The sequence below is a fragment of the Plecotus auritus genome, assembly GCF_963455305.1.
Source record: "Plecotus auritus genome assembly, chromosome: 4".
Lineage (NCBI taxonomy): Eukaryota > Metazoa > Chordata > Mammalia > Chiroptera > Vespertilionidae > Plecotus > Plecotus auritus.
Window position 1 is genome coordinate 137,989,425 of NC_137775.1, and position 62,231 is coordinate 138,051,655.

At 46.6% G+C, this 62,231-nt stretch overlaps 2 protein-coding genes across 7 annotated transcripts; one reads left to right on the forward strand and one right to left on the reverse strand.

The window, feature by feature from the left end:
* Positions 1 to 23,405: 23,405 nt before the first annotated feature.
* EPHB6 (EPH receptor B6) lies at positions 23,406 to 39,371 on the forward strand. 6 transcript variants are annotated; one of them, XM_080667124.1, is made up of 18 exons: positions 23,406 to 23,758; positions 27,647 to 27,732; positions 31,503 to 31,701; positions 31,993 to 32,057; positions 32,314 to 33,067; positions 33,769 to 33,924; positions 34,243 to 34,593; positions 34,683 to 34,807; positions 35,022 to 35,184; positions 35,833 to 35,947; positions 36,165 to 36,217; positions 36,405 to 36,524; positions 36,626 to 36,873; positions 37,110 to 37,283; positions 37,775 to 37,924; positions 38,487 to 38,680; positions 38,804 to 38,959; positions 39,065 to 39,371. In XM_080667124.1, the coding sequence occupies exons 3-18, from the start codon at positions 31,602 to 31,604 to the stop codon at positions 39,171 to 39,173; spliced, it is 3,033 nt and encodes a 1,010-aa protein (XP_080523250.1). In that variant the 5' UTR covers positions 23,406 to 23,758; positions 27,647 to 27,732; positions 31,503 to 31,601; the 3' UTR covers positions 39,174 to 39,371. The 6 variants fall into 6 exon arrangements, with proteins under 6 accessions (XP_080523250.1, XP_080523248.1, XP_080523246.1 ...); XM_080667122.1 differs by lacking the exon at positions 27,647 to 27,732 and adding an exon at positions 24,067 to 24,245 and having other exon boundaries at positions 23,632 to 23,758; XM_080667123.1 differs by lacking the exon at positions 27,647 to 27,732 and adding an exon at positions 28,032 to 28,111 and having other exon boundaries at positions 23,659 to 23,758.
* An 86-nt stretch (positions 39,372 to 39,457) lies between these two features.
* On the reverse strand, positions 39,458 to 53,868 carry TRPV6 (transient receptor potential cation channel subfamily V member 6; the record flags this gene model as incomplete). Its single annotated transcript, XM_080667126.1, has 15 exons — positions 39,458 to 40,173; positions 40,388 to 40,494; positions 41,511 to 41,779; positions 42,150 to 42,216; positions 42,570 to 42,735; positions 42,979 to 43,055; positions 43,144 to 43,230; positions 43,696 to 43,908; positions 43,990 to 44,136; positions 44,869 to 45,044; positions 45,194 to 45,292; positions 45,562 to 45,699; positions 46,143 to 46,265; positions 46,426 to 46,523; positions 53,621 to 53,868. 15 exons carry the CDS (start codon positions 53,866 to 53,868, stop codon positions 39,897 to 39,899), a joined length of 2,292 nt encoding a protein of 763 aa, XP_080523252.1. The 3' UTR covers positions 39,458 to 39,896.
* Positions 53,869 to 62,231: the final 8,363 nt, after the last annotated feature.

Genomic DNA, 62,231 nt, shown 5'->3' on the forward strand with positions numbered 1-62,231 from the left:
CACAAATAGTATAATGTATACTGAGTACCATTGACTGAGCCTCAGTCTCACCTCCCTTCACTTATTTGAGATGGTAAGTACAGTCATTAGGCTCAAACTCCATCTTCCTTCCTCCCAGTCATAGTAAATATCTATTCAGAACAGCATCAAAGAAAGTTGCAGAGTAGTACAGACTGACAAAAATCAGAATGTCCAGTGAAAGATGAATAAGTGAGATAAACAGAAGAAATGATCCAAGAGAGGAAGAGAGAATATGTGAATTGGAAATGATGACAGAAAAGATGTTGAGAAAGAACTGTCTTGTAAGATAAAGGCATTCAGTGCTTGGCCCAAGTGGTGTAAGATCTGGACTCTTGAGAGCTCCTCAACAGATAGCCTGAGCTCATAAATAAATGCCAGGAGGGGGACTAGAGAAAAGAACATGAATTGGTTATTGAATCATCTTAGGATGTGAAAATGGGTCAGCAGAGGATGTTAAGCTATAGATTTCAAGAGGGCTGTGGACATAAAAGGCAAAGACTTCAAATAATGAAGAGCAGAGGAAGGGTGGCAGAAATGGCCCAAAGTACAGTTGGTCCTACCACCACCCACCACGGCCCCCCCTCTGGTGTTAGTTTTGGAGAAATCTCAGATGAATCCAAGAGCAGGAGGAGGAATTTCTAAAGAGGAGGACTGGATAGGGCAAGGATGTGAAGCTAAAAATAAAAGTCATGAAAACAGTATGTACACTAACTGCATAATAGCAACAATTGTGGGGATGAGACTAGATGCTGCCAACAGGGTGCCTAGGGTGAAAGAGTGGTGCTCTGGGCTCTGGGTGTGGTTAATTGGGAACATTTGGGCAAATGGCAAAAAGGAGAGCCATTGAGGGAAAAGTCAGAATGAGAACCGGGGTGTCGGGTTGCTGTCACTCCCAGATCAAGGGGTTTCAAAGTGGGAAAATCAAGTTGAAGAGGGTAGAGGCCAACGAACCTGCACACTCATACTCTCACACACTTTCCTGTGCACACCCGGAGATTCCAAATGGGAGGCTGGTAATGAGTCATATCAATAGCAACAATTATTTGACAGGTCAGGTCAGGTATGTTTATTCTTGACTATGTTACTAAGAGCAGTGAGGATGTGAGAAAGCATCATTTACATCTTTGTTTAAAATCTTGCTGTGCTCTGTTAAAAGCTGTCTGCTAGACTATAACTGAGTTCTCTTTCACTAAAGGAAGTTGAGACAGAAGCAGTTTGGAAGGTTTCCTAAAAGTAAACAGTTGCTAAAGAAAGTGTCTCATGAATAAACTTCCTATGAAAATTTAAGAAATTCTCATAATAAGCTTAAAAATTAATGGAATAGGCCCTGCACACTGGAAGGTCAAGGGTTCGAGCCGTAGTCAAGGGCATGTACCTGGGTTACAGGTCCGATCCCAACCCCAGGTTGGGGTACGTGTGGGAGGCAACCCATCGATATGTCTCTGAAACATTGATATTTCTCTTTCTTTCTCCCAAACTCTCTCCTCTTCCCCCTTCACTTTCAATCTCTCTAAAACAATGGAAAAAAATACCCTCACTCCTTAGGTGAAGATTAAAAAATAAAATAAAATAAATAATAATAATGGACTAAAGAGATGCAGGGAATGGGCAATTTCTTTTTCCTAAGAGATAATATATTATGAATACTTGAGTCCAGGTGCAATTTAGTTGTTTTCATATATTATCACCCTTAAAGTAAAGCTGAGAGGTAGTTGGTATTTGTCCCATTTAACAAATGAAGGCATTGAGGCTTGGAGCAGCTAAATCACTTGCCCAAGGTCACACAACACAGGCAACATCTGGGCTTCATGTCATGTGGATTGACTACAAAGCTCATGAGTTTAATGTACTCCACTCCATTACTTCTTGTCCTAGAGGGAGAACAGCCAGGATCTGCATGGCTGCTGTGCAGACCCTGGCATTTCCCCCTAATGTCTATCAATGTAATCCTTTCTCAAACACTGTGCTTGGTGTTGAAATGTTAACAGCTTTATCCTGACAAAGACCTCATATGCTTTCATTATTACCTCTATTCCACAGATAAGAAAGCACAGATGGGTTAGACAATTTTGCCCAGGGTCACAAGATTAGTAAGTAGTTAGTTGAGCCAAGACGCCAACCCAGGCAGTCTGGCTCCAAAACTCTTAATGATGATGTTGTGTCCTATCAGGAAAAATGGTTGGTTTTACTTCCCCCATGGATAGAGAAACAATAGAAAGCTGGGCTCAGAGGAAAGAGATGAAATTTAAAAAAAAAAAAAATTTCCTCTTCACAAGACTGTTGAGTAGACAAAAGAACAACCTGAGGTTTCTGTTAGTATGTACATTTGCAGTCTCAAGAATTTCAAATATTTGAAAGACAATGAGGATTTCACAGAAACTGAGAATTTTAGGACTCCTAAGTGACTTTCAAAACAAAGGGTCTGGAAGCAAGGCCAACTGTGGTCAAAGGAAAAGTTGTGAAGGAATCAGGAAAAAAAAGAAGGGAAAAAAATCAAGTAAGTTGACTCAAAGTACAAAAATAGTATTAATAATAATCAACTTTTATTGAGTGTTTATCATTACCAGACATTGTTGTAGACAACATGTTCCCCTGATCCAGAATGATTAGCAATGTGATCAGAATATCCCCCAGAACATGTTAGAAGACCTCTTTAAATGGCATTCATTTTTAAAGCCTAATTAAGTAAATAAAGGCTTATTCTTTGTATGATTCTAGGAATAAAACAAGATTCCAAGAACATAGCCAGAGAAACAAATGGCTTGGAGAACTGTTATAGCAAAACAAGACAAGCAAATACACAACACACACACACACACACACACACACACACACACACACACACACACAGGAGTTGGCTCCTGCATGTTTCATAAAAGCCTAAGATGTGGCCACTACCTTTAGGCTTAATGAAGATATAATTATGAAAAAAATAAGAAGAAGCCCCTATTATGGTATTTTCACTAATAGCAGTGGCTTGTCCATGTCAGGTGAACTTCTTAACAATGTCCCAAGTCTGAGGAAAGTAGAAAATAAGAAGATAGAAGCTTAAAGAAAGAAGCTGGTAAAGAACAACTGGTCTACACTTACAAAATTTCAATATCATGAAAAACCAAGAGAGAATGAATTCAAAGATATTGTCACTTGTACATGCCATATCATTTATATATGTCATATATTTGACATTTATGTATGTTACATATCTAACATTATGAAAAAATTAAAATCTGTTATAGAGACAAGAAAGCAAATAAAGAGGGTAAGAAACTAAGTGTAGAGGCAAATGGCTTGTGAGACAGGCAGCATTCATAAGGTGTGCTAAATTCAGATAAGTTAGTAATCTCTGAGACACATACAACTAGATAAAACCCAGCCTGAATGTGCCAAACATAGATAGAGATGAATTGGGGGTGGGGAGGGGAGAAGGTAAGGGAAAGAAGAGAGGGAGGGAATGAAGAAAGGAAGAAGGAAGGAAGGAAGGAAGGAAGGAAGGAAGGAAGGGAGGGAGGGAGGGAGGGAGGGAGGGAGGGAGGGAGGGAGGGAGGGAGGGAGGGAAGTTGTTTTGATTGCTGGTCATGATGCAGATTCTGCAACTGCCCTGAACTGCTTACATTCAGGCTTTTATGTGAAAGAGAAATAAACTTCTATCTCATCAAAAACCACCCTGCAGTCTTTTTACCAGCTCTAGATTGCTTCACTCAGGGCTTCTTTTATGTAAATGGAAAAATAAAACACACACACTCTTTTTGTTTGTTTGTTTTAAGCCATCTCTTACCAGCAGAAGAATGCATAACCTAACTGATATAAGCTCAAAAGGGACATCCTTGTTTTGGATACTTTGGTCATTGGCTTCCTAAGGCAGCACATGGAAGATGCCCAGAGTTTATTTCAGGGCATAGATGAATGAAACAAAGCAGGACACAGGATGCAGGACTGCGTAAGTGGATCTGGTGACACTTATTCCTAATCAAACGTATTTTAGACCGGAATGTGATGTAAAACAATGGCTTCATTTCCCTGACTAGGGTGTTCTCCAGGACAGGAAAAGCAGAGGGAAAGGGAAAAAATAGGAAAAAGAAAATAAGACTCTTAATGTAAAATGCTTCATGTAGCCAACATGTTATCCAAATGATCCTATATTTACAGAAAAAGTCAAGGCAGAGGCACATCCCGACACCTATTCCTCCTGTTCAACCCAAGTTCTCTTTTTTTAAAAATATTTTTTATTGATTTTTTACAGAGAGGAAGGGAGAGGGACAGAGAGTTAGAAACATCGATGAGAGAGAAACATTGATCAGCTGCCTCCTCTACACCTCCTACTGGGGATGTGCCCGCAACCAAGGTACATGCCCTTAACTGGAATCGAACCTGGGACCCTTCAGTCTGCAGGCTGATGCTCTAACCACTGAGCAAAACCAGTTAGGGCCCAAGTTCTCTTTATCTTATCATTTCTGGACCTAATTTTCCAAGCCTATATAAAAAAGGCTAATATTCAAATTGACCAAATGGCAGAAAAACCAGTCACTATGATGCACACTGACCACCAGGGGGCAGACACTCAATGCAGGAGCTGCCCCCTGGGGGTCCGTGCGCTCCCACAGGGGGAGCGCCACTCAGCCAGGAGTTGGGCTCATGGCTGGTGAGCACAGCAGGAGTGGCAGGAGCCTCTGCCACCTCTGTGGCAATGCTAAGCCATCAGTCGGACATCCCCCGAGCACTCCCAGCCTGCAAGAGGGTGCAGGCCTGGCTAAGGGATCCCCCTGGAGTGCACAAATTTTGTGCACCAGGCCTCTAGTACTTTTATATTCACCTTTCTGCATCCAAGATCATTCCTTTAAATATTCACAATGTATATTATGCTAGTTCTTTTCTCTTTACTCTTTTCAAAATTCTGTTTCTTCCTTTCTGCCAACTTGTTATCAAAATCCCAGAGTTCCTAAGTGAACCAGATATGTGTCCTCTCTGTACCTGGGTCATATTCATGTAAACACTTGTTGGGAGTGGGGATGAGCAGAAAATCACTTAACCACAGGCATAGTGTACAGGGAGGGGATGACAGCAGTCTTGAAAAGAAATTGCTCACACAGAGATGCTCAGATAAATCTGTAATCAAAAGAAAATCTGAATGCTTGGCCAAGGAGAAGTAAATTCCCTGAGGCCAATCCTTTGTTGGTTTCTTTGAACTTCTTTAGTAATTGGTCATTCCTATCACCTGCCCCAAAGCTCAGATGCTATCCACATGATTACTTGCTTTCCCTGTGTCCTAGCTGGGGCCTTGGATTTGGAAGTACACTTGCATTCAAAAGACCTGGATTAGAAAGAGAAAGAACAATAATACTTAACACTTTTATATTATATATACCACTTCTGTGTTATATTATGTGTGTGCATATATATATATATACACACACACACACACACACACACACACACACATATATATATATATATATATATATATATGAAAGTAAAGAGATGAAAAAATATATTTCATGAAAATGGAATTGGAAAAAGAAAAGCTGAGGTAGCAATACATATACCATGCAAAATAGACTTTAAAACAAAGGCTATAACAACAGACAATGAAGAATGCAGCAATTTCATTTCTGGGTATTTATCTGAAGAAACCCAAAACCCTAATGTGAAAAGAAATATGCATCCATATGTTTGTTGCAGCATTATTTACAATAGCCAAGATATAGAAGCAACCTATGTGTCCATTAATAGATGAATAGATAAAGAAGTGATGCACATATACAAAAGAATGTGAAACAGCCATTAAAAAAATAAAAAAGAAAGAAATCTGCTACAATATGGATGGACCTAGAGGGTATTCTGCTGAGTGAAATGAGTCAGACAGAGAAAGACAAATACCATATGATTTCACTTATATGTGGAATCTAAAAAACCAAAATAAATGAACAAACAAAACAGAAACAAACTCAAATATAGAGAGCGTTTTGATGGTTGTCAGAAGGGAATGGAGTTGGGGGGATGGGAGAAAAAGGCAAAGGGATTAGGAAGTACAAATTGGTAGTCACAAAATAGTCATGGGGATATAAAATATAGCATAGGGAATATAGTCAATAATATTGTAATAACTATGTATGGTGTTGGATGGGTACTGGATTTATCGGGGTGATCACTTTGTAAGTTATATGAATGTTTAATCACTATGTTGTACATCTGAAAGTAATATACTGTATGTCACCTGTAATTAAAAAAAAATTTATTTAAAAAAGAACAGTACCAAAACAAGCTACATGTTCAACCTGTGGAAGTTTATTGGTAAATTTAGGTATACTACAAAATGGAATGTTTTGCATATTTCAAAACTGGTTTTACTAGTATATTATTTAACTAGAGGCCCAATGCATGAAGGTTTGTGCAAGAATGGGCCTTCCTTCCCCTGGCTGCTGGCACTGCCTTCGCTCCGGCCGGGAGCAGCCTTTCTGTCTTCCCATGCTGTTCAGAGGCCTGGAGCTGCTAGGGCAGTGCGGAACACCTGCGTTGTCGCCATGGCGTTGACACGAGGGTCCCGCCCTGCCCCCAACCGCTCGGCGCCTCTGTATGCAAATTAACCCACCATCTTTGTTGGGTTAATTTGCATACTCACTCCTGATTGGCTGGTGGGCATTGTGAAGGTACAGTCAATTTGCATCTTTCTCTTTTATTAGTGTAGATAATACAGAAAATAGCTCTATTGACGTGGAAAATCATTTAGTACTAAGTAAAAAGTGTATCACTTTTAGTTCAAGATAATGGATTGAAGAAAATAATTTACCTCCCCTCACTCAAAAAAGAAGCAACTATTGGGCTATAAATATTGGCAAAGAAGCATAAAAGAGAAGGAATTAATATGGTTGCTGATTACTGGAAGGAACATATTAGCAACACAAGGTTTTATGCATTATTGAAACATCAAAGATGGCTATGGCCCAAATGAAATATAAATCAGAGTGGAGAGAGACACAGCTCAGTACAGGTAGGGGATAACAGTAGGTGAGGCTGCTCCATTTTGCAGAGTAACTCAGGTCCAAAGGAATATGGTCAGATTATGAGAAAGAACTTAACACAAGACAGTTGGTTGAAGAACTGTAATGACTGCTGAGTCAGAGCCTCCTTTCTAATCTCCACATGTATAAATGATACCATTGTAATTAGCTAGTTATTAATAATAAAGGAGAATCAAAGGGAGAAGCAAGACATTATAGGAATATCATTAGGGTAGCTTCATCAGGAAGTTGCAATTTTGCACACCCCATGGAACCACTGGCCTATTCCCTGCAAAACACTGGGGGAAAAGATTCAACAAAGGCAAGATAGACACATGCCCAGTAAAGTTGAGGTGACATAGGGAAGGTACTTGCCTGTCAATCAAACCTGGGGACAGAGATGGTTGGTCAGAATGGGCATGGCCACTGAAGCATGAGAAAAATTGGGAATACATAATTCTCTAAACAAAGGAGTTCACTCTTTCTTGTTGCTCTTGTTGTGCTTGACTCTTGCACTCTTGGCTTCCTTGTATTTGCCTGTGTTTCCTCCATAGCCATGTTGACCTGCGGACCCCACATGCAATAATGGACTAATGGACTGCAGAGGGAAACACAGGTAAGCTAGCCTGATGCTGGATTGGACTTGGCCCTACCATGGAAAGGAAACTCTGGACACTGACTCTGACTTTAGCTCTACTAAAGCCCCAGCTACACTTCTTCTATGGCATGACAAAAGGAAATGAGACTTTGGAAACTCAGGGATGTAATTCCATGCCAATAAAAATCACTCATTCTCCCATGTGAGTCTTAGAAAATTCTTTTTCTCAGGATATTGCAAGAAATCCACCCCCACTAGCAACTAGGAGATACAAGGACCTCTCCCCTCTGGTAATAGAGAAAGTCTATAACATGGAGCTGGAAAAACACCTTTCAAAGAAATGAAACAACCTAAGAGGGGGAATGGCTTTCAGAGAAGAGGTTCCCAGCCTGCTTATCTTAGAGTGAAGCCTGACAGTCCACACACCACACCCACAAACAGAGAGCCTGAGTCAGTCTTCTCATACAGTAAAGAGGCCACTTCTATCGGAGGAAATGTTAGTCAGTTACAGGTAATAATCAACATTGTTTATTCATAAATATTGGACAACCAAGTTATCAGCAGACATTTTTTTAAGAAAACAGCCATGGCAAAGACAAAGCTATAGATCTATCAAACCATTTTATTATCCTCTTGAGAGTATAAGAAAATGACATTTCCCAGCTCCTTGCACCTAGATGGGGCCAGAGGACTATTAGTTCTGAAGAGTGGAATGTGAGCAGCAACATGGTCCACTTCCAGACTTGACCAAAAACACCAAATCTTCCACACATGTTTCTCTTGTTTTCCACCTTTTGTGACAACCTTGGGGAAACCTTGGGTAGTGGTATCCCAGATCTCCAAGTCATCTCTCATAGGAGAGAGTTGCCCAGGTGAGCTTCCTGACTACAAAGATATGTATTGGCCTTTATGCAAAGATCAAAAACAAAATAAAGCACCAAATCAGGTTAAGCCACTAAGAATTGGGGGCTTGTTTGTTATAATAGGTATCATTAATTATTCTTACTTATGTAGTAACATGAACAGAAGAGATCAAAGTCATAAAATAGAATATTGACTCCAGAGGAAACATGTAATTCAGTGAAAAGTTAAGGATCTTAATTGAATTCTAAATCTCCTTTTTTGTCCTTTTCAGGAAAGTTTGAGGACATATTGTTTTCATTGATTAAGAGAAGGATAAAGTAAAGACAAATTTATAAAACAAATAATAATAGAAAGTTCATGGAAGTTAAAAATGATTACTTAAATGAAAATTCCAGGAGAAGAGCCTAAATATAGATTCCAAACACACACACACACACACACACACACACACACACACACACACACACTCACATGCACAAAGATGGCAAACATGAGAGGAAAAGTTAAGCACTAATGGGTAGGTATTTTTGACTTTTTTTTTTTATAAAGTGGTCACTATTCCAGCTTGAGTGAATGATCCTCATTACCAAAGGGAAATTTGGTGGCTGTTGCACAGTGGTGACAAGCAGGCTTCTGCCTGGAACCCAGAGCATTCTCTGGGGTGCCTCTGAGTGTTCCTCTGTCCAGTATTCCTACATAATGAAAACAACAGCAACCCAGGGAAGCTGGGACCCCACAGATGCAGAAGCTCTGGGAATGAAGGTGCCATTCATCAGATCACAAAATAACTCCATTCTGCTAAGGTGCTGGTAGAGGGCAGAGGGAAAGTGGAATGAGAAGAGGAAGAAATGTGACTGCAGGACCAGCTCAAAATGGTCCTGTTTAAAGAGATACTCAGTTGCTTTTCGAAGACAAAAACTGCAAGTCATCCAGCCAAAGCATGTACAGGGGAGAGAACTTTGACCTCCAGCTGTACCCAGAACCAAAGTCTACCCCCTCCCAAGGAACCAAAGGATCAAGACACAACCGGGACTAATGCTGGGTGCTGGGACCACAGAAGCCAAGGTCTATTGTCCAGAAAGATGCAGTGTTGATGCCCCTTTACCATAAGTAGTCAAGTTCCAAGGTCCTCCAATTAAAATTCACTCCATCAGCACTTCCACATACCTGCTCTCCTAACCCCTTAAAAAAATCTTAAACTAGTCCAGAGAGCAAGATGGAGCTGAGGCACCATTAAGTCTCCCATCTCCTCAATTGGCACCTTCTTGACCAATAAACCTTTCCTTATTCCAAATTTTGGCCTTTCGAAGAGTCAGGCACATGAACTTAGGTTTCAGTAATAGATGGTCACAATGACTATTAATTTAGACCTCATGACCAGCTACAGAAGTGAGGACTGAGGCAACCATGTTTTGTGCTATTTATATTTAGTGCTTTGCTTTCCTCCCTCCCTTGCAACATACTCATAATGGGAGGAGCCCTGGAATAGTAGCTCGAGTTTTAGGTTTCAGGTGGGTCCTACTCAAACCACTGTTCAGTAACCACCTTTTCTGATCCTTGGACTCCCATATCCAGCTGAACAATCTCTGTGGTCTCCACACACCAGCAGTGCATATTAGTAACATTGGCAGCTATAACAAGCAAACTTTAAACTTCATAATGGCACGACTGACCAGGGTAGAAGTTTACTTCCTGCTTGTATAAAGTCCTAAATGGGTGTTCCTGGTTGACGGGAATCACCTCTTCAGGGAATAATTTAGAGACCAAGGAGTTATTGTTGTTTTTCTCATCTTCTCTCTTCAAAATGTAACCTCCAAGATCTACTGTTCTGTATCAAGTCAGCAAAGAGAAAAGAGAACAAAGATAAAGCTTACCTGTCTATTAAATTTCTTGACTGGGAGATCATATAGTTATTTCTAATTGCAAACCCTGAAAGAAAGTAGTCACAGGACACTCTCTGGATTCTCTCCCTCCAGTTTTACTGTGTCTTTTCTGTTTCCTCAGTCTCCCCCTCCGCTGTCTCAGATTCCACACGAAATCCTCCAGATGGGCCTCCAAGCAACTCAGTCTTTTTCATCCTTCCTTTAAATATACATGTCTGTCAGTACTGAGGCCATATCTACGAATACATTATTTAGGATTCTTTTTAGGTTACACTCTTGTTTTATTAGTAGACTAGAAAGAAAGTGATCCATTAATATCTCAAATAAAACAAAAATAATTGTTACTGGATTTTACCAGAAGACTCCTGGGAAGCAAGCAGAAGGGTCCTGCCCCCAGGGAAAGTAACATTTATGACCATAATGGACTCTCTCTTTTCTGTCAAAATAGAAGTCTGGAAGATCCTGCCCTGAGGCCATCACCAATGGGTCTGATGTCATTACCCACCATGCTCCCACCAGAGTCACTGATGATGATGAGGCAGGAGACCTGAAGAAGTATAGCTGCCAGCCGACCCTCCTTTGATCAACATAATTTATTGGGAAGAAAGAGTGATCCCCTGGCTTGAGATGGGCGGTCAACATGACAACACACTAACTATCTGAACCAGGAAGTTCATGACCAACAGACTAACTCAGTGGAAACAAATGGACATTGACGTCCTTCACCCTGGAAAGACGTTTGCTGGGAAGGAATTTGAAAGGAGCTATATTATGGTACTTAAGACAGAAATTCAGGAAAAATTGGCCAAAATGTATAAGACTGCACTAGACGTCATCTTTGTGTTTAGATTCAGAACCTATTTTGGTGGTGGCAATACAACTGGCTTCGACAAGATTTATGATTCCTTGGATTACATACACAAAAATAAGTAAATGAACCAAAATATGGATTTTTAGGACATGGCCTGTATGAGAAGAAGACCTCAAGAACACAGAGAAAGGAACACAGGAACAGGACGAAGAAAGCCAGGTGGACTGCAAAGGCCAACGTTGGTGCTGCAAAAAGTGAGTTGAAAATGGGACAACAGAAGGAGTCAAGATTCTTCAGTGACTTTATCTGTGGTGACTATGGATTTTGCTTGAGAGGATTAATAAACTAAGAACTTTAAAAAACAAACAAAAAAAGAAATTGTGATCCCTTTGACTACTTTCTTTTTCCTTTGGTATCCTGAAATTTCCATCTACTTGCTATTCTAAAAGTAAACACAAACCCCTGACACTCAGTCCTTTATTATGTAAAGCAATTCAACCCTGCTCTAGCCCCCATACCCAAATAACAAATGCACGCAATACTCAGAAAAAAAGGGGGGGCATGGGAGGAGCATTTTTCTGTACCTGAGCATTCACAATGCAATCACCCTCACTCCAAATATCTTACCGACACATTTCCTCCAAACACAGCAAAAGTTCCCCAAGGAGAATTTTCAAACTGATGCCAAGAGGAAAAAAACCCAAAAACATTCTCTATCATATTATACTATTTCTACTGCTTGAATGTTGTCTCTCTGCCAACCAGAGTCTTAGCAGCCTTTTTTTTTTTTTCTTTTAAATTATTCAGCGGTATTTAGCAGATGGAAAAACTCTGGATCAGAGAAAGGCACACATCATAATTATACACAAACTCACCAGAGGCCCAACAAAAAGTCTTAAAGGCCTTAATTATTTATTTACAAAGACAAAATTGTTTCCATTTGGAAAAAAGGACTAAGTAACAAAACTGGTGAATATACTTCTTACTAACAAAGCAGATTAAGTAGGAATAGACACCTAGCAAAATAACTTCAATATAATCAATGTAACTATAGAAATTCCCTATTTTAAATAGTATTAAATCTACCAGCCTCACCACTACCATCATTACTGTTAAAACAAACAAACATACAAACAAACAAAAAACGGTGGGGGGAGTGTTTGGAAGATGCTTTATAAAAATGCTTACAGAATGAAATTTTGTTAGTATTCTTCTGGGTTGAATACTGAATGAATCAAAAGCATTCATCAAAAAATTGTTTTAGCTTTTCTAGTCCTTTGCCTTTTCATTTAAATTTTAGAGTGATCTTGTCTCTATTGGCAAAATCATGTTTGCTGGGAAGGAATTTGATAGGAGCTATATTATGGTTTGATATTATCATTACTATGTTGAGTCTTTCAATCCATGAACACAATATGTCTGCTACTTGTTTTTATAAATAAAATATGATTGGAATACAGCCCAATAAATTGATATCATTTACCATGAAAAAAAAGTTCACCAAAGAAGCTATCCTGAAATATTAAACTTTCTAGTCAAACAAGGAAACAAAAATAAAAATGGAATTAAATCTAACTCTTTTTTTATTCACCCTTTGAACTATTAGCAATTGCATGAAAAGTTATTGCAAATTATTAGATAGAAAAGTCCATAATGCTAACCCACTCTGCTAATTTATTTGAAGCCCCTTGCAAAATAGGTAGATTCTCATAGGCAACTTTGTTTACTCACCATGATTATCAATCTTCAGAGTAAAATGCCTGAAATGAAAATATGTTGCTGTGCCCCTTCCTAATTCCTACCAGAGTCAAATGAAGGAAAATGATGGTTCTTAGAGACCACTGGAAATGATCATTCCTTCTGCAATCTATAATTTGATCATGGATAATTATGTGATGTAACAATAGAATAATTAGACATGTTTCTCTATCTGTGTTTATGTGTGGCCTAGTCATGCCACATTTGCTAAATTATACTAGTATATATTTTTAATTTATCTTTATTGTTGAAAGTATTTCAGATGTCCCCCCTTTCCCCCATTAACCCCTTCTAGCCCACCCCCACCCCCCACCCCAGGCCTTCACCACCCTATTGTCTGAGTCCATGGGTTGTGCATACATGCATATAAGTTCTTTGATTAATCTCTTTTCACCCACTCACCTACCCTTGCTTTCCCTCTGAGATTCAACAGTCTTTTTCATGCTTCTGTGTCTCTGGATCTATTTTGTTCATCAGCTTATTTTGTTCTTTAGATTCCACATATGAGTGAGATTATGTGATACTTGTCTTTCCCCGATCCTTATTTTGCTTAGCATAATACTCTCCAGGTCCCTCTATGCTGTCTCAAAGGGTAAGAGATCATTCTTTTTTTACTGCTGCATCGTATTCATGGTGTAGATGTACCACAGCTTTTTTATCCACTGATCTACTGATGGGCACTTGGGCTGTTTCCAGATCTTAGCTATTTTAAATTGCTCTGCTGTGCACAGAGGGGTGCATATATTCTTTGTGATTGGTGTTTCAGGTCTCTTAGAATATGTTTCTAGAAGTGGGATCATTGAGTCAAATGGCAGTTCCATTTTTAATTTTTTGAGGAAACTCCATACTGTTTTCCATAGTGACTGCACTAGTCTGCATTCCCACCAGCAGTGTATTAGGGTTCCCTTTTCTCCGCATCCTCACCAGCACTTGTCATTTGTTGATTTGTTGATGGTAGCTGTTCTGACAGGTGTGAGGTAATACCTCAATGTTTTAATTTGCATCTCTGATGATTAGTGACTTTGAGCATTTTTCATATGTCTCTTGGCCACCGGTATATCCCCTTTGGAGAAGTGTCTATTTAGGTCCTTTGTCCATTTTTTAATTGGATTGTTTGCCTTCCTTTTGTTAAGTTTTATGAGTTCCTTATTTATTTTGGATACTAACCCCTAAATTATATTTTAAATGACCTATTAAAATTAGGCAACTCTGTAAATGTCATGGCTAGGGATGATTTAGATAATTGCAAAGGAACTCAAGATGATACTTTAGTTTCCTTCCTAATACTGAAAAAGTAATTCAATAACAACTTTTATACTCAATTATTTCAATAGACCCTGTTGGAAAATGTGTAAGTGAACTTGATTTGGAAAGCATTATGGAGCATATAATCCTGGGGAAGAGAAAGACATTTCCCCAAAATGACAAAAGTAAATACATATTTATAAACTAAGATGAATATAATGAAAGAAAAAGCACAATGAGTGAGTATAATATGATTTCAGAAGGTTTTCCTGAAACAGCAATCTGTAAGCTGAGATTTTGTTTTACATTTTGGTGCACCATACATAACATAATATTTATAATTTTAACCACGATTTAATGGTATTAAGTATGTTCTGAAAGCTGTGAACCATGACCTTTACCCAAAACATTTTCATCTTCCCCAACAAAAACTCTGTTTCCATTAAACAATAATTATCCATCTCTTTCAGCCCCTGATAGCCTCTATTCTATTTTCTATCACTATTAATTTGCTTATTCTAAGTACCTCATAAAACCAAACTTATACATTATTTGTCCTACATCTGGCTTATTTCACTAAGCAATAATAGTTTTCAAGGCCCAGCCATGTTGTAGCATATATCAAAATGTTATTCCCCTTTCTGGTTGAATAATATTCCATTATATGTATATATCACATTCTGTTTATCCAGTCATCTGTTGATGGACATTTGGGTTGTTACCACCCTTTGGCTATTGTGAATAATGCTGCTGTGAACGTAGAAGTACAAATATCTGCTCTAGACCATGCTTTCAATTCTTTTGGAATCACACCTAAGAGTGAGAGTGCTGGGTCATGTGGTAATTCTATGTTTAACTTTTTAGAAAATGATTAAACTGTTTTCCACAGCTGCTGCACCATGTTACATTCCCACCAACAATACATGAGAGTTCTAATTTCTCTACATCTGCAGCGAAACGTGTTATTTTCCATTTTTAAATCATAGCCATCCTAGTAAGTGTGAAGTGGCATCTCATTGTGGTTTGGATTTACATGAGCATATTTGGTCATTTATGTATCTTCATTGGAGAACTGTCTAGTCAAGTCTTTTGCCCATTTTTGAATTGGGCTTTTAATTTTCATTTTTTATTTTTAGGAGGTTTTTTAAAAATATATTCTGGATATTAATCACTTATCAGATATATAATAGGCAAATAATTTCTCCCATTTTGTGAGTTGGCTTTTTGATTTCTTGATAATACCCTTTAATGCACAAAAGTTCTTAATTTTTATTAAGTCATATTTTTTGCTTTTGGTGCTGGTGCTTTTGGTGGTATATCTGTGAAATCATTGCCAAACTCAATGCCATGAAGATTTTCCCCAATGTTTTTTTTCCAGGAGTTTTATAATTTTACTCATAAGGTTAGGTCTTTGACCCATTTTGAGTTAAGTTTTGTTTATAGTGTTAGGTCAGGATTCAACCTCCAGTTTTTCCAGGAGTACCATCTATTCAAGTCTGTCCTTTCCTCATTCAATGGTCTTGGAACACTAGCCAAAAAATCAAATGACCATATATTTCAGGGTTTATTTCTGGGCTATGAGCTGAGATTTAAAGAATAAACAGGAGTTAAATAGATGACAAAAGAGAGAAAAGTCCCTCTAAGTAGAATGATGAGTTTGAGCCACAAAAGTAAGTAGTAACTTTCTTCTCCAGGAATGTAGCATGAATATCTCATTCTCCTATTTCTCTTACACATGATGCATTAAATTAATCTCTCATTATAAATCTCTTTTCGGGCGAGGGGGAGATTCTGAGTTATGTTCTCAGAATAACACAGGGTGGCACTAAATCCAATCTCCTTATTATCTTGTAACCAGTGTTAGTCATAAGTATGCCACTTTTTTTTTCTAGTATCCAACAGGTAGCAGTGATTCATGAAAGCACAATTTACAAGGTCAAACATTAATTCCCATAGGTAGTCCAGAACAAAATTACAAGGAGGAAGAACCTAATTATCTATTAACTAGTGAAGCCCACCTTGTCCATAATACAATTAGTAATTACACTATTATAAAGAGTAGCTTTAGAAAAACTCCTTCTAGGCAATTAAAAGGTTTGTGGGCAGGAAGAAAGGGAAAGTTGGTGATGTCTGAAGTGATTTCATGAGAGTAAACATGGGAAATTTCTGTAATTTATATTAGTTTTATTTAACATCTTACATTATCTGTCAAATGTTTCTGCTTTATTAATCTACTTTGAAGGAAAAGAATGAATGTGACCCCAGTAAGAAATGTACTCTATCTTGCAATATGAAAATAAATAATTTCATGTTTTCATTTAGAGTGATTAATGTTTTTAAGCCTATATTTTTGTTGAACTTGAATGTGATGACACCATGATTTGTTTAAATCATCTCCCACTTTCGCACCACATTCCTTTGGGTTTATAATAAATAAAAAGTGAGCTCATTTTTTAGTTTTCTCTTTTCATGATTGCTGCTTTAGCTATACAAAGACTCAGGTGAAGCATTGAAATTATTGCTTGTAAGATCCTAGTCAATTTTATAGACATGTCAACATTGTCTTCCCATTTCTCCTTACATTGTGGAGAGGTAAGGAAAGAGAGATAGAAGAGGAGAGATCAGAAACGGGGGGGGGGGGGGGGGAGATGGTAATGTCCTTCTTCCAATTATACGTGCGTGTGTTTGTGTGCGTGTGTTTAAACTCCATGTTTAAATATTTCAAAATTATATATTTAATTTTAACAGTATTATTTAGTACTGTCATTAATAGTCCCATTTTTATTTAAGAAATGAAAGGGTCTAATGTACCCCCCACCAATACTGTCTCATTGATATAAGCATTTCTAGAAATGCAAAAGTGAGCCTTTTGGTTGCTTGCTACATGAAGACATTTCACAACATACTTATTCCATTGACTTACCATAGAAGTTATTCTAGAATATTATGCCCATTAGGACATTGTACTGTACTTGGTTTGAAATCTGTCACTTTAATTATGCTTTCCATATTTTAATGCTTTCTTGTTGTCTTTTATTATTTTGCCTTCGGATGAATGAACTATATCCATTTGCTTTTATCTTTTATCTGTGATTTGTAAGGTTAACACCCAATTTTAAAGATAATCTTACATGATTATCTTAAAACATTAAAATTCTTTTTACTCAATTATTCCAACAATAACCATTGACTTCCTTTGATGGAAGTCAAAGAAGCTAACATTGCTGACCTCCCCATCTTTGCTATTTCCCTTTGTACTATGCTAATCTGAAGTTAAAATATCCTTTTAAAAAACTTTTTTTAGTGTTTACATTAAGCATTTTACCTTTACTCCCACAATTACCCTCAATTACTTAATTTTCCTCTTTTTATTGCTTAGTAATTTGCAGGTTTGCATTTTTTTATTTTATTTATCCTATAATTTTAGATCGTTTTTGGTGATTATAACCACTTTTCCTCAATCACAATTTCCCTAATGAAGAATACAATTGCTTATTCATCTCTTAATTGCTCAGAGTACATTTGCAAGTCTTACTGGAAAACAGACTTGAGTGGTAAATGTTCTAAGAATTTGCAGATCTGAGAATGACTTTATCTTACTTTTGAAAAGAATAAGCACTTGGCTGGGGATATAATATTTGAGTCTATACCCAATAGGGAAGTATGAAGCTACAGGTAATAACAACAACAACAAATCACAATTACAAGCGTTTATTTTTCTTGTGTAACAAGAAGTGTATGTGGTTGCTGGTTTGGGCTCAGCTGCCAATATGGCCATCACGTCTATGGTAGGCAGAATAATGGTTCCCCAAAATATCCACATTCTAATTCTTAGAATCTGTTGTGTTAGTTGACATGATAAAGGGGAATTAAGATTGCAGAAGAATTGAGGTTGCTAAGGAACTGACCTTGAGAGGTCAAGATCATCCTGGATTATCTAGATGGGCCCAATATAATCACAAGGGTCCTTATATGTGGAGAGGGAGGCTGACTTCTTTACCTAACATTTGAAGACAGAGAAAGTTGAGTTAATTAAGGAAAGCAGTGACCTCTAGAGGTCACACTAGAAAAGAAAGTCGAACATTCTCCTAGAAGCCCCCAGAAGGAAAACAGTCCTGCCTACACCTTCATTTTTTTGAGCCCAGTTATATGCATTTCACACTTCCGACCTCCAGACCTGTAAGATAATACATTTGTGTTGTTTTCAGCCACTATATTTTTTTGTGGCATTGAAGAAACCAGTTCAATATCTCAGGGATGACTACAAAGCAAGACAAAGAAGAGAGGACCACATCAGCCAAATCAGAGTGTTGTTTTTTTTATCAGAAATCAAGTCCCCCCAACAGAATTCTCTTTTCTTCTGGTGAAACAGAATTAGGTCCAGTATCCACTTCTAGCTGAAAGAAAGACTAGGAGGGCAATTATTTAGCATCTCAGCCTCAATATTCTGGGTAGCCAAGGACAAGAGTTGAGAATGGCTTTTCAGAAGCTGATCAATAATGTTTTATCCTTTTCTCCTGAAATCCTAAATTATTAATTAATCAGTGCCCTAGAGAAGAAATATGAATGCATTTTGATTTTTAACTCCTGAGTGGATGTGTAAATTTATAAGGTATTGACTGAAAAACTTTTTCCAAAATATATCTTGGCATTGATTTTTACATATCAGTTTTGCTTAGAAGATGGCAAAGCCTCTACATTTTCAGTTTCATGACTTTTTGAGTGAGTTTAACTATTTAATAAATATTTATTAAATACTTAATATGTACCAGATGCTAAAATAATTTTTTTATTTTTTATTTTTCTTTTTTTTCCTTTTGTGTATTTGCTCTTTCTTATTCTGAAAGTATTTTCATTTTAAGGTTAAAATTCCCTATTTTAATTTCAGGCCTTTTACCTTTTCTGTTATTTAAAAATTAATCTATTCATGTCTCACATCTTGTATGTCTTCCCAGGCTCATGTTATATTTCACTAGTTTATTATATTTCACTGTTTTATTTTTTCCCAGAGTTTTGTCATTTTTTTCTTTCTACATGACTGATGTTTTATTATGGCTATTGTACTTTCTTTTCTTTTTTTCATTGCCTTTTATTCCAACCTTTAAAAATAGTTTTCATATCTGCTTTTACTAGTAACTCTCTAAGAATTTAAGTGGAACTTTTTCTTAAAACTTTTACATCTTGACTCCATTTCCACGTGGCCTCATATTTTTAAAACATCCCAAGTTTTATTGCTGTTGTTGCTAACTCATGCTTGATGTTGACTTGTTCCCTTTCATATTGGTGCTTAAAAGTCTTATGGGGTAGATTCTAGAATCTCGTAAGAATGGAGAGAGAGAAGGGAACGTCCGGCAGTTGAAGAACAAGGAAATGGTACAGCCACATCCAGAGCAAGAGGCAGATCTTGGAGCAAGGCAAGTCACCCTCCTCTTTGGAGGGATGTGAATGTTTTCAAAGAACACTATCTGGGACCAGAGCTGGAGAACATAATAGCATTTGACAGAAGAACAGCTCATGGGACCACTTGCTCTATGTGGTACATCATTGTATCTCCTGTCTGGATCTGAAGGGAGCTGACACAGCACAGAGAAGAGAAACAGCAGAGTGGAGTGGAGCACTTATCAACCCTGTCCTGCCAAACTCTTATTAAGATCAAGGATGTTTTCAACTCTTATTGTTTATATGAGTAACTGCACAAGGTTTGTTATTTTTCTTTTGAGTTGGTGTCATAGTTATTTTAGTGAGAGAAGGCTTCTGTCATTTCCATTCATTCTACTAACCTCCTGGGAATCATCTTTGAAGATTAAAAAAAAAGAAAAAAGTATTAAAGATGATGGTCCCAAAGGGGGAGGGGTGGGAATACCAGCAAGGAATCCTATGAAAAGCCTTCATCTTTGTAGATTGCAGGAAAAGATATAGATAAGTGTGATCAACCAGAGGCTGCTGGTTACCTGTCTAATATTCTTTCTCTCCTCTTACTAACCAAAGTTTAATTTTATTTGGTGCAACATGCAATTTTCAGTCCCTTTCAGATAGGGGTCACCATATGACACAGTCTTGGCCAATAATATATAAGGATATGTCACAGGGTGGAGCTTCCAGAAAGGTTCTTTAAATGGTGCCAACTCAGCTGAAGCTATGCCCTGTATTCTGTGCCTATCTCCTTTTTCTTGAGTGAAACTAATAGACATTATAGCTGGAACTCTGGCTGACAAGCTGAAAACCAGGGAACAAGGCCTCACCCTAAAGAGGGAGAGCAGAAACCCCAGTCTCAGACCTGGGCTTCCATAGCAGTCCTAAGTTACTCAATTTGTTAAAACCACTGTTATACAACTTTTGTTACATGCAGCTGACTGTCAATATCTAACTGATAAAACATTCTGTTATGAGAGAAGAGCTTTCCTCTGTCTCTCTGTGCACTAACACTTCCGGATGTCTTTTCCTTATTGCTTGGTTAAAGTCATGTCAAAATGTAGCCTCTCCTGGGTCAATTCAAAGGTCGCTCATGTTCATCAAGCATCCAGGATTTCAATCGCTATTGGTCTACAAATCAGTGGCAAACTAAGTTTGTCCTCAAAACAAACCAGTACTATAGGAGAAGACTAGAATACGCTCTAGAAGTTTCAAAACAGAAAAAAAAAAAAGGTTCAGTTGTATAAATGAGCATCTGACACTTTTATTGGACAAAATGCTTGGAGATCAGACACCAGCTTTAGGGAAGTCAGGCCTGGCCTAAAAGCCCTAGAACTTTCAGCCAGTTCAGGTAAAGGCCTGGACCCCTGCGAGGTTGTACAGTTGGTGATATAATTAATGTTATGGAATGAGATATTTGGGGGCTTAGCAAATTTCTTTATTGCTTTTTACTAGAATTCTTATCACTGAAGTTACTTATAAAGTTCCATGTTTATAATAACATCAGCTTACATTAGCCATTCTAAAGGGAAATAAGGAAGAAGGCAATTGCACACCCTTGGGGAGGGATAGATGCTGAAGAGAGAAAAGCCCAAGGAGGCAAAAAACAGAAAAAAAAAAAAAAGCAGAACCAATCAGAGACATCCCAAACCACCTGGAGTTTTTCTGCACAGGAGCTTCTTTATGGCTCCAAATTTACATTATAGGTGGTTGCATCCCAAGACAATGAATTCTATGAGCCACAAACTTTGTCCTGCCTTTCAATATTGTTATATTTTATTTACTTATTCTCTAACACTTCTAAGTACGTAATAGGTGCCAGTTACTGAACAAATTGTAGCAAAAATTTATGTTCAACTTGAACAAGGAATTCATTACTTGGCTTTTTAATAGCTGCAGAGAGCAGCATAACTTAGTAATGCATTCTGTGCTATCCACCTACCTTTCAAATCCACTTTGATAACACATAGGAAATTATGATACAGGGCCAATTATAATTGCAAATGTAAACCTCTTTGCCTCCAGAGTACAATGGAGCTTTCTTTGAAAACTGAATGCCTCTCAAATTTTATCAACCAAAGAAAAATAACTAATTACATAAGCCTTGGACAACAAAAACTTAATTTCATATTATAGGCACCTAATGGGCAGTATAAACAATAAGGCATGTCAGACAATATAAAGGAATACAGGCATTTTTACTATAATGTCAGTACATGATGTGTTGCAAATTACTACTGGAATGTCTGGGTTTTATAAAGTAATGTCTATGTTTTGGTTTGGTCAATACTTTTATTTTTAAACATAACTTAATTACATGCTTTAAAACAATGTTTACAATATACCCATAGCTTCCTGGCAATCAGTCATATTGTTAATACATCAAGGATCATGAGTTGTATAATACCACATATAATGTAAATTCACATTTCACAAAATTCTGTCAAAGCCTTGGAGATAACATTCAGAAATGAAGTCAATTCTCCACCAATGAGTCTCAGAACAAAGGGAAGAAGCAGGAGTGCAAGAGGCGCCAGTGCAAGTGGACAAGTGCAGAGTCATCCCACATCGTTAGGTTTATTAATTAACTCCAGATATTGGGAGTGAACAACCGCCTTGCCAAGCGGGGACTTGTTCAGCCGCCTTTATCTTTCCTTCTATCACTCATTCAGTCAATTCATTAAATCCTGTTTGTTTCTCCCAGGTGCCTCCTAATGAGTTTCATTGTTTTGTTTATTGGGCTTGTTGGCTCACAGATCCCTTTCACAATTTTCCTCGGTTTCTGATGGCTCCTTAAGTACCAGTTTGGACCAGCCCATTTGCGACTAGTGCTTTAATAAACGTAAAAGTATCTTGACTAAGAAGGACTTTGGAGAATATGATGGGACAGAATGACAAGGGGAGGGGGAAGAAAAGGCCAGAGCGAATTCCACCAGGTGCCTGTGTTCCTTGAAGAAACCAGCAGGTGGTAGCAACACCTCACTGGAGGTCCCAGTTTAGCGCTGTGGAACCCAAACAATAGACCCCCATTGCTGCCCAGGGTTTGAGTAGAGGCGAGGGGGTGGACAGAAACACCTTTCCTGGCGGCGCCCCTTCCATCCAAGAACTCGCTGAATCCCTTCCATCGCTTCTCATCCTCGTGGGGGAGGTTCTCTCTGGGGAGCGGAAAGGGAGGCGGCACCCAGAGGTGCAGCGACTTGCCCGGCCATGCAAAGCCAGGCACCGACATCAGGACTTCCCGTAAGACCCAGGCTTCCCTGCCCTTTGGGGAGGGTAGAGTTTGAAGCCCTAACCATGACAAAGATCCAGGGTCACAAGCAGGGAGAAGAGTTTAAAGGCTGGATCAGAGACACATTCATGCCCACGCGCCCCCTCCCTAGCTGCTTAGGCACTCCACAACCCTGTACCCTTTGAGATTTCTGTTTGTCTTTCCCTCCACCCCCGGCTTTTCCCTTTTTTTTTTTTTCCTCAGCTCACGCCCACCTGAGTTCAAACCTGAGTAGGAACTAAGACAGTGGGTTTAGTTCCTAGAGTTGAAATAGAGAAGCAGGGAAGGGGAGAGGGCGCGGCGGACTGGCCAGGTTGCCTCCCTGCCCGCCCCGACCCCCTGCCCCTCTCTCTCTCGGGGCCCGGGCCCCATCGGTCCCAGGGGTTTTAACGCATCTTCCAGGTGCTCGGATCCCCGCCTCCGCCAGGCCCCTCACGCGTGCCGCCCTCCAAGCCCACGTCCCTCCGCCCCGCGCTCCCCGCGCGCTCGCTGCCTGGGCCGGGAGGGCGGGCTCGGCTCCCTGGAAGAGGGGAGAGCGAGGGCGGCCGCAGGGGCCGGAGAGGGGCGGGCCGGGCTGGGAGAGACGCAGAGGGGCGGGCTGGGCTGCGCTTGCTCCAGCCGCCTCTTGGGAGCAGAGCTGCGGGCGGCGGGACCCGCGACCCAGCTGGGCTACAGTGAGCGCGACTGGGGCCCCCGCACGAACCCCGGTGCCCCCATCCTCAGAGCAGCAGCCCCGCCGCCAGCCTCCGCCTCCCGGCTGCCCCGAGCCCCAGAGACGCGCCGCGAGGGCGCACCCGGGCAGTGGAGAGCGGGGTCCCCGCACCCGAGCGGAGGCGCGGGCGGCGCCGGGCGAACGCCGGGCCTTGAGGGGCGCAGACCTGCGGAGCCTGCGGCCTGCGAAAGGTAAGCCCCAGGGTCGTCGGCGGTTGTGGAGGGTGGGAGTCGTGCCTGGGAACAGAGGAATTAAGGTTTGCAAAATAGAGGGTCCCTCCAGCCAGGGCCTCTGCAGATGCTCGGAAGGCCTTCTGGGGGGTGCCGAGTACCCCTCCCTAGGCGAGAGCCGAGTTCGCGAGGGGGTGCGGAACTAGCCCACCTGGCTCCCTTGCCCTCTTAAGTAGCCTCATTGACACCCCCATTACCCTAGTTGCTACTGCCATCCCCACTGTGTTTGCAGACACTCCTCCGGCTCTGACATGGGGGTCCTGCTTTAGGGGTCCTCGCAGAGCCGGGGCTCCCAGCCTTCTGCAGACGTTTGCCCACCCCTCCAGTGGCATCTCTCCAATCCCAGTGGAGCTGGGAGGAGCAAGGAGGTTAATCCCACACCTGCCCCCAGCTCCCCACAGCTCTCCAGCTCCCCACAGCTCTCCAGCTCCCCACCGCATCACCACAGGTAAGTAAGCCTTGTGGTGGCAAAGGCTTGGTTCCTGCTCCCCAGCCCAGACCCCAAGTTGCACCAAAGTCTACTGTTTCCTGCTGCCCCAGCCCCGCCCCCCCTCTTTCTGTCTGGGAGCTTGGCCTGGCTGGCCACCACCCACCAATCTTGGCTGTCTGGTACCCTCTCTCCTCCCATCCCTGGGGGAGCTGGCATGGGCCCAGCATAGCCTAGATGTTGTAATGTCCCTGGCAGTGCCCGTGGAGAAAAGCTGCTGGGCCTGTTCCCAATCAGTTAACCTGGGCCAGGCCCTCCACTGCCAGGGGAACTTGACTCAGGCTCTGGAAGGGGAGATGCTGGTTCGGTGGGAAAGGGGCTGTGGGACTGTGGGAACTGCTGGGAAACTGTCCAAGTAATGGGACACTGGGGGATTGAGCCATACTGAGAGCTGTTCAGAGGGGCCACTTGGCTCCTTCAGGGCAACGGACCTTTTTTGTCACAAGAAGATTAGTGTGGGGGTTCCTCTGTACCCATCTAGTGGCCTAGGCGGGGAGGACTCCTTTGGGGTCTTTTGGTTCATTTAGGGTGCAAGAAGATGGCTGGCAATGACAGCTGTGTCACTAGGATGCTGGGGAGCAACAGGCAGCCATGGCTGAGCATGGGAAGGGCAGGACCATGCCTACTTTGGGCCAGCTGTTCTCTCTCCCAGCTCATCACCATGTCCTGAGCTGGGCCCCGTGTTCACAGTGCACTCCTTACTAGGTGGAAGGAAGGAGGAGCAGAGTTGGGAGGAAGGGGGTTGGCCACCTCTGTTTTCCTTTCTCTATTTCACTGCTTACTTCCCTCTCCCGGCCCAGGTGTTTATACAGAAGCAACTCCTGGGGCAGAGCGCAGTTCACAGGCAGACTAGGGGTGGAGTAGGGCTCATGGGCATCTGAAGGCCCGATCTGCACTGATGGGCATGTACACACACACAAACTCACGCACACCTCCCAGCACCTACCATCCACACCCATCTCACATCATACACACTCCCTTACACTCTTACACTTCTTACAGGCACTGGTCCTGGCACTCATGTGCTTTCTGCCACAATTTCCACTTACTCATCCCTGTGCACACATACCATTGCCCCAACACCCTCCCTTATGCTCTTTTCCAGAGTCATGCATGTCCCCAGTCAGTGCACAGCCAGAGAGGCTCATTCTAAGTGGCCATCTGGCTAAACCCAGACACTGCCTGCATCTTAAGAGCCTCCCCCAGCTCCATAGTGGGAGGCACATTCATCTGCATCTTCATGCTCTAGGGGACATTCTCAGGGCTGGAGGCCTCAAGGGACATAAGACTGTCCTCTGCTAGGTAATCCACAAATTGGATTCTCCAGCCAGGATAGAGAGGCTGGAGCCCTGGAGGACAGCCACCTTCTCACTGTCTGCTCTGGATGCTGCCTTAAAGGCCAATGGGATCTCTTACAAGGCAGGAGGCCAGAGCTCGAAGAGAGGGTGACTGAGACCAGGTCCAAGGTGGAGATTAAAGGGGAGAGGCTGCAGCATTAAGCTGAGCAAGGATTATACTGGAATTTCCTGGGCATTTAAACAGCTGCTGAAGAGGACAGAGGGCAGGGCCTGTGTGCTGACCCCTCCCACGCTGACCCTGTGGCTAACAGGTGTGAGGACCAGCTCTGCAACCACACCAGACATGAAACCATTGGTCCCTTTGCCCTTGGGATCACCATTCACCCCGCAGGCCCCTGCAGCCTGTTTTGCTTCATGTTTCTGTCTGAGCTCAGTATACAGCAATGCCCCCTGAGTGTGTCCCAAGTGTCCAGTCCCCTCTGGTTCCTTCTTTCCCTTTGAAGTCACAGTTCTGACATCCTGTAAGAGAAGTGTGATGTTATCAGTGAAACAATGTGAACTTATTGGGAGAGAAGCTTAAAGAAACTCCAGGGAGTTTGCTTTTCTTGTTGACATTTCTTTGCTCATTCATTCCCAGCTCCTCCTGCCTCTCTATTTCTGCTTTCTTCTTGTAGTTGAAAATTTCTAGGTATTTTGAAACCTAGAGGGTAAAAAGGAGGGAGGATAAAATCTACACTAATAAAAGAGAAAGACGCAAATTGACCGTACCTTCGTGACGCCCACCAGCCAATCAGGAGTGAGTATGCAAATTAACCCAACAAAAAATGGTGGGTTAATTTGCATATGCAGATGCCAATGGCCGGGGCTGGGGCGGGATGCTTGTGTCGTCACCGTAGCGATGACGCAGGTGTTCCCCACTGCCCCAGCAACTCCGGGCCTCTGGGCAGTGTGGGAAGGCAGAAAGGCAGCTCCAGCCTGAGCTAAGGTGGTGCCAGCAGCCGGGGAAAGAAGGCCCATTCTTGCATGAATCTTCGTGCATCAGGCCTCTAGTATAAGTATAAGCTACAATAGTCTAGGTTTTATGACTACTTCCCCTTTTTGTTTAGATTTTAATTATGAGATTCTTGCTTTAATTATAAAAATAAGATATGCTCACTATAATAAGAAAAGTAATTCAAATATATGTAAGACAAAGTTAATGCCTTCCCCTCAATTCCTATCCTACAGTAACCAATTTTAATGGCCCAATATATCTTCTGCCATACCTTCTTCCAAGCTTATTTGACTTATTTAATTTTTTTAAAATCTGCTTTGTGGATTGAGTTATGTAAACTATATTAAGTCAGCTTGGTTTGTGCATAATATTATCACATTTAGCATACTTTTAAAATTCTTACAGACTTACTCCTGTTTAAACCTTGCAGTTTTATAGATAACTGAAATCATAGGCTCTGATTTATAAGCTAAGATTCTACACATCTTTAATCTTTGCCAGCTTCTGAAACAAAATACAATCCTGATGCCTAAGAAACTGTCATATTTTTGTAAACCAAAGACATGCAGTGGGCTTGTGGATGTAGAGTCTGTACTATATGAAAAAGGCACGAAGTGATATAGCCATTAAAGGAGCTGAGAGGAAAAAACAATAAATGGGAAGTTACAGAAGGCACTTTCTGTCACAGGAAACTGTCTAATCCAGCCGTGGCAAACTACGGCCCGCGGGCCGGATCCGGCTGTTCCATCCAGTTCTCTTGCTCTCCTCTCCACTCCTTTACTTTGAATTTATATTAGTTCACACAAACACTCCATCCATGCTTTTGTTCTGGCCCTCCGGTCCAGTTTAAGAACCCATTGTGGCCCTCGAGTCAAAAAGTTTGCCCACCCCTGGAATCCATCTCTTTTTCTGAGCTATCATTTGACAGCTACATTTCTGCTGCTTCTAGTGTTTGATATTTTTAAAAGCATGTACACATCTGAAATTTGAAAGTTTTCCTGATTGGGATAAGTTTTTTGCTCTCTCATGGGTTAGAGGATTTCTAAACACTGGCCAATTCCTTTCACTAGTTGGAGAGGATAGAGGAGTCTCCAGCAGGCCACAAGGAAGAGAACCAGAAAGCTGTCCTAGTCCTCAGCCATTTGAAAACCAAGTTGTAAGTCCTGCTTGTTTAGTATTCCAGGCATGTGCATGGAGCTGCCATGTTCTTGTCACTTAAATTTCTGAGTTTGGAACTTGTCTCAAAAGAATCTACAGTGGTAGGAATTCACTGACAGCAATTGCTTTCATATCTTAATAAAGTTTCTTCTTTCTTCTATCTACTTTAGCCATAGAGATGTGCTCCAATTCTTTTCGGCTATTAAAAACAAAAAGACTTGAACTTATCTGGTTCCTTTGGTAAGCAAGAACTGACCTAACAGCCTAATCTCAGATGCACTTTTTTTTTTTTTCTAGAAAGACCTGTTTATAATCTTCAATTTTCTGGATCCTAATCTAAAAGATGTCCTCATCAAATAGCCAAACTACACTTCTGGGTACTTTATTATCTTCAATCATTTATTTTTAATGAATATTTTTGTTCTTAGTAAAATTTTTAAAAATTACTGAAGTAACAATCCATTTTATTCTTTCCCTTCTGATTCCTCTTGAGGACAAAAGCTGAGTGGCTTTAGCATGTCTCATAATTGCTTTTGCTCTTTTCTGGAATTTCTGGAGAGAGGCCAGCTTCATGTTGTCATTACGATGCCTGCTAAAGCGATGCATGCACGCCCCACAACAACCACAGCCACTGTGTTATTTGTATTGTGTGTCATCACAGCAAATGCTTTGCCATTCCCCATCTTCCAGAATGTTCCATATTGTACCCCTGGTATTATTTGCATTGCATCTTTTCTTTCTTTTCTGCCCTTCCAAAAAAAAAAAAAAGGATTGCGATGTATCTAAAGTGTTTTTTATCCCTTCTCCATGATTATTTATCTAGTTTATCAGTTGGGGAAGACCCAGTGCTTCTAGTTTCTTCTTTATACAGATTCCAGAATCCATCCATGCTCTGACTGAAAGAGGCTATTTTAAAGAATAACTGCTGGGCAAATGGCATAATGCCTTCATTGTTTAAAGATGTTCTGCAGGAATTTTCAGTTTTGGATAAGAGTGTTCCTAAAGACTATCTAACTCTGGACAGATTCTGGTTGGTTTTGATGAGTCAGGCATGTCTCCAAGTTAAGCCATTGAGAGTTTAAGGGTGCATCTTCCCTGTGAATTAGTTCAGGATAGTTATTAAACAGCCCGTGGTGATGGGGCCATGCTTTTCACTTCATGACCTCCCTGTTTTCCTTGGAAGCATGCATTTAGTCTGTGCATGATTCTAGTAGCATTTACGACAGTATTGGCAAAGAACCTTGGTTTCCCCCCAACTTTACTGAAATACAGTTGACATATACCAGTAACATTGTGTAAGTTTAAGCTGTGCAATGTGATGATTTGAAAATACTTCTTTATTGCCTCCATATGCACTATGTTGAACTCTCTAGGTAAATGTCAATGCTGGTTGGCAGGTACCCACAACACATCAGCTCATACAGATGTAAAAACAGTGTCTTTTCATGGTAACCACGTGGAGATAACACTGAAGATTTCATCTTACTGTATAGCCAGCATTATCAGAAAAAAAAGTAGATTTGTAGAAATCAAATCATATTTATCAAAGTTGAATATAGTTTTATTTTGCATCATTGTGAAATGTGTTGTTTTCAACAGCACTGTGGATCCCAGGGCCACAGGTATCCAGGAGGTCACATGTTCCAACTTTCAATTGGCTTTCATTCTTCGTTCTTTCTTTCTTTCTTCCTTTCTTTCTCAGTCCTGTGCCTTTTGAGCAACATGCCTGTTTTCTTCTCAGCAGAAATAAATGGGAACTGCTGCTCATGTCCATGCCACTCATGGACTTTTGAGACTGAGCCATGAGGACAGAGATAGGTCACCACTAATCTCTAGACCAAGAAGCAGGAAATTCTGAGCCTGTTTGTTGTCACTGTGACCCTAGAAGCAGTCATGCCCCCGGGTCCTGGGCTTGTGGGCTGCAGTGCAAGCTTCTGAGGGCTCAAGGGCGTTTTATATGAAAGGGTCGCTTATTACATAGTCATTCATTTTGAGGGCATGCACACTTTTTTGATTCATTTTACTAAACAGCCTAAAGAAATTGATTTTTAATAAATGATTTATTGAAAAGATAGCATATATACACGATGTTTTAAACACAAAAATTAAAGGGAATACAGTGGGTATGAGTCTCCCTCGCACCAGCTTCCATTCTGTCCCTCCAGCTTTCTCCCTACATTTTGTCTCTTCATCATAAAGGAGCACCCATGGGTATGGGCATCCTTAAATTCCCAATCAGGAGCATGCTTTATACTGTTCCTCACTGGACTTTCACTTTGAAATTATTTTCATATCAGTACATAAACAGTAGCTCTTATTCCTTTTGAAGGTTGTGCCATAAATTTTTAAAAATTTTTCAATTACATTTGACATACAATATCATATTAGTTCCAGGTGTACAACATAGTAATTAGACATTTATATACCTTATGAAGTGATCTCTTGATTAGTCTAGTACAGTGGTCGGCAAACTCATTAGTCAACAGAGCCAAATATCAACAGTACAACGATTGAAATTCCTTTTGAGAGCCAAATTTTTTAAACTTAAACTTCTTCTAATGCCACTTCTTCAAAATAGACTCTCCCAGGCCGTGGTATTTTGTGGAAGAGGCACACTCAAGGGCCAAAGAGCCGCATGTGGCTCGCGAGCCACGGTTTGCCGACCACGGGTCTAGTACCCATCTGACACCATACATAGTTATTACAATATTATTGACTACATTCCCTATGCTGTACTTTACATTCCCATAAACCATCTTTCTAATGATGTATAGTAACTTTATAGACTTTTCCTTTACAAACAGTTCTGCAATAAATATCCTTGTTTGAACATCTGTGCAAACAGATCCAAGTATATGGTTCCTGGAGGACAAATTCATAGAAGTGAAGCTGCTAGGCAGACATCACCAATTGTCCTCCCAAGAGACGGTTCCAAAATTCCTGAACCCCTATGTGCAGGAATTTTCACAGAGCCCATTTTCCATGCCTTCTCCAACTCACTGCTTTATTAATCTCATAGGACAGAACGGCATGCCCCTGTTATTTCAACATGCCTTCCTTTCATTGTGAGCAAACTAGAAGCATCTTTGCATATATTTAAGGCATGCATTAATTTTCTCCCCTTGTGGAGAGAGGACCTCAGTATGCCAGACCTCCAGAGCTCTCTCCCTCCTGGATACTGGCTCATTTCTTAGACAGTCTTCACTCCTATGTCTCTGTGCATCTGTTCTGGCACCCACCCTCCCATCATACCCCACAGCTCTCCTTCAGCGGTCCCTCTCGCTTCACTGCCTTTCTGAGATGCCTGGCATATCGAAGTCTAACAGGGGTTGGGAGTGTGGAGAGGGGGGATTGTGTGTCCCCAGTGAAGGAGTAGCTTTTAACTCACTTGATTTTAATGAGAAGAATCTCCCGATTCCCAGTAAAAGGAGACTGGAGGAAGGAGGAAGAGAAGAGAGTAAAAGAAGAGAAAGAATTGGAATAGCTCCTTCCAGAAGAAAAGACTAAGATTGGCCCAGAACTAACTACCCTGTGCTCTAAGAGGGAGGAGGGTCATGGGGGACAGGAACCACCTGGCACATGGCCCTCCAAGACGGTGCGTCTGGCACCAGTCAGATCAGGAGAGAGTCAGGTCCTGCTCTCACCCCAAGGCCATGGATGCTGGGACAGTTTGAGAGCTATAGGAGGAGACACAGGGTTAGGCTTTGGATCTGGGCCATAATGAAGAAATGCATTTACCTCCCAGCCTCTCTGGTCCTGTCTCCCTAGGAAGCAAGTTTGGCTGCAGCCCCCAGTCTTGCAAAGCAGCAGCCCTGCCTGGGCACAGGGTGGCAGCCAGAGCAATGGTGGGAGCCCCCAAGATGCCCCATGGCTGCTGAGGGTGCTGCCCAGTCAGGGAGTGGAGTGGCGGGCATGGTGTGCAGCCTTCGAGTCCTGCTCCTGGTGTCCTCTGTTCTGGCTCTGGAAGGTAAGAGGGAGGGGGTACCAGAGAACCCCCACTTGCTATTACAGACCCAGCACAGGTGGGAAATGGGAAAGATTCAGAGAAGGCAGAAAAAGACCCAGGACATCAAGTGGGGAAAGGAGTGGGGAGGGTTTCAGAGAAAGGCTCCCCAGTCAGCTGTGCTCCTGCTGGTGAATTACAGGGACCAGGGAGGGAGATTCTGTTTTTATTCCTGGGAATGAGCAGGGGGTGGGGGGAGGTTAGCTGTGCTGGTGGAGCCTTGGCCACTGCTTGTCCCTTCTTATCTCTGGGCAGATGTATTGCTGGACACCAGCGGAGAGACATCTGAGATAGGCTGGCTCACCTACCCACCAGGTGGGGTGAGTGTCACTTTCATTCTGAACCCATGGCCCCGCTCTCACCCTTCTCCCTGGAGGGTGGAACTGGGGAAGGAACCCCTGGGTAGGACTAATGGAATAAGATTTTTCCCTCCAGAAGAACAGGGCTTTGGGGTATCCTTTACCTTGCTTTGCATGTCGTTAATTTTAAGTCTCAGAGGAAGAGCTATGCCCCCTTCCTGCACCTTCCAAGTCCTGAGCTGCTAACACCCATCTCCCCGCCCTCCCCTCCCTGCAGTGGGACGAAGTGAGCGTTCTGGATGACCAGCGACGCCTGACTCGGACCTTCGAGGCCTGTCACGTGGCAGGGTCCCCGCCAGGCACAGGGCAGGACAACTGGCTGCAGACACACTTTGTAGAGCGACGCAGTGCCCAGAGGGCACACATCCGACTCCACTTCTCCGTGCGGGCTTGCTCCAGCCTGGGTGTGGCTGGGGGTACCTGTCGGGAGACCTTCACACTGTACTACCGCCAGGCGGAGGAGCCCGACGGCCCCGACAGTGTTCCAGCCTGGCACCTCAAACACTGGACCAAGGTGGACACAATTGCAGCGGATGAGAGCTTTCCTGCCCCCTCTGCCTGGGCAGTGGAGCCCCATGGGCCGGGGCCGAGGGCTGGGCTGCAACTGAACGTCAAAGAGCGGAGCTTCGGCCCCCTGACCCAGCGTGGCTTCTACGTGGCCTTCCAGGACACCGGGGCCTGCCTGGCCCTCGTGGCCATCAAGCTCTTCTACCATGCCTGCCCCTCCGTACTCCGTGCTTTCACCTCTTTCCCTGAGACCCAGGCCAGCGGGGCCGGGGGGGCCTCCCTGGTGGCAGCCATGGGCACCTGTGTGGCTCATGCTGAGCCAGAGGAGGATGGAGGTGGCGGCCAGACGAGGGGCAGCCCCCCCAGGCTGCATTGCAATGGAGAGGGCAAGTGGATGGTTGCAGTCGGAGGCTGCCGCTGCCAACCTGGGTACCAGCCTGCACGTGGAGACAAGGCCTGCCAAGGTGAGACCCTAGCCCCCATATGCTTGTCCAAGATCTCCCCACCTGCCCTGACCTTTCAGCTCCTTTCCTGAACACCCCAAACTTCATTTTGTCCCACAAAGGTTAGGATTAAGCTACTTGAGGGAAGGACTCCTCTTTATTTCCTAAAGCACACAAACTAACTCTCATCCACTCATCTGAAATTTTTAGCACCTTCTGGAGACTTCCGCAGCTGTTGCGGAGGCTCCTAGAGGTGCAGGCCTGAGAAGTGATGGTGATCAGAAGGAGTTGAACTCCTGGGTTATCTTGGGATGGGGTCCTTTGTCCGTATTTGCCCTGTATTTGGGGTGGGCTCATCTCAGGTCCAGGTGGCCAGAATGTAGGTGGAAAGCAGTGAATCCCAGCTGAGGACTAAGGAGAATGATTCTGCCACAGGTGGAGGTTGCAGGAGACCTCTGCAGAGGGAGGTTATGCAATCAGCTTATAGACACCTATCTCTGGTGCTTGGCCTGCCCATAACCCCCACCCACCTCACTTTTTCCATCAGTGGAAATACAATTCCAGCCCAGTTAAGTGGCAGAAATAATCTCTGCCTGAGGGAGGGAAAGAGGGAGCAGAGAGCTGGGGGTTCCATCTCAGGAGAAAGGAGGAACCAGCCCGGTGTGGGGCCCAGGAGGGGGGTGCTGAGTGAGCTGAAGCCTCCACTCTTTTCTATTCCTCAGCCTGCCCAGAGGGGTCCTACAAGGCCTTGGCCGGGAACAACCCCTGCTCCCTGTGCCCCGCCCGCAGCCGTGCCTCCGAGCCTGCAGCTCCCATTTGCCCCTGCCTTGAGGGTTTCTTTCGGGCCAGTTCTGACCCCCCACAGGCTCCCTGCACTGGTAAGTCCCCCACCTATCCCAGAGGTAGAAACAGAACAGGGAGTGGGGCGGGAAGAGAAGGATCCCAAGGGTGGCAGGTGGGGCTGTTGTGCATTGGCGGTGACTTTTCTTTCTCCTGTGTCCTTGGTTTCCTCCCCTACCTGCCTTACCTGTCTCTCTCTCCCTGACCCCATTCCAACTGGTCCACCTCCTGCTTCTTTCCTCTCACCTGCCTCCTCTGCTCTTTGGCTCCACCCTATGATGTGTGTCTCCGCCCCTGCCTCCTCCCTTCCTCAATCACGCCCTTCTGTTGCCCTTCCCGCCCCTTCCGGCACCCAGGCCCTCCATCGGCTCCCCGGGAGCTTTGGTTCGAGGTGCAAGGCTCAGCGCTCATGCTGCACTGGCGCCTGCCCCAGGAGCTCGGGGGGCGCGGGGACCTGCTCTTCAACGTCGTGTGCAAGGAGTGCGGAAGCACCAGGGAACCTGGCCACGGGGGCGCTTGTCACCGCTGTAGGGATGAGGTGCACTTCGACCCCCGCCAGAGGGGCCTGACTGAGAGCCGGGTGTTAGTCGGGGGGCTCCGGGCACACGTACCCTACATCTTGGAGGTGCAGGCCGTTAACGGAGTTTCAGAGCTCAGCCCCGACCCTCCCCAGGCTGCATCCATTAATGTCAGCATCAGCCACGCAGGTGAGCCTTTTCCTCCCCAAAGGCCTTACCTCGCCTCCTTAGAACGCCTCCCCCACTCCCGCTTTCGGCCTATTGACTCCCCACCCCAGTTCCCTCTGCAGTCCCGGTGATGCACCAGGTGAGCCGGGCATCCAACAGCATCACAGTGTCCTGGCCACAGCCAGACCAGACCAACGGGAACATCCTGGACTATCAGCTGCGTTACTACGACCAGGTGGGGCGTGGGTGGGGCATCCCTGTAGGGCTGGAGGGAACTTGCAGTGTCCCACCCTGGGGCTAGCCCTGGGGTAGAGAGGCGGGGGTAGGGGTGAGGGTGGGGTGGGAGTGGGGGTTTCAAGTGCCCAGGAGCCCTGAGGAAAGTGGGAGGGGCCGGAAGCCTTGGAGGGCTGGAACTGGCAGACAGGGAGTGAGTGGCTTTCACCCCCCAGGCAGAAGATGAATCCCACTCCTTCACCCTGACCAGCGAGACCAACACAGCAACGGTGACACAGCTGAGCCCTGGCCACATCTATGGCTTCCAGGTTCGGGCTCGGACAGCTGCAGGCCATGGCCCCTTTGGAGGCAAGGTCTATTTCCAGACACTGCCTCAAGGTGAGAGGAAGCCTGGATGGAGGGCACCAGGGGTAGTGAGGAGAGGCCAGGGCCCTGCAGGCCAAAGGCTGTGAGGGGAGTTCCTGGCTGACTCCGATCTTTGGCTCTGTGGGTGTGTGTAGGTGAGTGTGGGTGGGTGTGGGTATGGGTGAGTGTGGGTGGGGGTGGGTGAGTGTGGGTGGGGGTGGGTGGGTGTGGGTGAGTGTGGGTGGGTGAGTGTGAGTAGGTGTGGATGGGTGAGTGTGGGTGGGTGTGGATGGGTGGGTGTGGGTGAGTGTGGGTGAGTGTGGGTGGGTGTGGATGGGTGTGGGTGGGTGAGTGTGGGTGGGTGTGGATGGGTGAGTGTGGGTGGGTGTGGGTGAGTGTGGGTGGGTGAGTGTGGGTGGGTGAGTGTGGGTGGGTGTGGATGGATGTGGTTGAGTGTGGGTGGGTGTGGATGGGTGAGTGTGGGTGGGTGTGGGTGAGTGTTGTTGAGTGTGGGTGGGTGAGTGTGGGTGGGTGTGGGTGAGTGTGGGTGGGTGTGGATGGGTGAGTGTGGGTGGGTGTGGGTGGATGTGGTTGAGTGTGGGTGGGTGTGGGTGAGTGTGGGTGGGTGTACATTCATGTGAGGCCTTGATCTCCTATGATCTTGGGCCACTGGTTCCTCAGGTGAGCTGTCCGCCCAGCTTCCGGAAAGACTCTCCTTGGTGATTGGGTCCATCCTGGGGGCTTTGGCTTTCCTCCTGCTGGCTGCCATCACCGTGCTGGCTGTTGTCTTCCAGAGGTGAGCCTCCCCTCACCATGTCCCCACACCACCACTCTGCCTCACACCCTCAGTCCTGGAAGCCCAAGGCCCACTGCAGAAACCCCCACACCCAGCTCTTTCTTGGGACCCATGCAGAGGTGGGAAGGAGGGACCTGGTCTCAGGCTAGCCAGCAGCCTGTGTGGGGAAAGGGGGCAGAGAAGGAGTGTCATTCCAGGACTCTGGTTTGACCATCAGGAAGCGGCATGCGACAGGCTACACGGAGCAACTGCAGCAGTATAGCAGCCCAGGTGAGAGGTTTGGGGGGAATGGGGCCCAGTGGGGGGTGCAGAGATGAAGAGCTGGGAGCTCAGGCCAGGAGCACACCAGCCAAGGTGGGCTCCCCTGAGGTTGAGGGGACCAGGGCATGCCTGCAGTGTGTGAACTAGAGGTCTAGCCTTGCACCACACCCTCATAATGTACCCCACGCACCTACAGGGCTTGGGGTAAAGTATTACATCGACCCATCCACATACGAGGACCCCTGCCAGGCCATCCGAGAATTTGCCCGGGAGGTGGATCCCACCTATATCAAGATTGAAGAGGTCATTGGGGCAGGTACTTCAACAGCAGAGAGGGTGGGCCTGGCAGGATTCCTTTTAACCGTGAGCCCACGGTCCTTCCTTGACCACTGCCCAACCTACACCTGTCCCCCCCAGGCTCCTTCGGAGAAGTGCGCCGGGGTCGGCTGCAGCCCAGGGGCAGGCGGGAGCAGGCTGTGGCCATCCAGGCTCTGTGGACTGGAGGTGCTGAGAGCCTGCAGATGACCTTTCTCAGCCAGGCCGCAATGCTAGGCCAGTTCCAGCACCCCAACATCCTTCGGTTAGAGGGTGTGGTCACCAAAAGCCGGCCCCTCATGGTGCTGACTGAGCTCATGGAGCTGGGTCCCCTGGACAGCTTCCTCAGGGTCAGTTGGCCTGGGGGAAGGTGGAGGGCCCTGGGGTCTGGGAAAGTGTGCAGTTCTAGACTGTTCCAGGGGCAGAGCCCTATACTTTTGCTCCCTCCTACCCACCTCCAGTGGTCTTCAGCCTTCATTCCCAGGCCATTTTATGATTCCCAAATCCTGTACCCTTTCATGCTAATGTCTGCTGTGCATGTGTGGAGGTTCCCATGTAGTTGCTGACCTCTGCTTCCTCCCCTCAGCAGCGGGAGGGCCAGTTCAGCAGCCTGCAGCTGGTGGCCATGCAGCGGGGAGTGGCCGCCGCCATGCAGTACCTGTCCAGTTTTGCCTTCGTCCACCGAGCGCTCTCTGCCCACAGTGTGCTGGTGAATAGCCACCTGGTGTGCAAAGTGGCCAGGCTTGGTCAGAGCCCTCAGGTGAGAACAGCCTGGGGCTCTGCATTCTTCAGCAGGTGCTGGAGGATGAGCCAGAACCTGGGGTGGGGACCTTGGGTGGCATATCATTGTGTATGAAGGGATGAAGCTCACCTGTGCTTCATCCAGGATAGAAGCCTGGGCAAAGGGGGCAGTGAAGGATTTCAGGACTTGAGAAGGGGAAGGTGGGAGACCTCAGAAACCTAGAACCACTTCCTGCCTTTCCCCTAATGAGCACAGGTACTCTCGAGTCAGAGCAGCTGGGCGCAAATTCTGAGCACTCCACCCTAAGCTCTGTGACTTTGCTCAAGTTCTTATCGCTTGATGCCTCAGCCTCTTCAAAATGAAGATTATATCTACCCTGCAGGGTAGTTGTGAGGATTAAGAGAGATGCTTGATGTGAGACCTTTGACTCAGTCCAAGCACAGAGTAGTTGCTCAATAAATGTGACTGTTGTGATTATTGCTATTGGTACTTTTAACCCTACCCCTCAGGGCCCAAGTTGTATGCTTCGCTGGGCAGCCCCAGAGGTCATTGCACATGGAAAACATACGACATCCAGCGATGTCTGGAGCTTTGGGATAGTGATGTGGGAAGTGATGAGTTATGGAGAACGGCCATACTGGGACATGAGTGACCAGGAGGTGAGCTCTTGACCTAGATATTGAGACTTCCCCACCCCTGATCCTTCCCACCCACCAGCCTCACGGACTCCCACATTCTAAGACCTCCATTCTGGCCCTAACCCAGTGGTTGGCAAACTCATTAGTCAACAGAGCCGCAGTTTGCTGACCACTGCCTAACCGGTTTGGCTCAGTGAATAAAGCATCGGCCTGCAGACTGAAGGGTCTCAGGTTCAATTCTGGTCAAGGGCATGTACCTTGGTTGCAGGCACATCCTCAGTAGGAGGTGTGTAGGAGGCAGCTGATCGATCGATGTTTATCTCATTGATGTTTCTAACTCTCCATCCCTCTCCCTTCCTCTCTGTAAAAAATCAATAAAATATATATTTTTAAAGTTTTTTAAAGACCTCCATTCTGTGATCCATTCCCTCCCTAAGATCTCATGGCTTTTGCTTTCTGTATTTTTAAATTCCTTCACCAGTGTGCCCTCATGCTCCACCTGATCTCAGCCCACCCCCTTACTTAACAATATACTCTTTCCAGTTACAAGTTTCCCTCACCATATTCTTCCTCTAATCCCCAGGTGCTAAATGCAATACAGCAGGAGTTCCGGCTGCCCCCACCTCCTGGCTGTCCTCCTGGACTACATCTACTTATGCTGGACACTTGGCAGAAAGACCGTACCCAGCGTCCCCACTTTGACCAGTTAGTGGCTGCATTTGACAAGATGATTCGCAAGCCAGACACTCTGCAGGCTGGCGGGAGCTCTGGGGACAGGTCTGGAGCTTGGGACTGGAGCCTGGGAAAGCCAGGGAGGGTCGATGCAAACCAAAAAGAAAACTGAGGAGCTGGGGCTAGGATGAAGAAGGGACTTTGACCTGCCTACACCTCCCCCCTTAGACCATCCCAGGCCCTCCTGAACCCTGTGTCCTTGGACTTTCCTACTCTGGATTCACCTCAAGCCTGGCTTTCTGCCATTGGACTGGAGTGTTACCAGGACAACTTCTCCAGGGGTGGCCTCTGCACCTTCAATGATGTGGCTCAGCTCAGCCTGGAGTAAGCAGGGAGAGGTGGGTGGGGGAGCCTCTGGGTCCTAGGCCAGGGTCGTGCCTGGGATCTTGGAGATGCTGGCTCATATTTGACCCACTCCTTCCCCACCAGAGACCTGCCTGCCCTGGGCATCACCCTAGCTGGCCACCAGAAGAAACTGCTACACAACATCCAGCTCCTGCAGCGGCACCTGAGGCAGCCAGGCTCAGTGGAGGTCTGAGGTCCTGGCAGGAAGCTGTGACTGATGATGCTTAGGACACAGCCGGGACGCAGGCCCAAGGAGGGATGTGGGAGACATGAGCAGTCTCCATCTTGGCCTCTCATGCCCAGTATACTCAACCCAACCCTCAGGATGCTTCCTTCTCCTGCCCTCTGTCCCTTCCCACACTCCTTCCCCACATTAAAGGGAAAGAAGGGATTTTGCAAGTTGGAGGTGTGGTGAGGCCTCAGTCTGCAAGGAACCCACCCCCACCCCCACCCCAAGGTGACACTGCACAGCAGGGAGCAGAGTAGGGAACAATTTATTGGAAGATAGAAGGTGACAAGACTCAACCAGGGTCACTCCAGAGCAGTGTCTGTCCCCACTCACACACTTTCTCCACACGCCTCCCCAAAACTCCGTAGAGCACCTGGACAGGGTTCACCCCTCCTGCTCTGACATGGGGTGGAGACTGGGTGCAAAGGTGGCAAGCCTGTCCTTAAAGTGCTTTGCTGTGACAGTGCAGGAGGACTCCATTAAAGCCCAAAACAGGGCACCAGCCACCTCCCAGCTTTCTGTTTGCTCCAGAGCCTAGTGAGGAATAGAGACCTGGGCACAGGGATTCCCAACTATTCTACTCCTTTCCCCCTTGACCTGGGAGGTTAGACCTCTAGGTATTTTTGGTTTTGCAATGTTCCCAGGAACATAAAAGCAACTGCTGGGAACCTAAGCAAGAACACACGCTCAGATCTGATATTCTAAGCCCTCCTCTTCCAGACCCCTGTTGACCGCCCCCATCAATTCTGTCTTCAGGGTCCCTTGCCGAAGTTTCTCCCAGTTGGTGCTGCTGCGGGAGGTGCTTCGAGACACTGAGGGGGTAGGAAGAGACAAGTTGGGGCCAGAGGGGTGACATGGTTGGAGTTTTTCTGAATCCTTGTCCAAGTCATCGGATCCCTGGTTGTAGAAGGCCCGTGCATAGTGCCGGGCTCGCTGCTGGTAGAGGTCCTGCTTGTCTTCCACCCTGGGGAGGACAGATGACTTGTGAGGTGGCCAAGGGCCATGGGCAACATCTGCTTGTCTCCTGTGCACATCCCACCCCACCATGATGGGCCTTTTCCTTGTCTGCTGCTGGTGTGGCAGGTGGTCCCAGCCCCTCAGCAGCTAGGCCATGGGGACTAGGAAGGGCACAGGACCCCTAAGATCACAAGAACGCTCAGCCCTTCACTGTCACTCACCGGAGGAACCAGCGGTCCCCCAGCCCGTAATCTCCCCCAAAGATCCCCGAGCGAGGCCACAGGCAGCGAGGCAACTTCCGCTCCAGCATCACTGTGGTGGCCACAACCTGCATGTGGGGACAGGGGAAATAGGAAGAGGCTGGGTGTAGACTGAGATGAAGTGTAGGGATAAGGGAAGATGCCAGGTAGAGGGATGACAGTTAAGCAGCCGCTAGGAAACTCGGGAACTCTGGTTTCCTAGAGGACAAACAGCACTCTTAAGCTGAGGATAGTGATGTCAGCTTTGTCAATGGGACGTGAGCCTCACAGTTATACGCCTAGTGACCTGGCACCATGCTGATGCTGCAAGGGTTTGGTGACTTTGCTCCAAGAATAATGGGAAGGTGAGCAAAGCAAGGATACAGGATATTTTGACCCTACAGACGTATAGGCCATTTATGAATGCAAACATCCTACTGAGACATCTAATGTCAATACATTTGCCTGGAAAGAAATATTTTCCTGAGCAAACCCCATTTAGCCACTTCATTTTTCTTATAAACTCTATTTTCTACACAGCACCATTAAATGCTATCCAATTTTCAGAATTTCCATTTTTATTTTGTGGGAATTATTTTTGTTGAGATAAATTATTTTTTGCATATATTTTAAAGTGATGATTTGATTCATTTAATGGCCTCTTGTCCCCATCATATAGCTCTGAAGATATTTTCTGCTACTACAAGGGGGTTTTTGTGGCATTATTTTTAACATGTCAAATTTTCCTGGGTCAAATTTTGAAGACTGAAATACTGCCAAAAAGATGTGATACTCCAGTTTTTATTCAGTAGCAAAATTTGCAGAATGCCATTTTAGCCACTATTAGCTTTATTCTTTAATTTTTATTGCTTTAGAAAATGCATGTTTTAATTTTTGAGCAAACTGTGAGGAATTCTTTCCAGTTATTTCAGTTTTGTTCAGTGGTATTGCTAATCCAGTTCTACTATGCACTGCATTATTCTGTGTACTGTGCAAAAACTACCCAAACATGTGGGGTCAAAATATCCTGCTTCCATCTGAATTTGGCCTGGTCTTTGTGAAGGAAATTACTCGCACTAACCCTCCCAGCCACTAGGGGACTCACCTGAGCTCTCCAGAGCTCATCCCGCTCGTGAGCCACCCTCCAGTGAGTGTCGCCCATCATGGCAATAAGGAGGTTGAGCATGAGCAGTGTTGCAATGATGGCGAAGGCAGCATAGGTGATGCTGTACATGAAGGGCAGATCCACGTCATAGTTGGCAGGGCCATCGATGATGGTGAGGAACATCTCAAAGGTGCTGAACAGTGCCATGGGGTAATTGTAGAAATGGCCCAGCTCATCGGGATTCTCTGTCTGGAAGATGATATAGAAGGCTGCTCCACCCAAGGGGGGTGAGAGTTACCATGGTTAGAGTAACCATGGACATGACCAAACTCCATCCAGCTCTTCTCTGCCCATTTCCCTCATCTCCATAGCACCATCCCAGCCCTTCATCACTCCATACTTTGGGTTCTTATATTGCCATATTTTCCATGTGGCTTATCCTCCTGATCCCAAGAGCCAGCTCTCCAGAACACTCCCAGTTTTCCCTCATCTCCAAGGGATGTCCCATCCTCAGATACCATGGCCCCACTTACCTCCACTGCCTCCTACCTTTCCCCAAGTTTATCCCAGCAGTTCTGTGTTCTCTAAAATCCTTCAATCTCCCCCTCCCATGGTCCCCATTCTGAACAGATGATTTACCTGAGGTAAAGCCCAGGATGACCACAGCCATCAGCCAGCAGAATCTCATCAAGTCACCAAAAATCATCTAGAGAGGGAAGGGAGAACACACCTGTCGCTTGAGCCACTGCTCCTCCCATCCTCGAACAGGATCTAACTGAAAATTCTCACAGCTCCACCCTATAAGACAGGGCTGGCAAACTATGGTTGTAGGCCAGATCTGTTTGGCCTATTTTAGTATGGCCCTTGAACTAAGAATAGTTTTTGTATTTTTAAAGATTTGGGGGCAGGGGGGAGAAGGAGGAGGAAAAGAATATACAACAGAGACCATAATGTGGCTCTCAGTGCCTAAGATATTATCTATTATCTGGCTCTTGACAGAAATGTTTGCAGCCTCTTTCCTAGGACCTTTTTCTAGGAAGCGTGAAGGGAGACACGAACCTTCTGGATCATGATGGTGAAGGGGCCCAGCATCTGGAATCCTCGCGCGAAGTACATGACATTGCACCACCCCAGCACCAGGGCGAAGGACATGGGCACCACCTCCCCACTGGTGTTGGTGAGCCTCATCACCATGGTCACCAGCACCATGAAGGCATAGGTGATGCTGGGGGAGAGCAGAGAAGATGTGATGAGAGGGATCTGGGATTATCCTGGGAACCCAAGAGCAAGAGTGTGACTGAGACAGGACCCACACACTCAGATTCAGTCTTTGCAAGCTCAATACACAGGGTCACACACATCACTTGTGAGGGCTCTGTGGGGTTAAGGTTCTGTAGGGGTCAGGAATCCAGGAGGTAAAACTGGAGCCCTAGTGAGGGAAGGGATGGGAGTGAGGAAGGAGACTCACATGAGGACATGGAATGGCCCCCCAAGGATGGTATGTCCAAAGAATTGAGTGACCCCCACCCTGAAGATGTCTGGAATCTAGAGAAACACAAAGGCACTTATTGACCAGGGCTCAGGCTAGAACCTTGGATCAGACAGTCCACCCCAGGCCCAGTCCACACCATACCTCTACAATCATGATGAACACAGCTCCAATGACAGTTACCAGTTCCCCCACCAGTCGGATAGCATCCTGAGGGGTCACATAGGCCTCCTGAGGAGAGAAACATGGTCAGTACTCAGGGTTTTCATGCATCTGCCCTGCCTGCCCCTGGTCAGAAGTCAAAGTCCCTTGTTTGATTTTTCCTTTAAAAAATATATTTTTTTTAAATTGACTTTTAGAGAAAGGAAGGGAGAGAGAGAGAAACATTGATCTGAGAGCAAACCATCAATTTGGGCATGTTCACTGACCAGGAATTGAACTGGCAATCTTTCAGTGCGCAGATATGATGCCCAACCAAGTGAGCCAGTGCTTCATTCTTTTTAACCTGTTTGACTAGCTCCAACTCCACTCTTTGAGTGTATGTGTGTTTCTGCATGTGTATATTTTGAGTTTGTGCCTATGTGTTTGAGACCTGGGTGAAGAGAAAAGTGTGGGTTATAGGACAAGTGATAACAAGTCTGAGAAAGGGAAGAGAGTGGATCCTGGCCAGAAACTCAGTTGCTTCTAGTGTGTCACCTGAAGGAGCTTCTGCTGCAGGAGGGTGTTGTCCCTGGGCTGTGTGCGGTTATCAGTCCTGGGCTTCAGGGGGCGATAGATGCAGCACATGGTGAAGCAGATGATATAGAGCACATACAAGGCACCCAGCAGGCAAAAGTAGGGCCGCCCGTATCTCTTCCACTTGAGGCTCACCAGCTCCTTCACTGGTGTCTGGTCTAGGATCTGGCGAGCCTGCAGCAGGAATAGAACAGAACAAGTGTCTCCGAGACTCTGATGTCCCTCCACAGCAGCTCTGACCTGAACTCTTTTTACCTCCCGCTTCTTGGTGGTGACAATAAGTTCCAGCAGTGATGGCTCATCTCCCGAGGAATCGATCTCTGTGAGATCATAGAGGGTATAGGTTGTCAACCCAAATGTCCCCTGGCTGTGCTTCCACTTCTGCATCAGGTGATTGAACATCTTAGGGAGAGGGGACACAGAGTTAGGAGGAACTGGTAAAGGGGAGGGTCACAGAGTGGGAGTGAGGAGCAGGTCCAGGAGAACAGCATCCCTGGAAAGGGAGGCTGCTCTTCAGTTAATGATCACAGCCTTTGGGGCAGAAAGACCCATGTTTACACTGACCCCTGGATTGCTTTCTGACCCCTTGGATTGCTTTACTCCCTCTAGAACAGGGGTCCTCAAACTTTTTAAACAGGGGGCCAGTTCACTGTCCCTCAGACCATTGGAGGGCCGGACTATAGTTTAAAAAAAAAACTATGAACAAATTCCTATGTGCATTGTGGGCCCGGGACGAGTCGGCTGCTAAGCAGGACAGGCAGCGGCACCCAGCGGGCCGGATAAATGTCCTCGGCGGGCCGCATGTGGCCTGTGGGCCATAGTTTGAAGACGCCTGCTCTAGAACTTGGGAAGAGGTGAAAGTCTAGAGGGCTGCTGCCTGTGGACTGGAAGTGTGGGTGGATGTGGGCATTGCAAACCACCGTAGCATGGGATCTAGACTGTAGCCTCCAACACCTCAGCAAAGAGTGGGCAAGAAAGGATCAGGAACAAGGGAGACTGGCTGAGCAAACAATTCGAACCTGAAAATGGGAGCTAGGCATCAAGGATGAATGTTTACATCTATTTCCTCAAAGGGCTAGAAGTATAGGATGGGGTCATTAGAAGGACACCATGGGGTTGGAAGGTGTCCCTCACCACAGTGTTGCCCTCCACTCCAGCCAGCTTGAAGGGGATAAGACCCTGGTGATTGGGCACAAGGTCCAGGGACTGCAGGTGGCCCCCACGCCCGTCATAGGACAGCAGCAGGTTGTACATCTGGCAGGCAAAGGTCTTGTTGGGCTGGAAGACGAGGATGTGCAACACTGTGTTTCCTGGGGAGGATACCAGTATCATGTGGCTACTGGACCCTAGTCCCCGACGGTCCCCATGCCCACCCCACAGTGGGCCTGACCATTGTCCCAGACCCTACTCTCCCATCCCCTTCCTGCCCCCCAGGTCCTTTCCACACTCCAGTGCTTACCCAGAGAGTCCTGGGCCCGGATGTTAGCTCCATGTTCAATGAGCAGACGCACGATCTCCTCACTGCCCACGCAGGCAGCAAAGGACAAAGGGTGCTCCCCTGGGGAGACAGAGGGCTCCATGGCATGAGTGCAGGCTGGGATGGGCACCTCCCCAGTGACTGCCTGTTCCTCCACACAGCTCAGCTCTGGACTTGGGGACACTTGTCAGCAGAACCAGCGGCAGGGATGGTGCAGAGGCCCTGGGGGAATGGGCTCTGGCCTTAAGCCCTATAAAGGCTAACCCTAGTCCACCCCACCCCCTCAGGCACAGAGCTCTCCTCATCCCATCCTCCCCTGGCTCTTGCCCAGTTCTGGCTCTGGTTCTCACCAAAGTAGATATGGTTGTGGGGGCTGAGGTGGAAAGCTGTGCCTGTAGCTCTGGCAGAGACGCTGGCCCCATGGGCGAGCAGGGCTTGTACCAAGTTCACATTCTGGTTCATGATGGCCACGTGCAGTGCAGTCTGACCTGGTTCAGAGAGAGCCCTCAGTCATGGGGTCTGTCCCCAGGATTATGTAGGGTCATGTGTAGATAAGGATGGGCCTGATCATTGTCCCAGCCACTCCTCTCCCACCCCCTTCCTATTTCCCAGGTCTTATACCATATCTACACATGATCCTATACTAGGGCAGCCTGGGGGGTGGAGACAGGGAGCCTTGAGCCAGGCAAGGTTCCCAGGGTACTCAGCTGTTGCCCCTTTTTTCCCATTCTCTAGGTCTCTCCATTTTGGGGGTTGGTGCTCTAATACCATGCCATGAGGATGACAAGGCAGAAGGGAAATTGAATAGGGAATAGAGAGTAGTGGGGCTCAGGTTCCCTCTTTGGTTTCCCCAAATTATCCATCACAGAGTCTAACTTGAAATATCCAACAGGTCTCCCCTTCCCTCCATCCCTGGCCCCTGGTTCCTCACCCTCATACAGCTCAGATGTCATGGGCTCCAAGACCAGTTCTGGGGCAGCCTCCATCAGCACCATGGCGGCCTCCAGGTTGTCATAGAGGGCCGCTATGTGCAGCGCTGTCTCCCCCATGGCTCCTGAACAGAAAGAAGAGGCATGGGGCTTCTAAGGGCAGGGGAATGGGAACAATAGTGACTTAGGGGCCCACAACAGAAGGTCTTGGGCTATCCTCGGGAACCACTCACATGCAGCTGACCTAGAAAGAGCGGGATGCTGAGGGCTCTGCTCCTTTCTTACCTCTTTGGTGCACCTCACAGGCCTGATACTTGAGCAGCTTGTTGAGAGTCTGGACATCATTCTCTTTGGCAGCTAGAAGGAAAGGACACTCCAAGATCCTACAAGGGAATGGGATCAGAAAGGTATCAACAGTGAGCATGCCCAGTGGTGGCGTGACAGGTGAGGACTTTGCTTGATTGTATATGAACACGTGGACCTCCGTGACAATGAACCCCAAAGTTCCTGGTCAGGGAAGTGAGGCCTTTGGAGTGCAAAGAGTTGCCTGATCTCTCTTTTTTTTTTTCCTGACCAGTTAATTAACCCAAAACTCAGTGACTGGTTTCTATATCCCCCCCAACCCCGACCCCTGCTAGGTTGTGGGCACCAGAATGTGTTTGCATAGCAGGCATGGAGGGGAGGAGCTCTACTTAGGCACTCGCTCACCTCCTGAACTATTGACTTCTGGAACAACCCTGATTCAGCCCTCACTGAGTGTCCTGAGATGACACTCCATGATAAGCCTTGTTTTCAAGGACAACGAATACAAAGCATTCCTCCCTCTTGTTTGTGGAGGAAGTAAACATGCAGAGGTTAGCAGGTTTTCTCCTGTTGCATGGTGCTCTGTTTCCTCGACCTTCTCAGTGAAGCCCTTTGATCCTGGCTCTTCCCTCCCTGTACCAGCATCTTTAGGGCTCAACCCAAAAGGAATAGTGCAGCCTTTTTATTTTTCTAGCCCCTAAGTCAGATTATAGTCTCTTCCTACTTCCTATCTATTTCTCACTTGTTTAAAGCAAAAATCATCTTCTCTGACTCCTCAAATCCTCTCTTGAATTTAATTTCTACAATGAACTAAAAAACATTTTAAAAAAAATTTTTTTTATTAAAACTTACTTCAACTAAGACACTTGGGACCCCTTTCATTCAATTCTCTCTCTCGGCCCAGAGCCATGGGGTCTTTCAATGGAAGTGAATGAAATAACCCTGTTTATTCAGAGATGGCCAATTATGTGACAAAGAGAGCCAGAAAGGTGCTCACACACCTGGTGGTGGCAGGAAACCCACTCCAGTGCTGGGGGTAGGAGGGCAATGGGAGAGGAAGAATGAGCCCCAGACACATCTCCCAGAATGCTAGCCTCAGCCCCCTCATGCCACATAGGCAGCTCCCTGGCCCTGCCAATTCATCATCTCATTCTCTCTCCATTCAGTCTCTACCTACTCATCCTGTCTGCTCTTCATTAATTCATGTTCTCATTCTCTAGCCCAAGATTAGTACTCTCCTAACTAGTCTCCCCACACCCTGTTTACCCCCAATGCAAATTTTGATGCTGCCAAGATACTCTCTTTAAATGGCAAATGCAATCACAGTTTACAAAAGTTCTATGGGTCTTTAAATGCCCAAGGAGAAGGGACCCTTTACAGTTTCTGGGCAACACTTTTCCATGCTCTTTTCCTTCCACTTACATCTCCCACCCAGAATTTTGGGCTCACCACCTGTGCCATGCCCTGCTATCACCTGATATGTACCCTACCACCCCAATAATTGTCTCTTTCGTGTTCCTAGAATAAGGCCCCCCCCCTACATTAGCCATCCACACTCTCTGTAGGATGAGTGAATAAGGAGCAGTGCTAAAAGATGGTGTGACCTCACTGTCCCTTCTTATTATCTTTATTAGAGGCCCAGTGTATGAAATTCATGCACTTGGGGGGCAGGTGGCCCTCAGCCCAGCCTATACCCTCTCCACAGGGATCAGGCCTAAACTGGCAGTTGGACATCCCTCTCACAATCTGGAACTGCTGTCTGACACCGGCTTCCCAGGTCTACCAAGTAAAAATATGAGATGCTCAGTTCCATTTGAATTTTAGACACACAACAAATAATTTTTAGTGTAAGTTTGTCCCATGCAGTGTTTGTGACAAACTTATATGAACAACATATTATCGGAAATAGCAATTTAACTCAGTGTCCTAGACTTATCTGTCAAGCACAGTCAGACTACACTCTGCGTGAAGAACCGGGTTAGAACCCAACCCAGCAGGGTTTGTAGAGAACTGGCCTCCTCTGGTTGGGAAACTCCAGAATCCAGCAAAAAGGGGGGCAACTGTCAATGGTTCTGAGGGGATCAGGCAGAGCCGTTACTTGCAATAGCATCATAGGACCACCAGGGGACAGCAGAGAAAGCCCTTGCTCACATTTTTGGCGGGAAGGGGGTCCCCCCAAACACCCGACTATCCTTGAATCCCATAAAAAAGGCGCAAAAGCAGACCCATCCAAAGATTCTTATGCCTGAAACACTGGTCATTTCTTTAATAGCAATCCAGCTCAGAAGTTTAGATCTGGAGCAAACTCTATACATCTTCACTAGATAGCTGCCAGACACCTCCCCAGGGCAGGAAGAGGAGGAAGAAGTATCTTCCCATTTGAATGGTTAGATTATACTCTCTCCCTTCCAGGGGAAAAATGTCACTTTGTTTAGCAGAATACTTCACAATACTTCTGGAATCCCCTAGTTACAAACAGTAGTTTAGAGCAAGGGTTCTCAAAAAGGGGTGATCCCTGGGTCCCTCCCCAAGGAACCTGGCAATGTCTGGAGACATTTTTGATTGGTGCAACTGGGGAAGGAGGTACTATTTTCTTTCGGTGGTTGGAGGATGGAATGTTGTTAAGCATCTTATATAAGCAGCTTACCATAATAAAGTATTTTCCTGCCCATCATGTCAACAGTGCCAAGGTAGAGAAACCCCAACTTAGAGGTATAATTATTCATAAGCCATCTTTTAGAGAGAATGTTTCACATTCAAAAGGATGAGAAATGCCCTATGCATACATGTTTTCTTACACATCATTAAACAAAAAGGTGAAGCCTTTTAAGCACCCACTGATTAAGTAGCAACAAAAAATTATAGAGCAAATCTGCAATTATGACCTTATGAAAGGTATCTGCAGGACTTAGAATGTTTTATTTTGTGGGACAATTATTTATCAAATTGATAAATAGTTCTACATTAGACTGGTGCAAACCCCATTACAAGGTCTCTGGCATACAACCTAGCACATTCTTCATAAACAAATCACAGATCTCCCCCTTGGGGTTCCCTCTGGCCACCAAGTGAGAATCTCCCACTTCTCCCAGTTCCCACCACATGTGCTCTCCCCTTCATTCTTGAGCATGTGTGTATGTGTCTACCTGTGTGTGTGTGTGCATGCTCATGTGTGCGCAGGGTGCACAGGTGGAGTTTTGTATTTGGTTGCTGGGAAACAAGGCAGGATCAAGAGCATCTGCAGGAGAATTCAGATCAGGATTTTAGAGCAGGGTAGTCCCTAGAAAACTAGTTTAATCTGTTCATGCAACAGATGGAGAAAGAGGCCTGGAGTCTGAGGTGACTTGTCCTAACAAGTCAGAGGCAGAGCTGGGACGAGCGCCCTATTTGTCATTTCTCTGTCCCCATTCTCAGTGTTAATCAGCATTTGAAATGGGATTAGAAGAGGCACAAGGGACTGTATGGACCTGCGTGGGTTTCACTGGTTTTGCCACAAGCACCCTCTCACAGGAGGCATGGAGGCTGTCATTTGGGAAGGGCAGGGCATAGACAACACGGTGGCTCAGAGTTCAGTTCCAGAATGAATATGTTTCTGACAGGAGGAAATTGACAGCCCCTCTAAGTTCCTGCCATCACGGGAGGTGCTCTTTTACTGTGTGGATTTTATCACAATAATCCCATGTGTCAAATGTGCTTTTCAGCTTCCAAAGCAGCATCTCGCTTATGATCCCTCTTGCTCCTTACAGCCCTGCCACACAGTTTGAATAATGCTCTCACTTTTCAGTAAAGGAAACTGAGGCAGCAGAGCCAAATCATGGCTGGAAGATCACACAGAGTTAAAGGCAGAATGCTTCACCAAGAACCTAGCCTTAGGCACTCACCACTAAATTATGTGGTTCTTCAAGTTTTATGACTTTTCCCAGGGGGAGGGGGCAGCCCAGAGCAGTGACCACAGATGAAGGAAACTGCAGCCGCGTATGGGGAGGAGACACGCACTGGCCACTCATGGGTCACCTCCCTCTAGGTCAAGTTCCTGACAATGGAATGAGGTTCAAAGCTTCCAGGAAAGTGGCTGTTTCCAGACTTGGAGTCGGGCCACCTTTCTATCTGCCAGAACCCCATCAAGCATGTCGGTAGCCCCGTGTGTCTGCAAGGACGCATGTGCGTGTGTTTACTGAGGCAGGGAGTCCGGAAATGCTGCTGGGAAGTCCCAAGGCTTGCTTTTCATGGACACGTCAGTTCACATATATTTACAGGTATCTATCTAAACAGAGGAGAACCTTCAGTGTTCATTGCCTTCCCGTAAACTAGTGGGAGGGAGACTGTGCCAGCAAGGGGGCCAGGTGTAAGGGTTAGGTTAGACAGCCTCTGGAAGCTGCCCAGCACACCCCACACCAGCTGAAATCAGACACCAAAGCGTCCTCCTCTATGCTCCATGGCACTGTCCACACCCTTTTTTGAAGCTCTCCAAGCATTGACAAATAGATGCATATTGATCTATTTCACCCATGAGAATCTGAGCTCCCAGAGAGCAGGGAAGGAACCATGTTCATTTTCTAAAAATCTAGCAGAGTAGTTTCTGCTCAATGAATGTTTAGGGCACTGAACATCAGGAAAGTCAACTTAAGGTCCAGGGAGAGACAGTTCAGGAGAAAGGGGAGAGTTCAGCTTGAATGGCAACGACAGGGATTGACCCAGAGTGGGCTGCATGACTGAGATACAAGAAAAGTCCACCGTGCCCAGCTGGTGTGGTTCAGTGGTTGAGCGTTGACCTAAGAACCAGGAGATCACAGTTCAATTTCCGGTCAGGACACATGCCGGGGTTGCAGGCTCGGCTCGATCTCCAGTGAGGGACGTGCAGGAGGCAGCCAATCAGTGATTCTCTCTCATCATTGATGTTTCTATCACTCTCCCTCTTTCTTCCTCTCTGAAATCAATACAAATATTTTTAAAAAGAAAGCCCACTGAGAAGAATGCTGGGTTCCCCATCATCCTGGAGAGACCAGAAAGCCCTCCCTCCTCAATGGATGGTGCTACACCCCGTGGAATCCCCCCAGTCCCCTCTGAGCCCTGGGCACAAATCCCCAAGGTCACTGCTTGCTTTCTCTGGGCCTGCCTCCTTCACAGGGGATAAAGCCCTCCCTCCCACAGTTAGACTGGGGACTCTGAGATAAGATGGGTTCTGGTAACATTTTTGGCTACTTTCTTCCATCAGTGCACCCCCTGACCTGACTAAATTGTCCTCGTGTCCATGGATGTCTGGTATTTATCTAATTACCTGCATCTCCCCTTAAGCTAGGTGACTGCACAGCCTCATCCTCTCCCCTTCCTGGTTATTTCAGGGCCACCCAGAGGACAGTCAATACTCCTGGCTCCTGGTTGGGAAGAAGAGAGCCAAGGAGTTGTGGAATGAGGCAGGGAGATCAGGAATGGAAGGGAACCCCTCAAAGTGGTGACATCAGACCTTTGTAGTCTGAGATACAGGAGGAGACCCCCAGATGGTCTTAAGAAGAAACAGAACAGAAAGGACAGGTGGAAGCAGCCCACTCGCAGCCAGGCTGTGGTCCTTTCTGAGACTTTGTCTGCGCCTCGCTTGGGCACACAGGGAACTTCCGCCACTCCTTCCGAAACCCTAGGCCTTTTTGCGCTCTGTGTCTGGCTCCCAGCCCTGGGGTCCTAAGAGTGGGAAGGGGATGAGTGGGACCAGTGATGGCCTTGTCTGCAACAACAACACCATTCTGTTGCCTCAAGATGTCATCAGCCAAACATGTGCTCAGCCCCAACTCTCCCAGGCCTGGGGGACAGAGGTGGGTGGCTGATGTGAGAGATGGGAAGCCAAAACTGGGGGAAAAAGGGGCGCATCCCAGCCCAGAATCCTTGAGCTAAAGAAGAAAACCCACAGGGGCTCTATATGACCTCTTAGCCTTCTCCCTCCTGGTCAGGTTCAGGAAGCCCCTTCATTGGCACATGGACACAAAAAGTTTATGCTTTCCCCTATGAATAGACATATTATCTGCCTTCTTAGGAGCCCAGGGAAACCCCAACAGGAGGATTTCCTTCAGGCATGCCACTGCCTGGGTGGGGCAATCCATGGAGACTTTGGAAGGAGACTACACACTGGGATGGCTTCAAGCTTCCTCCATATCCCCAGCTCCCAACTCTAAGCTGCCAGGGATGATGGGTGGGGACATTTTCAGGGGCTGGAAGCAACAAGTAAAATTTCTTTAGGGCTCAAACTCTAGAGCCTCTCAAATGCCACAATCTTGATGAGGGAGTGGGTGAGCATGGGTCCTAAGTATATTTTAGCCAGTTTTCAGCACCCTCTTCCCCAATAGAGAATCATGGATTCTAGGCTGGGTCCCAGCTGTTCATCTTCAGACCCTCCCATCAATGGCTGATGCAGTTAATGCACAGGAATGATAACCACGATCACATATGGGCTTCTTTGGGGGTTCCTAGCATTTGCAGATCCTCTCATTCATTCATTCATTCATTCCCACATGCCTACGTATATGTGCTATATGTTTCTGCCTGAGAGACTGTTCAAGGGGCAGGGAGTAGAGATATAAGGCATTGCTCTGACCCACCAGCACACCTCTAGTGGATATCACAATCTCTCCAAGACCCAGCAAGTTGCCTCGCCATTAGGAAAGTACAGTGGACCCTTGAACACCGTGGGTTTGAACTATGGGGATCCACCTATAAGCAGATTTTTTTCCCAATGGATATTTTTCATTCAATTGATAAGCACAGCTCAATTGACCCTGGCAGCTGAAACCCACTCAACGGTCAATTGGCGGTTGAGAATCCTTGTATGTGGAGGGCCGACATCAGTTATTTATGGCTTTTTGGCTGCACCCTTCAGCTTCCCTAACCCCCACATCGTTCAAGCATCAGCTGCACTCCCAAGAAGCTGCATAACTGACTTGGATCTTACAGATAGTGAGACCTGTGTGCACGCCAGCCCTCCTCTTCCACCTGGAACCCTGGGGCCCCGCAGGCCAAGACTCTTGAGACAAAATGCTCCCAAGGGGCCAGGCGTGGAGTACAGTCTGTCCAGACAGAAGTGCCACACAAAGACGGAGAAGGAGAAGGGGGAGGAGGACTGAGGAAAGGGGAAGGAGGTGAGGGACACCTGGGTGGGGGGGGTTGGTGGCAGCAGCAGTTGGAGGCTTACCTCTTCTGCTGCAGCAGGTTCTGCTCATCTCGGCTCTGTGCCCAGGACTCCTGTCTCTGGAACCATCTGCAGAACTTTCTCCACAGGCAGAGAATGAGGCCCGTCTTCTTGGGCAGTGGCAACCCCATGTCCTGTAGCACAGGCTCCTTGTAGGGCTGAGGCAGAGACCAGACCCCGACTGAACTCCGCCTTGGGGCCACATTGGTCTCCCCAAGGGCCGGTCTGCCCTCTCCCTGCAGAGGTCCCATCTCCTACCTCCCTGGCCCGCACAGGAGTCTCGGGGAGTTGCCCCAGCCAGACTGCAGAGGGCTCTGAGTTTGTTACTCTTGGCAGAGCTGGGACTCCCTCATTGGGCTCCTCAGGCAGGAGCTCCTCAAAGCGCAAACTCCCTCCCTCCTCCCAAATTACCTGAGATTTAAAGAGACAGGCCAGCAGCCTTGCCTGCCACCTGGGGCCTTGCGTAAACTCCTTCACCTTGGCCTGGCTCCCTGCCCCCAGGCCAGTCCAGGGAAGGGAGCCCTTCATAGAGACTGGAGAGATCTCCCTTGGACTTTGGGACACATGCTCACCTTTTATAGAAAGGTTTGGGAGGGTCAAACGAGGCTGAGAGACTCAGGCAGTGAGGGAGGAGGGAGGGGTCAGGCAGGCCTTTGGGGGTTGAGGGCCCCTCAAGTGAGCAAGGGAGTGAGCCTACCTTTCTCACAGGTCCTGTCCTTCAGTTTCCCCCCACCCTTTCCTGTGTGTCCATGCTTGGGACTTAGCTTTTCTTGACTCTTCCAATTTAATCTCCCACCGGCCTAGTATAGGTATACAGTGTTGAGAACTCTTAGTCTACTCACCTATTGGGGGTCAGCAAACTGTTCCTGTAAGGGGCCAAGAGAGTAAAGGCAAATATTTTAGACTTTCAAGCCCCAGCATACAGTCTGATGCACATTCTTTTTCTTCTTCTCCTCCTCCTCCTCCTCCTCCTCCTCCTCCTCCTCCTCCTCCTCCTCCTCCTCCTCCTCCTCCTTCTTCTTCTTCTTCTTCTTCTTCTTCTTCTTCTTCTTCTTCCAGTCCCTTTAAGATGTAAAATCCATTCTGGGTTCATGAACTCAGACACAACATGGAGTTGTGGCTGGACCTGGCCCCTGCACAGAGTTTGCAGCCCCACTCTGGACCTCAAGACGCTCCACAACATGACATATATGTAGTGGGGAGCCAAATAAAATACAGGATGCCAGTTCAAGTTGAATTTCAGATAAACAACAAAGAACATTTTTTAGTGTAAGTTTGCCCAAGTATTGCAAATTCTTTCTCTGGCAACCTCCAGTGGACACAGTGTTTATTCACCTGCTTGCTATTGCCTGCTAAGCCCTTAGCTAAGTGGTCCCAGGTAGGCTTTTGTCATACCTATGAGGGATATTTATTACCTGCATTGTACCAAAGGGGGAAAAGCAAAGCTCAAAGTGGCAAAGTAGATCACCCAGGGCCACACAGCCATTCAGTGACTGAGGCCAGATTCAGACCCACTGGCTTGATGCAGAAGCCACATCTCTCTACCCTACCACACGCCCTCATTCCTACTGAGTTCCAGGAGGAAAGGGAGCTGCAGTCACAGTGATGGAAGATTGCAGAGAGCACAGCCCATCCTGGTCCCACACACAGAACTCTGCCATGTGCGAGCCGGGAGCCATCATGAAGATCGGTTACTTCATTTTTTATGTTGGGAATAAACAGAGGCCGTGGCGTATGCAAAGTCCCACAGCGAGCCAGAGACCCACTGGCCTGGCACCTGGGTACTCAGAGTCCCAGGTGTGTGGGGGCCACCCACCAACTTAAAAAATTTTTTTTCTATGTATGCCTGATTCAGAGAGAGAGAGGGGGCGGGGCAGATAGAGAGAGGCAGAGAGAGGGGATGTATGGGGAGAGAAGCACAGCTTAGGTGCAGGGCGGGGTATCTCTGTGGGCGGGTAGAGGAAGGTCACTCTCAAAATGAAAGGGAAGCAAGGCTCCTGCGTTGGCCCAGGGCCAGGCCAGAGCGCCCTGAGCAAACAGTGCCGTTCGATTAGCTGCCTTCCCCACCCATCCAGGGTCAGTGGGTTCGGGCTGGGTGGGGGGAAGGTGCTAGAACCCAAACCTTGAACCCAGGACCTTTGTGCCCATTAAGCCTGTGTTTGTCTGCCTGGTGAACCACCCACCTTCTCTGTCCTGCTGGGCTCCAGCCAAAGCCCCCAGGGCAGTCCCTGTTGGGGGAGAGAACAAGGCAATCCCGTGTTTGCATATGGGGGAGGAAGGCTACAGGAGAAATCAGTCATCCCAGACTTCCTTTTCCTCTGCCACCTGGTGCTGCCATGTATGGGTCACCAGGACAAATGGGAAATTGCAAACAGACTGAAAATTGGTGTGGAGGGCTGGAGGGGAGGAGGCAGTTTACCAGATACTAGCTTCTACCAACAGTGTCCTCTCACCTCTTGGACACAACATTATATGTTTGGACGGTGGGCAAAGGTGGGCCACTGGGTGCGTGACATTACCTACATGGGTCCTCTCACATTTTAAAGCCACATTCCCTGTACCCTCCTGGGATTATGGCCTCCGAGGGGACAGGGAGCTGTACTGGAGTGTGGCCCACTCTGAGGAGTATGGCAGGCTAACCTGGCCCACGCCAAGGCCATGCTGGGCAGCACCTCCCAAAAGGGAAAACTCAGTTGGTTCTGCAATCCAGAGTCCCAGACTCGAGTGTCCAAACACAGGAGGCTGTAGGTGCAGGGGCTGAGGGGGAGGATGGGATGGTCACAGTTGCTAGCCTCATCTGGTGAGACTTGCCATCACACCCTCTCCAAGTCCCCTTGCCCAGACTCAAAATTTAAGAAAACCTTTATGACTCTGGGCAAGTCACTGTCCCTCTTGATGGTCCCACCTATAAAGATGAGCATACGACTTGCGGTGGCTGTCATCCAGTCTGCCCTGACCTGATGGCAGTCAATCTCCGACTTAGTTTTAGAGGAATGAAGAGGTCAAGGCCTATGGGGGAGGGAGGACTGGAGGGTCATTGTTGACTGGGTCTGAAACAGGTTCTTCCTGCCTCAGGCTGAGCTTGAACTCTAAGCAAAAGTTAGGTCCTCAGGATTCAATGAAGGAGCCTGGGGGGAGGGTCAACCAGAGTCTGACTGGCCTCCTCTGAGGGCCACACCCACAGGGGCTGAAGGGGGTCAGAGAGATGACATGTGTATGCGTGTGTTGGTACAAACAGGGCTGGGGCACAGCCAGATTGGGGCTGAGAAGTTGCCTACTGATTCCTGCATTTGGGGCACCGTTTCTCAACCTGGACACTCTTGATACCTTGGAACAGAAAGCTCTGTAGTGTGGGGGCTGCCAGCATTGTAGGATGTTTAGCTGCCATTCACTGGGTGACAGGAGCATTCCCTTGGCTCAAGGGTGACAATCAAGAATGTCTTTAGACATTGACTGTTGTCCACTGGAGGGAAAAATCACTCTCCATTGAAAAACAATGATTTAGGGCAAAAAAGTGTATTCATATATTTTGTTCTGGTTTTATCCCTCTTTTCATTTGTTCTAAGTCTTTCTGTTTCTCTGTTTTTTTCTTGCTCAGGCCTCTGTCTCTGTAATTGTATCTGCTCCCCTGGTCTTAGTTCTGAGCTGGCACATGTGGGATTTCTATGCATGCAGGTGTGGTTGCGGTGTATGATGTGGGGTGTGTGTGTGTGTGTGTGAAGTGTGTGTGTATATATGGGGTATGTGGTGTGTGATGGATGCTGTGTGTGTGATTGTGGTGTGTGCTATGGTGTATGTGTCATGGGGTGTGTGATGTGTGATGGATGCTGAGTGTGTGGTTATGATGTGTGATATGGTGTGTGTGTATGTGTGTGTGTGTGTGTGGTGTGATGGATGCTGTGTGTGTGGTTGTGGTGTGTGCTATGGTGTGTGTGTATGGGGTGTGTGATGTGTGATGGATGCTGTGTGGTTGTGGGGTGTGTGTGTGTGTGTGTGTGTGTGTGTGTGGTGTGATGGATGCTGTGTGTGTAGTTGTGGTGTGTGATATAGTGGGTGTGTGTGTCTGTGTCCAGGGCTCTGAGTGGTCTCTCTGTGGAACCCTGGTTTCTTTGTCTTTTCTCTCCTCTCTGCCTCTTTGTTTCCTTGTGCAGCTTACTGCGTCACCCCATTCCTGCTCCCCACACCCTCTTTGAGGGTGTCCTTTAGCTCTGCTGTCAAGAGAGCACAGGCTGGACAGGCCAAGGGGCTGTGATGACAGAGCCGCTCGGGGCAGCGAGGTCACAGCCACTGCTCACTCAGCCTGGAGTTTGTTCTAATGATTTTTTTTTTTTTTTTATTGATTTCAGAGAGGAAGGGAGAGGAAGAGAGAGATAGAAACATCAATGATGAGAGGGAATCATTGATTGGCTGCCTCCTGGGGATCGAGCCTGCAACCCAGGCATGTGCCCTTGACCGGAATTGAACCCAGGACCCTTAAGTCCGCAGACCAAAGCTCTATACACTGAGCCAAACTGGCTAGGGCTAGAGTTTGTTCTAGTCACGGGGTTAACAAGCCTGTGTGCCAGCTCATACAGCCTGCACAGGAGCAATGTCAGATCAGCAGAGAATGTGACACATGTGCGCACACACCTGCAGGCACATATGCACAAACACGCGGGTCACCATACTGCCCAGGGCCTTGGGGGAATGGTGACTGCAGCTCCTGGGCCTGTGGCCACCTGGATGGCAGCTGGTGCGAGAAACTCTCCACACTCCTTTTCAGCTCAAACACCTTGTGATGCTGAGGACTGCAAGTCACAGTGACCCCTATGTACACACAGGCACTTAAGCTGCCGCAGACCAGGAGGTCTAAACTGTTGCAAAACTCTCATGCCCTTTCCCCCCAAATGTGACCTTAGCCCTGGCCCCCTTTCCTCATCCCAGGTGGGAACTATACTCCAGCCCTTTGCCCTCATCCTCATTTCCTACAGCCTCTCCATGGTTGTCCCTGAGCCTGCCTGAGTGCTCACACCACGGGGGGCACTGCCTAGCAGCTTCAGGCCCACCATGCTTTTTTTTAATTTTGTTTTTCCAATTGTTAATGCAGGTTTTTCTTTGGCTGTATATACAATTTAAATTATTAAAATTTATACAATATATAAAAATTAAATAATCATCTGAAACTCTCCAGCAATTCATGTGACACAAAACCAAGGGGGAAAACAGAGACAGGCAGGCCTTGGCTCCTGTATGCCTACCTGCCCAGAGCCTTTTCTAAACTGGAAAGACCAGGAATCTGGCACTCCAGCTCCTCTTTCCTGGGGTCAAGCATTCAAATCCAAAGACAAATTTAAGCCAAAGAGGATAGCAAGGAAGTTACTCCAATTCTTCTAAATTTAAGAAAAGTTCTGTAAATTGAGAAGTGGCCTTCCACAGATTCTGGGGCTTGCAGTGGTTCCAGAGCAGAGACACAAGCCCTCAGCCTGGAGTGAGACTGGGCAGTGGCTGCTGGGTGAGAGCTTCTCAGAGGCTGTGCTGTTCTGCCTTCATGGCCCCAGCAGAACACAAGCTACAGGGAGAGGGGTCTTGCTGGCAGTGTCCCTCAGTGCTGCCCTCCTGCTTCTCTGCTCCCAGGCACTCCTTTCCCTGAGTTGTGTGGTTGCCAGTAAGACATGGAAATGTCACAGTGCATAAGGGACACAGCCACCACCTCAAAGGGCTTCCAGGGAGTTTAGGGTTAAAAATGGACACAGGTACCAGTCTTGGTTGGTGGGCCAGAGAGCAAATTCCTGGCCTGCCCCTAGACCAGCCGTGGGCAAACTATGGCCCACGGGCCGGATCCGGCTGTTCTATCCTGTTCTCTTGCTCTCCCCTCCGCTCCTTTACTTTGAATTTATATTAGTTCACACAAACACTCCATCCATGCTTTTGTTCCGACCCTCCGGTCCAGTTTAAGAACCCATTGTGGTCCTCGAGTCAAAAAGTTTGCCCACCCCTGCCCTAGACCCTTGAGTCCACACTTAGAAATGGGTGCTATTACTGTTCCGTACTGCAGTATGACTCCACACATGTGAGTGGGGCTCAGAGGACTGCCCCTTCTCCTAGAAAGGGGTAGGGGGTCAGAGGGCTTCTCAGAGGCTGTGCGGTTCTGCCTTCATGGCCCCAGCAGAACACAGGGCTGAAGGGTTGGAGAAGGCTGAAACTGACTTAAGATCCCCTTGGCTGCCCAGGACTTTAAGGGCTGGAGTCAACTGAGGCCTTAGGCCTCTTTCCACTTGGCCCAGGGCAGTGGTCAGCAAACCGCGGCTCGCGAGCCACATGCGGCTCTTTGGCCCCTTGAGTGTGGCTCTTCCACAAAATACCACGGCCTGGGCGAGTCTATCTTGAAGAAGTGGCGTTAGAAGAAGTTTAAGTTTAAAAAATTTGGCTCTCAAAAGGAATTTCAATCGTTGTACTGTTGATATTTGGCTCTGTTGACTAATGAGTTTGCCGACCACTGCCCTCAGGCTGAGGGCTTGTGTGTCTGCCCTCAGTGGTGGGCAAACTCATTAGTAAACAGAGCCAAATATCAACAGTACAACGATGGAAATTCCTTTTGAGAGCCAAATTTTTTAAACTTAAACTTCTTCTAACGCCACTTCTTCAAGATAGACTCGCCCAGGCCGTGGTATTTTGTGGAAGAGCCACACTCAAGGGGCCAAAGAGCCGCATGTGGCTCGCGAGCCGCGGTTTGCCGACCACGGGCCTAGGGGATGCCATCTCCTTTGTCTCAGATGTGGGGGTTACTACTCCCTGGTACAGATAGAGAGGGAGCTGGCATTTGGTGGCAGGACATGTTCCAGCAAGGGCTGCTCAAGAGAATAGGAGCAGGGGCCAGGACTAGAGCAGTGTCAATGGGCAACGGGGCACTCCAAGTTCTGTAGGCGGGAGCGGCAGAGCTCTGCTGCATCAGGCTCCCCATCCTCAGGCAACTCTTCAGCGCCCACTGACTGAGGAGCTGGAGGCTTTTCAGGTTCTCCTCCATGCTTTTTGATAAGATCTGGGGACAGTGGAGAGAAAGATAGCTGAGGAGCTGAGTTGGAAACAGGGCACAAGACAGGGCAGAGGCCATGACAAAGGGTACCCTGCAGCCAGTTCCCACCTTCCCAGGTATGCATGTTTGCATTTTTAACATATGCTACTGCTTGGTATATTTTATGTGAAATGAATCAGTGGGTCATAGCAATGTTTTAGAACAGGGAGGTGTGCATGCACATGTATCTGTGTTCTGACATTGTCCCAAGAGTCCATAGACTTTTTAATTCATAGGCATGGGTCCTTCTGGGTCCTTAGCTCTTGCGAATGTGCCCAAGGCACAGATGGGCATCTAAGTGTTGGGTGTGGGGGATGCAGCATGGAAAGGAGCACCCTCCCTGTTAGCCAGGTTCACTCCTCCCCTCCTACCCCACCCTTGCAGGGTTGATTGGATTCAGCCTGGAGGCCTCCCTGGGTTTGCAGCCCCTTCCTCACTCCCTCCGTGATTTTGAGTATCTTGTTTCCAACATCCCCATCCAGGTGACAGGAAGGGGCTGAGTGCAGAAGGGAGTCCTGACCTGATTTTAACCCTCTCTCCAAGTCTCTGCAGGCTGGAGTCATGGCTCATAATCCCAGTGTGGCCCTCTGGTGATAGGGCAGTGTGCAGGAGGTTGGCAAAGCCCACATCTACCCTTCTCGAGCCTCTTCTTCTTCCTCCTATCTTTCTCTCTTCCTTCCAGACCCCAAAGCCTTTTCCTTCCCCAAGCTGGGCCTCTCCACTCTGCTGCCTCCCCCAGTCTCTCACCCCCTCTTACTTTATCCCAAACTCCTTCATATCAGGCTGAAGAAGACAACCAGGAATTAAGCCACTGAAATGTGCACAGACCCCAAAGAACTTTCCAAATCTGGAGAGTGAACCACGAGGCTGGCTTCTGGAGGACACAAAGCAGAGAGGCAACAACATGTGATCAGGATGACTGCATTCCAACCCCAGCTCCACCAGAATTCACTGTGTGGCCTTGGTCAAGTCACTTACCTTTTAGTGTCCAGATCTGCAAAAAATAAGGACTCTTAAGTTTCCCTGGGCCTTTTCACAGGCAGCCCCTCCTCAACTCCCACCTGCAGGCACACTGGAGCTCAGAAGCACTTCATATCAAAAAGGGCTTAAACCTGCCTGTCTTTGTCTCTGAATCACAGGGCCGCTCTCCACCAAGCAGAGAGGAGAGATAGAATGGAGGCAGGCAGGACATGGGGACACATGGCTTCTGTTCACCCTCTAGCCTTATCAATAGCAGGATCCTGGGACCCGAGTCGTTCTGAGTGAGGAGAGGGGAAAGCCCTTCACTGTGGGTATCCCCGGAGATGGGGCTTGGGGCCACTTCCCTCCACTCCACTCTGGGCAGTGGGACACTGGGCTCAGGCCAGGAGGCATAGAGTAAACAGATCGGTTTATGGCACAGAAGACAGGATCTATCATTATCCTAAATCAGATCATCACTATGAAAACCCCAAGCTGAAAGCAAGACCCTGTTCCAAAAGCATGTGTTCCCACTGGACACCACAGCTATGCCAGCAGCCTTGTGAGGCGGCATTTTATCAGCAATCTTCCCCCATTGTGTGC

Bases quoted from the DNA above. Each gene is read 5' to 3' on its own strand.
- EPHB6 (XM_080667124.1), top strand. From the start codon at position 31,602: ATGGCTGCTGAGGGTGCTGCCCAGTCAGGGAGTGGAGTGGCGGGCATG. The intron at 32,058-32,313 runs GTGAGTGTCACT...CCCTCCCTGCAG, and splicing joins TCACCTACCCACCAGGTGGG to TGGGACGAAGTGAGCGTTCT. The intron at 33,068-33,768 runs GTGAGACCCTAG...TCTATTCCTCAG, and splicing joins TGGAGACAAGGCCTGCCAAG to CCTGCCCAGAGGGGTCCTAC.